The 72,089-nt window shown below is 35.0% G+C and overlaps 2 protein-coding genes across 2 annotated transcripts; one reads left to right on the forward strand and one right to left on the reverse strand.

Moving 5' to 3' along the window:
• Positions 1 to 21,783: 21,783 nt before the first annotated feature.
• Positions 21,784 to 25,056, forward strand: LOC103495722 (zinc finger protein CONSTANS-LIKE 2). The gene is made up of 2 exons (XM_008457357.3): positions 21,784 to 22,515; positions 24,477 to 25,056. Exons 1-2 carry the CDS (start codon positions 21,871 to 21,873, stop codon positions 24,867 to 24,869), a joined length of 1,038 nt encoding a protein of 345 aa, XP_008455579.2. The 5' UTR covers positions 21,784 to 21,870; the 3' UTR covers positions 24,870 to 25,056.
• Positions 25,057 to 55,644: 30,588 nt separating this feature from the next.
• On the reverse strand, positions 55,645 to 56,049 carry LOC127150368 (uncharacterized). Its single transcript, XM_051088070.1, has one exon. The coding sequence runs from the start codon at positions 56,047 to 56,049 to the stop codon at positions 55,645 to 55,647; it is 405 nt and encodes a 134-aa protein (XP_050944027.1).
• Between the last annotated feature and the right edge of the window lie 16,040 nt (positions 56,050 to 72,089).

A 72,089-nucleotide genomic window follows, 5' to 3' on the forward strand; every position in this document is an offset into this window, starting at 1 on the left:
CAAGATCCTAATACAAAACTTAAATAAGAAATCATAAATGCCTTCACAGTCTTCAACCTTCAACGATCGCTTATCTTTCTACCCGATTGTCTGGCTATCTACACAATCGCTTAGCTTTCAATCCGATATGACTTCAATCATTCTACAAACAGTATTTCATTTCTGCTAGATTCAACTAAGAACATTAGTAAATGAGAAAGAGAAAACTATGTAGAATTCAAAGTAACAAAAGAAAAAGGCATGCTATCTGATTTACCATATTTTGCAGCTAGGCCCCAATAGCAAGCAAGCCAACATCTTTTAAGTACAAGTTCTTCCTGAAATGAGAAATGATGAATTGTTCCTCTCTAAATGCAAACTAACATAGCAAGCTACTTTTAGTTTAAGTAAAGCAGGTACGAACCATTTCTTTTTTAGTCAAAATCATTCCTTGCATCATAGATCAAAGGGTTCCACATCATGTTCAACTCCACGAAGGTGTTGAACAACACTCTTAGTCTCTTCTTTTGCTTTCTAATTCAAGTTAGAAATAAGAGATAGCATTACTTTAAATCTATAAATGATAAATATGTTTAATATTCTGGACATCATAAGGCTGCAATGAATTTAACCTGAACTTCATATTCGAAGGATTCAATTTCCTTGTCCTTCCATCATTTGACTGTTTTGCTTCTTTAAGTGCAAATCTCCTCACTTCATCCCCACCATTATCTATAACAGACCTCCTCCAGCTTATCCACAACAGATGCAGCCACCTCTTGCTACCAATCACCACAACCTCTAAAAAACACATCCACAAACTTAAATAGAAAAACAACCAATTTATATCCAAAAAAGAAACTGAACAAATTTAAGTTAGAAACAAATTGAAAAACCTTCAATAAACTCCATACCAAACATACCTAGGAGCAACCAATCTTCTAACTATACAAGCAGTCGAATGATTCATCGGTGCGATTAAATGGGAAGATTTAAGTAAGTGAAAATGAATCTTGCCAATGAAGAGAAGCCACCAGGCTTAAGATTCTCAATATTCGGAGGAAAATTTCTAAATATCACCTGTAAATTAAAGGTCAAATCTCTTCTTTCAAATCAACAGTCAAAAAGAAATTTCACAATTTGAAAAAATTCATACATCCATTCATCATTTGTTAGACATCTCATATTTTCCTCAAATCTTTTGATTCACAATTCATAAAACCATAAAATAGAACATGATCCATATTTTTTTTTATTACATTATCTTCTTCATATAACACAAACATCTCTAATCTCCACCACCGACAAAGACACGAAACATTAAATTAAGAACATATAGAATGAAAAGCAACACAAAAAACTAAAGAGAAAGAAAAAGATAGTTAAGATCAAAATCATAATCATAGAACAATCAAGAAAAAACTAATCTCATATCTCATCAAATTTTCCAAAAAATTAAATAAAAGAAAACCCAGTGAGAATCAAACAAAGCAAACATACAATGTTGAGAAATTTAATGAGAAGCAAAACAAAACAACACAAAACAATAGTTTATGCAAGAACCCATTACAAAAATTCAAAGATTGATGGAGAAAAAGAAGATAAGTGACAAAAGTAAATGAGGACTTGGGGCAAAGATTCCCAATGGCGGAAGAAGACGGCGGGGATGGGTTGACCGATGAACAAGAGGAAACCATATTTTCCTCAAATATTTTGATTCACAATTCATAAAACCATAAAATAGAACATAATCCATATTTGTTTTATTATATTAAAAGCATGGACAATAGAGTAGTTTTTCTTTTCATTCCAACAAATGCAAAATGAAACTCAAAACAATCTCACATAATCCAAATCAGAAATTCTTCCATTATCTTCTTCATAACACAACCATCTCTAATCTCCATCACTGACAAAAACACAAAACATTAAAATTAAGAACATTGTGAATCAAAAGCAACACAAAGAACCAAAGAGAAAGAAAAAAATAGTTAAGATCAAAACCATAATCATAGAACAATCAAGAACAAACTAATCTCATATCTCATCAAATATTTCAAAAAATTAAACAAAAAACCCAGTAAGAATCAGACAAGCAAAAATACAATGTCAAGAAATTTAATGAGCAGTGACATTTTTCTCATATTTGTGCAACCTTCAAATCTTCATTATATATCATTCTATACATTAACAAGAAGATGATAACAAAATTAAGTAAAACTAATTGTCATACTACTAACAATGAATCAAATTAATGAAAAAATGGAGAGAAGATGGTTTTATAAACAAACCTTAAATAACATACTGAAACATAATGACATAATGAAAGGAGGAAGTCAACACTTAGAAATGTTGGTGCGCTCATACACTTCTTTTCTAAGATTCTCAGTCCCTATAAAGTCCATAGAAAGATTAGAGTGGTGATGAGGATATGACTTCCAAAAAAATTTATTGATTAGTTTTTCTATTTGAATAAAACGCCTTCTAAATTATATATATATATATATATATATATATATATATAATTGAGTTTTGAGGAAGAAAAAGAAAATGTAAAGAGGGAGAACTTACTGAGCAAAATTTCGGTCCAAGAAATGGACAACCAATAAGCATTCATCCTCATAGAACCCATCAGTTCAATATCTTCCTTCCAAAATAAAACACCAAAAATCACCTTAAAAACTCTTCCCTTTTTCTTTTTCATCAGAATGCTACAGAAAAAAAAAAGCACCATAGGTAGTAAGGATTGTCAGCCACATCTCTTGTGTTATTGTTCTTATTTTTTTCCTGCAAATTCCATGAAAACTTTAGGCAAATCGAAGAACTGGGTTTCTATCAAAATGAGAATTAGAGAGTGGGTTTAACATGGAATATGAGAAAAAAAACATCCCAATTACCCTTTCCCCTTCCATCTTCAACATAACTCCCTTCAATTTGCCAACACAAAATGTTGAAGTTGAAGCCCTAGAAAAATTCAAGCCAAGAAATAGAAGAATTGAAGGAAGATGAAGAGTGTACCTAGTAAGAGGATGTGGAAGTTCCAAAGAAGAAATGGTTTGGAAAATCTAATCTTTTGTTTTGCATAACTGTAACGACCCAACTTTCCGGACTAAGCTGAGATCACTACCAAACACCAAAACTCGACCATTCAACATAAAATTTAAAACGGACCAGTTACGATTCATTAAAACATTAAAAATCTTACAAAAGACAGTTTTGGGCCCTATTTTAAATAATCAAAAAGTCACAAAATAAAATATCAAGTCACCAGTTCAAAATCACAAGTCAAAATATTCTGACAAAATACATAGCGGAAGCGATAAGAAAACCAGACGCGTCCATATGGCCTTCACGCATCCTTCCTGCCTCTCGTCGGTCTGCCCCTCGCTGTACCCCTACCTGAAAAGTTAAAGAAGAGAAAGGGTGAGTATAAACATACCCAGTAAGGGACTCACTACTGGGCCCGTTAGGGGACAACAGTTAACTTCCTATTCGGGGGTACCCTACGTAACAGTCTAGTGCTCCCGAAGGATGCACATATCAGTCTAGTGCTCCCGAAGGATGCACATATCAGTCTAGTGCTCCCGAAGGACGCACATATCAGTCTAGTGCTCCCGAAGGACGCACATATCAGTCTAGTGCTCCCGAAGGATGCACATATCAGTCTAGTGCTCCCGAAGGGCGCACATATCCGTAAGGCACACTACCCCATAGATGAAGTTAACCGTTACCCCTCAGTCCAAACTAAACTGTCTACATCAGTCACATCCCAACGGCATTCATATCACAGTCCCGCCATAGGCTTTGTCAGTCAGATAGTATAGGTTTAAACATCTACACCCTCAGTTGCTATATGCATTACCGATTCGCACACCAATAGGGAAAACCCTAGGTCCAATCGACTAACCAATCAAAACCGGACTCACTGTCCATCCCCGTCCAAATTCCATGAACCACATCCAGACCAGTGTTTTACTACATACTGAACCGTAACTTCAAGGTCCATCAACATAAAATCTCAATCCACAACTCGCAGTCACAGTATATTTACATCAGACAAATATAATAACAGTACTTAACAGTCAACACGCATACAGTTATTCAGTACAGTCACTAACGTGTAATCCCCTGTGGATTACTACGTTTTCAGCCTGGACTCGGGTCCAGTAGTAGGAAAACCCTTACCTGATACTCGGTTATGCTCCTCGATCGAAATCCACGCTCGACAGATCCACCTAACGAAACACGAAAGTTTTAGTTGATGACTTTAATAGAAGTCGTTAAAAAAAGTCGGAAGCGACATCCGTTGACTTACCCAAGGAAAGGAAACTATCTCCAACCAGGCCTGCCGCGGAACCCAAGAACTTAAGCGTCCACTCTGTACTACCTTCAAGGGAGAAAAGTAGGGCTATATCTTAATCCAACATTCAAACTCGAATTGGACGAGGTAACATTAGGGAATTCATCAAAACAATCCTTACCGAAAACTCACCGTGAACCGAAGTGGAGGAAGGAAGGCTTAGGTGGCTCGGCTCGGCTCGGCTTGGACTCGGCTCGGCTCGGCTCGGCTCGGCTCGGCTTAACTCGGCTTGGTTCTCGGCTCGGCTCGGCTTGGTTCGGCTCACGGCTCGGCTCACTCGGCTCGCGGCTCGGCTCACTCGGCTCGCGGCTCGGCTCACTCGGCTCGCGGCTCGGCTCGCTCGGCTCGCTCGGCTCGGCTCACTCGGCTCGCTCGGCTCGGCTCACGCGGCTCGCTCGACTCCGACTGGGAACGGATTATGGGTCGGGTCAGCTTGGAACTGGGTCGGGTCGGCTTCACCTCACGGCTCGCGTATCCCTTTTTCCTTCCGGCGACGACGGCGCTTCCCCCTGTGCTCTGTCGGCGTCGGAAACACGAGCTGATGACGGAGGGGATGACGGTGGTGGCAGAAACGGAGAGAGAGAGAGAGAAGCGTCGGCTGTAGGTGGTTGGAGGCGAAACGAAACTGGATGGAGGCCGCGGCGAACGTCCGACGAGGCTACGCACACCGACGGAGATGGAGGCGGCAGTGCTGGCGCTGTCGGAGAATAAGGAGAAGATTGAAGAGGGCAGTGGGGCGTTGTCGGATGGAGAAGAGATGAAGAAGATGGAGAAGGAGGAACGGCGGCGTCGGGCGTCGGGCGTGGAAGGGAGAAGAAAAGAAGACGAAAATCGAAGGGGGGTGGGCGGCGCGCGTCTCCTAGGGTTTCTTTTCTCTCTTCTTTTTTTTTTTTTTTTAAATATATATATATATATATATATAAACAAAATAAGTATAAATAAATATTAAAATTATTAATATTAAATAATTTAAAATAAATAATAATATATATATTAAATAAAAATAATAATGATAATACAGTAATAATAATAATATATTAATAATATTAACATTAAATAAATAATAATTTAATATTATGTAATAATAATGTCATTGTTTAATAATATTACTATATTATTAAATAATAATAATAATTCTAATATTAATATTATAACAAATAAAATGAATATTAATAATAATAATATAATTAATATTATATTATTATTATATCAACTTACACTTTACATAAAACGAGAAAATTTTACCTTAAATTTTCGGAGCGTTACATTCTTCCCTCCTTAGGGAACTTTCGTCCTCGAAAGTTTTATTCCTCGAACAGCTCGGGATAACGGGACCTCATGTCATCTTCACGCTCCCATGTAGCCTCTTCTACCCGGTGATTCCGCCATAAGACTTTAACTAGGGGAATCTCTTTATTTCTCAACGTCTTCACCTCTCTAGCAAGCACCTCAACAGGTTGTTCAACATAGCTCAAGTTTTCATCAATCTCTAATGGCTCGTAATCCACTACATGGGATGGATCTGGCACGTACTTCCTCAACATAGAAACGTGAAACACATCATGGACTGTCGAGAGTGATGGAGGTAACGCCAAGCGATAAGCTACAGGGCCAATCCGCTCCAGAATCTCAAACGGCCCAACAAAACGGGGACTCAACTTTCCCTTCCTTTCAAAACGCAAGACACCTTTCATAGGTGCTACCTTTAAGAATACCTTATCCCCTATCTCAAACTCAAGGTCCTTCCGCCTCACATCTGCATAACTCTTCTGTCTACTCTGAGCGGTATGCATGCGTGATCTAATCTTCTGAATCGCTTCGTTAGTAGACTGAACTAACTCAGGACCCATCAATCTCTGTTCACCTACCTCACCCCAGCAAACCGGGGGATCTACAACATTTTCCGTACAGGGCCTCAAACGGTGCCATGCCAATAGTAGCCTGATAACTGTTATTATAAGCAAATTCCATCAAATGTAAGTGGGAGTCCCAGCTACCTGGAAATTCCAATGCACACGCTTGCAACATATCCTCTAAAACCTGGTTCAGACGCTCAGTCTGACTGTCAGTCTGTGGATGGAAAGCCGTACTAAAGTCCAACCTCGTGCCCATAGCAGTCTGCAAACCCTTCCAGAATTTGGAAGTTAAACGGGCATCTCTATCAGAAACAATCGACACTGGCACTCCGTGTAATCTCACTATCTCAGACATGTACAACTGTGCCCACTTACTAGCAGTATAGGTGGATTTACCCGGAACGAAGTGCGCTGATTTAGTAAGTCTGTCCACCACAACCCAAATCACTGTAAATCCCCTCAGAGTTCTCGGTAGCCCTGTAATGAAATCCATGGACACGTTCTCCCACTTCCATTCCGGTATGCTCAAGGGTTGTAATAAACCCGCTGGTTTCTGCCTTGGGGCCTTAACCTGCTGACACACCAGGCATTTACTAACAAATTCTGCTACTTCCCTCTTCATGTTACGCCACCAATAAACCCGCTTCAGGTCCTGATACATCTTCGTACTACCTGGGTGCATAGAAAATGGGGAACTGTGCGCCTCAGATAATAATTCTGTCTTAACCGCACTATCTGACGGAACACAGAGGCGTCTCTCAAACAACAGTCCACCATCAGAGGATAACGAGAACTCAGCCGTTTGCCCTGCCTCTGCTAGGCCACGTTTCTCAACCAGATAAGGATCGTTACTCTGAGCATCAATGATCCTCTGCCTCAAAGTCGGCTGTACCGTCAACTGGGCTAACTGCATAGTAACTGCCCCTACTGACACTGCAATCTCAGCCCGCTCGAGATCCCGATGCAATGGGGCCTGCCGGGTAATAAGTGCTGCTGAATGTGACACCTTCCTACTAAGAGCATCAACTACCACATTTGCCTTGCCTGGATGATACAGTATCTCACAATCGTAATCCTTCACTAACTCAAGCCACCTTCGCTGTCTCATATTCAATTCTTTCTGAGTAAAGAAGTATTTCAAGCTCTTATGATCTGTGAATATCTGTATCTTTTCACCATATAAATAATGCCTCCATATTTTCAAAGCAAAAACCATTGCTGCCAACTCTAGATCATGTGTAGGGTAGTTCTGCTCATGACTCTTCAACTGACGAGACGCATAAGCGACCACCTTACCCTGCTGCATCAAAACACAACCCAGACCCTTCTTGGAAGCATCACTATAAATCACGAAACTGCCAGAACCATCAGGTACAGTAAGAACCGGCGCGGTAACTAGCTTCTGTTTAAGGTTCTGGAAACTGTCCTCACATGCCTTGCTCCAAACAAAAGGAACTCCCTTTCTGGTCAACTGAGTAAGAGGAGTAGCTATACGAGAAAAGTTCTCCACAAACCGTCGATAATAGCCTGCTAAACCCAGAAAGCTACGAACCTCACTGACTGTGGAAGGTCGGGTCCAACCGGTGACTGCCTCTATCTTAGCTGGATCCACAGAGACTCCGGCCTTAGAAACCATGTGGCCCAGAAAGGACACCTGCTTCAGCCAAAACTCGCATTTCGAGAACTTTGCATATAACTTATTATCCCGAAGTGTTTGCAAAACCATACGTAAATGCTCCTCGTGTTCGGCCTCCGTCTTGGAGTATATCAAGATATCGTCGATTAACACAATCACAAAAGTATCTAGGAACTCCCTAAACACTCTGTTCATCAAGTCCATAAATACTGTCGGAGCATTCGTCAAACCAAAAGACATCACAATAAACTCGTAGTGTCCATATCTGGAGCGAAATGCTGTCTTCGGAACATCCTCTTCCTTAATTCTCAGCTGATGGTATCCCGACCGAAGATCAATCTTAGAGAACACTGTGGCTCCCTGTAACTGGTCAAATAGATCGTCAATCCTGGGCAAGGGATATCTGTTCTTTACGGTTACTTTGTTCAACTCCCTATAGTCAATGCACAGACGCATCGATCTGTCCTTCTTCTTAACGAATAAGACTGGCGCACCCCAAGGTGACACGCTCGGTCGAATGAATCCCTTATCAAGCAATTCCTGTAACTGTACCTTCAGTTCTTTCAATTCTGCGGGGGCCATTCTGTAAGGGGCTCTGGATATAGGAACCGTGCCCGGCTCCAACTCTATGGCAAACTCAACCTCCCTGTGCGGAGGTAACCCTGGAAGTTCCTCAGGAAAAACGTCCGGATAGTCCCTCACCACCGGTTCTGACGACAGGGATACATCGACCTCTCTAGTATCCACCACGCTTGCTAAGATACCCCAAGTACCCTGACTGAGCAGTTTACTGGCCCTGATGGCTGAGATTACCTGAGGCAACGACTTTGACCCTCCTCCCTTAAATTTAAAACTGGCCATCGAGGGAGGGTTAAACGTTACCTCCTTACGTGAACAATCTATGCTGGCGTGGTTAGCGGCCAACCAATCCATACCCAGGATTACATCAAAGTCCAGCATATCCAGAACTATCAGCGTTACTTCAATCACATGGCCTGCTATCTCAATCTGGCATGCTTTCACCTTTTCCCTCGACAACATACATTCCCCGGAAGGAGTAGATACTGATAGAACATGGTGTAAGGGTTCTACCTCTAAGCGGGCATGCGACACAAATGCGGACGAGATAAACGAATGCGACGAACCCGAATCAAACAAAACTAAGGCGTAATGCCCCAACACTGGGAGCGTACCTGTCACTACTGTGCCTGCCTTCTCAGCCTCAGTCCTGTTGGTAGCAAAGACTCTACCCTGATGTGGAGCACCTGCTCCCTGATTCTGCGCGATCCCCGTGAGTCTCAACGGGCATCTATCAGCTGTATGACCCTCTTGCCTGCACTTAAAGCAGGTCCTGGTCCCGAATAAGCAAGGGCCCAGATGGTGCTTCCCACAAGTGGTACACAACGGCTTTCCTCTGGCAGCCTCCCCTGCCTCAAAAGGTTTCTGCTGGAAGCTGCGAAACTCACCACCTGATCTGAAATTCCGCTGTGGTACTGGAACAGGCTTCTGCTCAGCCTTCCTCTTCTGTCCCGACGTCGAACCTCTACCAGCGGTCTTAGACGAGTTGGCCCTCTCCTGTAAACTGAGATCCACTGCCAGGCGCAGTGCATCGGCATGAGTAGCGGGTCTGAAAGCTCGGACCAAACCCTGAATGTCCAGTCTGAGGCCTCTAACAAACTTATCAGCTCTGGCCGCCTCGGTCGCTATCATCTCGGGAGCGAAGCGGGATAACATGTCAAACTCCGCATCATACTGCTCCACTGTCATGTCACCCTGCTCTAGGTTCAGGAACTCCTGCCGCTTGGCATCTCTCAAACTGGCAGAGAAGAATTTCGCATAGAAACTCTCCTTGAACTGCTGCCACGTGATCTGACTCACATCACCACCTAGCATCCTCTCTGTAGTCTTCCACCATGCAGTACCTCTGTCAGTCAACATAAAAACAGCACACTGAACCTTCTGATCCTCAGGGCATTTCATGTAACGGAATATGGTTTCCAAGGACGATAACCACATCTGAGCCCTGGTGGGGTCCTCCAAAGACCCATCGAACGTCGTGGGATTATACTTCCTGAAATCCCTCAGGTGCTTAGCCTCTGCTGACAACTGATCCGGCACAAACTGGGGCGCAACTGGTACTGGGGCCGGAGCTGGAGCAGGAACTGGTGCTAGAGCTGGCGCTGGAGCTGGCGCCGGAGTTGGCGAGGCAGGCTTCTGCTGCTCCCGCATCTGCATAATCAAATCTCTAAACCTCTGCTCCATAGCGGCTAGGTCCGCATGAGTAACTGGCGCAGCCGGGTCAGGGGCTTGGGCTACAGGCTGCACCTCAGGCTGAACGCGTCCTGCTCCCCTTCCTCGGCCTCCTCGGCCATCCCTACGTGCACCTCTCCTTGGTGGCATTCCCCTAACAACCACCAAACGATTCCTTTAGTCATAAATGGTAAGGTAATGCGTGTAGAGTTATACATATACTTTCATGAGAGCGTACCTGACGAGCGGCAAGGATCGTTTCAGCCATAGGGACACAAAACACAGACTCACATTATAAGTCAGTCTACAGAACCTAAAACATAGGCTCTGATACCAACTGTAACGACCCAACTTTCCGGACTAAGCTGAGGTCACTACCAAACACCAAAACTCGACCATTCAACATAAAATTTAAAACGGACCAGTTACGATTCATTAAAACATTAAAAATCTTACAAAAGACAGTTTCGGGCCCTATTTTAAATAATCAAAAAGTCACAAAATAAAATATCAAGTCACCAGTTCAAAATCACAAGTCAAAATATTCTTACAAAATACATAGCGGAAGCGATAAGAAAACCAGACGCGTCCATATGGCCTTCACGCATCCTTCCTGCCTCTCGTCGGTCTGCCCCTCGCTGTACCCCTACTTGAAAAGTTAAAGAAGAGAAAGGGTGAGTATAAACATACCCAGTAAGGGACCCACTACTGGGCCCGTTAGGGGACAACAGTTAACTTCCTATTCGGGGGTACCCTACGTAACAGTCTAGTGCTCCCGAAGGATGCACATATCAGTCTAGTGCTCCCGAAGGATGCACATATCAGTCTAGTGCTCCCGAAGGATGCACATATCAGTCTAGTGCTCCCGAAGGATGCACATATCAGTCTAGTGCTCCCGAAGGATGCATATATCAGTCTAGTGCTCCCGAAGGACGCACATATCAGTCTAGTGCTCCCGAAGGACGCACATATCAGTCTAGTGCTCCCGAAGGACGCACATATCAGTCTAGTGCTCCCGAAGGATGCACATATCAGTCTAGTGCTCCCGAAGGGCGCACATATCCGTAAGGCACACTACCCCATAGATGAAGCTAACCGTTACCCCTCACTCCAAACTAAACTGTCTACATCAGTCACATCCCAACGGCATTCATATCACAGTCCCGCCATAGGCTTTGTCAGTCAGATAGTATAGGTTTAAACATCTACACCCTCAGTTGCTATATGCATTACCGATTCGCACACCAATAGGGAAAACCCTAGGTCCAATCGACTAACCAATCAAAACCGGACTCACTGTCCATCCCCGTCCAAATTCCATGAACCACATCCAGACCAGTGTTTTACTACATACTGAACCGTAACTTCAAGGTCCATCAACATAAAATCTCAATCCACAACTCGCAGTCACAGTATATTTACATCAGACAAATATAATAACAGTACTTAACAGTCAACACGCATACAGTTATTCAGTACAGTCACTAACGTGTAATCCCCTGTGGATTACTACGTTTTCAGCCTGGACTCCAACCAGGCCTGCCGCGGAACCCGAGAACTTAAGCGTCCACTCTGTACTACCTTCAAGGGAGAAAAGTAGGGCCATATCTTAATCCAATATTCAAACTCGAATCGGACGAGGTAACATTAGGGAATTCATCAAAACAATCCTTACCGAAAACTCACCGTGAACCGAAGTGGAGGAAGGAAGGCTTAGGTGGCTCGGCTCGACTCAGCTTGGACTCGGCTCGGCTCGACTTAACTCGGCTTGGTTCTCGGCTCGGCTCGGCTTGGTTCAGCTCGCGGCTCGGCTCACTCGGCTCGTGGCTCGGCTCACTCGGCTCGCGGCTCGGCTCCCTCGGCTCGCGGCTCGGCTCGCTCGGCTCGCTCGGCTCGGCTCGGCTCACGCGGCTCGCTCGACTCCGACTGGGAACGGATTATGGGTCGGGTCAGCTTGGAACCGGGTCGGGTCGGCTTCACCTCACGGCTCGCATATCCCTTTTTCCTTCCGGCGACGACGGCGCTTCCCCCTGTGCTCTGTCGGCGTCGGAAACACGAGCTGATGACGGAGGGGATGACGGTGGTGGCAGAAACGGAGAGAGAGAGAGAGAAGCGTCGGCTGTAGGTGGTTGGAGGCGAAACGGAACTGGATGGAGGCCGCGGCGAACGTCCGGCGAGGCTACGCACACCGACGGAGATGGAGGCGGCAGTGCTGGCGCTGTCGGAGAATAAGGAGAAGATTGAAGAGGGCAGTGGGGCGTTGTCGGATGGAGAAGAGATGAAGAAGATGGAGAAGGAGGAACGGCGGCGTCGGGCGTCGGGCGTGGAAGGAAGAAGAAAAGAAGACGAAAATCGAAGGGGGGGGGTGGGCGGCGCGCGTCTCCTAGGGTTTCTTTTCTCTCTTCTTTTTTTTTTTTTTTTAAAATATATATATATATATATATATATATAAACAAAATAAGTATAAATAAATATTAAAATTATTAATATTAAATAATTTAAAATAAATAATAATATATATTAAATAAAAATAATAATGATAATACAGTAATAATAATAATATATTAATAATATTAACATTAAATAAATAATAATTTAATATTATGTAATAATAATGTCATTGTTTAATAATATTACTATATTATTAAATAATAATAATAATTCTAATATTAATATTATAACAAATAAAATGAATATTAATAATAATAATATAATTAATATTATATTATTATTATATCAACTTACACTTTACATAAAACGAGAAAATTTTACCTTAAATTTTTGGAGCGTTACAATAACCAAATCGTCGTGGGTTGCCATCACGATCCTAAATGCGGATGGGACACTGCAGAACTCGATGAAAAGCCAAATACAGATGAAGGGTGGGGATACGCGAATTGAAGGATTTTTGTGGAGAGAAAGGGGGAGATAAAAATAGGGAAATAAAATTTAATAAATTTATTTTAATAAATTTGAAAATAAAAAGATAGAAGAGTGAAAGAAATTTGAGATTTGAGAAGAGAATGAAAAAAAATTGAGATTTGAAAATTTGAGAATTGAGAAGAGAATGAAAGAAATTTGAGAAAGATAGAAAAATCGTGGATTTGAGAAAATAGTAAAGTAAGAGAGAGAAAGCTTCAACTTTTACAAAATTAAAAAAAATTAAAAAGAGCTTTAATATCGTTTCTTAAACAGCAGGATGTTTAATGTCGGTTTTAAACCAACATGAGCTTTAATGTCGGTTTAAAACCGACACTAAACATTCGCTATTTGAAAACCGACATTAAAGCTCATTTTTCATTTTTTTCCACCTGACATTAAAGGTTAGATTTCTTCTAGTGACTAGTCTATGATTAAGGCAGGCTCCTCTTGGAATCTTTATACACTACACTTGTCATCCTTTCGGGATACAAATAGCTTAACCTAGTTAGGCGAGATATATCTAGAAGGATTCACTTATAAAACGTATAGAGCTTCGCGATTACGGAGAGCAACCTCTCTTGCCTATTGCACATTCATGTCCTTTTTTCGAGGTACAAATGATGGAAGTTATCTCATCAAGGTGGAGTTGTCTCCAAACTCCTCCTGACGGGTGTTAGCCATAACTTTGCTACTTGCCTTCTCAAGTAGTTCGTGATAAGCACAACCAGGTGATAGAAATAGCTCAACTAACGCGATAAAAGTTATCAGCAAAGCAACTTATCAAGAACTTATCACAAGACTAGACTACAAATAACACATTGACAAATGAACAATAAAGAGATGAATGGATTGAAGAGATATAAACATGTAATATATATTAAAGAATTTGGGCCTTCAGTCATTGTACAATATGAACAACATATATTACAAATAATACAAAAATGGGAAGAAAAGAGAATGGAAAATGTTTACAAGTTAGGGAAAGTGGAAAATGAACTTTCTTTTCTTCAAACTTGAAGCTTTTCACTCACAGCTTGGTTGAAGAAGAAGAAGATGACTTTTACAGACAACGGAAAGGCTACTCCTTTTCGCCATTCTCTAGGTTTTGGCTCTTCGATCGGACCTTGATCGGACATAATCATACGGCTTTTTCACACAATCGACCCCTTGGAGTCCTTTATATAGACAACTTTCAACAGAAAACTTCTATTCTTCTGATCATGTCAACGTCGAAAGCCGCTAATGTTAAGTCACATCATCCCAAACTACCATTCTTGTCTTCTAGTGAACAGTCCTCGCGTAATGTGAAGCTTCTCGCCTAGCATTTGTTTTCGCCAGATGGGTTCTTCTCGTGTAGCTCTTGTGTGATATCTTTTGTGATTCATTAATCTCTCCATTTACTTTTATTCCTGCATTAATAGATTGAAACACAGTAAAACGGACATGGATGCTTATGTAAAGTTATTTCTAAATACTTATGTTTTTTCAACATAATCATGACTTTTTGATACACTTCTTCTACATTTTGGCCTCGTTATTATATAAAAAATGCTACAATAAATTTTATTGCTACAAGTTATCATGTACTAATATCTAAACGATCTTGGTTCACGATAGTTTAGAAGAAGAATTACACGTGCTCTTGTGGTCAGTGTTGATACTACCTATATGATCGTGTATCATTTCCTACACAATTGTGTGTCATTTTCTACACGATCGTGTATCATGATCGTTTAGAAGAAGAACTACACGCGTACGTGTGGCTGATTAATCGCGTGTTGACTGAAACATTTTTGGTATTTTTCATTGTGGGTCTGTGGACATTTTTTGTTTTGAAATTGTTCTATACAGTGTAAATATTTTACCAATTTGTTATATTTTTTTGAAAAACTCTCATATATATATATATATATATATATATATATATATATATATATAAGATATAAAAAAAACATAAATTACTATTTTAATTTATAATTAAAGCACTTGTTATTTTATCAAATATGCCAATTTTCTCTTCAGGAGACTCAAAACTTTACCACATCCAAATTTTTCATATAGAATTGGCCAAATATATAATCAATTTGATATGCAAAATCTGCTTCCACATTTTTCTCTTTTTCTTGTGGAAAATTTCTTTTATGATCATCATTTCATATGGTTCTTTTGAGATTTGGATGATTATAACAACCAATCATGAAAAATAATTACTTCTTATTTTGCTATGGCTATAACCTTGATTACAATCGTCAAATTCACAACATTCATTAGGAAATAAGATTGTTTCAGTTGGTCAAGATTGATTATTTTTGTCCACCACTATTAACATTTACAACATTCACTTCAAGGAAATGTTGTTTCTTTAGTTGACTGATGTTTATGATTTTGTAATCAATAATTCGTTATCTCATTCAACCTCGAGAAGAAATTAAGGTAAGTATATAATATTCTTTAAAATATTTCTCTCGATATTACTACTATAGATGCATATCAAAAATATAGAATAATTATTTTCTGATGATCATATTCTTAATGACATTTTAGTGTATCAAGCGTTCATGTTAAATAATTATTGCTATTAGTATCAAATAATAGAAATTTAATATATATCAAGCATGCAAAACTAATATTTATTTTATTAATTATAACAAGTAAGAAAAACTGATGTACTGTTAGGACCTACATTTAGCAAAGGAGACAACCAGAGCTCATGTTGATAATGTGTTGTAAAACAAGATAACCGAAATACGAAAATCGAGAAAATATAATATTAAAAATAATAAAATATATATGTATGTATGTGTGTGTGTATATATATATATAATAGGGGTTTTTTAAAAAATATAACAAAGCGGCAAAATATTTAAACTGTATAGAACAATTTCGAAAACGGAAAAAGCCGATAGACTCACAAAGGAAAATACCAAAAATGACCCGTCAACAACGCGCGTAATATATTTGGTACACCATCGTTTAGATTTGGTTATTGTTTGATACACGATCGTTTAGATTTGAATAGCTAATTCTAAATGATTTATTTTTTCAATTTTATCATTTAATTTGTTTACACGATCGTTTAAGTTGGTTACATTATCGTTTAGATTTGAGTACACGATCGTTTAGATTTGGGTAGCCAAATCTAAATGATTTTTTTTTTCAAAATTTGGTACATAATCGTTTAGATTTGACTAAACGAATTTTTTCAAGATTCTTTTAGTACACGATCATTTGTTTTTTTAAGATTCTATGGTACACAATCATTTAGATTTGTCTACACGATCGTTTATTTTTTTATTTTTTGTTTTTTTCAAGTCTACATCTTGAACAACCAAATAAAAGTTTGAAAAACAATAGATTTTTTATATTTGATACACGATCTTGAACCAAATAAAAAATTGAAAAAAATTTAAAATAAGAAAGTCGATGGAAAGAAATCGTTACGAAGAAGAAAGACGATGGAAAGAAATCGCAACGAAAAGGAGAAGAAAGATTGAATGGTAGACTTGGAATATTTAAAAATGACTAATTTCATGAGTTTTGTTATATGGGCCGTAAATATTTTACTGGTTTGTTATATTTATAAACATTTTCCTATATAATACATAAATAAATAAGAAAATTAAAATCTTAATTTTTTTCCATTTTCTCCCCCTTTTTCCAAATTCTTTGTAATTTTTTTCCATATTAGTGTTTTTTACAAATCCACAAAATGCATTATTTATAAACAATTTGTAATGTGTCATTACTCAGCCACTAAGGGTGCATTGTTACTTGACACATAGATGAAGGAGGTGGTCTTGTTTGGACACTAATACTACTATCATAATTCCTCCCCCAAACACATACTATTATAACACTACCTTTTATGTTCTTTCTCCCAAACACATATTATCATAACACTAGGATTATTATAATCTTAGAATTATTATAATCATTTTCTTCCATAACTCTTTCCCTCTCCAAACGCACCTAAGTGTTTATAAGACCCCTTATAAGACACATGACATCATGACATGAACACCTAACCATTATATTACTTATTATTATTATTAATGTGTATATATCACAAAAAAATTGGGAGAAAAAATGATAAAAATAATAATTAAAAAAGAAAACAAAAGAAAGTTTGTGAGTGAGGGTTCCACGTCAGATAAGGGGGGTATGTGTTGTTAAACTGCCACATATTTGATCGAATCTAAGTTCGGTGGGTCCCAGTATTTTGTGGCCAAGAGAAAGCGAGTATTATAAAAATTTGTACTCGCTAACCTAAGCCGCAAACAAAATAGTGACTTTTTAGTCCCCAAATGCTTTCCTAAAAGCCAAAAGGGTAAAGGATGGGGATGGCAATGCTGATTGGGACGCAAATCCATAAATTATTTTTCAGTAATTACGTGGAAAAACAAAATAAATGCATTTCTAAATATTTAAGAAAATATAGGTTCATTTGACAACATTTTTGTTTTTGTTTATGTTTCTTGTTTTTTAAAAAACAGATTATCATTTTTTAAGAAACAAACATATTTGTTCATCAGTCTTCGTTTCTCATTCCTAAAATTTAAGAAATTTTTAAAATTTGGATAAAAAATAGAGAAACTATGAAAAAATAGTTTTTCTTGGTTCTATCCTCATTTTATTTGATTATATTTGTTTTATCTCTTAAAATCTCTAATTGGCTCCTTGGTTGGGTGATAATGAAATTAGTTAGACTTTTATGTAATATAATTTTTTTAGGAGAATTTTCATAAATATAACAAACCATTCAAACATCTACGATCTGTGTTACAAAGCTCATAAAGTTAGTCATTTTTAAATATTTCAGGTTTGTCCTTTCGTCTTTCTTCTCCTCTTCACTGTGATTTCTTTCCATTGTCTTTCTTCTTTTTCTCTCTTTTTTTTCTGCAGCTATTCCTTTCGATCGTCTTTCTTCTTTTCCTCTTATCTTTTTATGATCGTGTACAAAAAAATAGCTAAATCTTAATGATCGTATATAAAGAATCTTGAAAAAAAAATTGTTTAGATTGGAAGACCAAATCTAAACAACCGTGTAAAAAAATAAACGATCGTGTAACAAAAGAATTATAAAAAAATATCGTGTACCAAAGAACCTTGAAAAAATAAACGATTGTATAAACAAATCTAAACAATCGTGTACTAAAAAGTCTTCAAAATATTCGTTTGGCCAAATCTAAACAATCGTGTACCAAATTTTGAAAAAAAATCATTTAGATTTGGGGTAGTCAAATCCCCGAATCTAAATGATTGTGTTACCAATATAAACGATAGAATTAAAAAAATAAAAGCGTGGTTGACGAGACATTTTTGATATTTTTCGTTGTGTGCCTGTGGGCTTCTTCCATCTTCAGAATTGTTCTATACAGTGTAAATATTTTTTTGCTTTATTATATTTTTTTAAAAGACACTTTTTTCACTAAGATAATCATTTCAGCTATCTTCAATATTTTATAACCACTAAATTTATGTAATAACATAATTGTGTTGAATTTGATTCAACATCATTTAAGAAAAATAAATTGAATGAGAAGTAATATTTGGTATCAAATTTTAACGGTATATAATTAATAAAAACTATTGTATTATAGTTATTAATTTTGTGATGGAAATTACGTGTATTTGATAATATTAATGTTTTATAATTTATATATATATATATATATATATATATATATATATTATTGAATTCCATACCCTTTTTATTTTTTACATAATTAATTAAATAATATTTAAATTTAAAAAATAAGCATAAATTATAGAAAAAATAACACAAGAAATGAGAAACCAAAAATTGTTATCAAACAAATTTCTGTTTTTGTTTCGTTTTTCAAGAAGCAAAAAACGAGAAAAGTTGGTTGGGACCGGTTTCTTGTTCTAAAAAAAAACAAGGAAAGAGAAACGGAAACGGAAACAAGAAACAAAAAATTAAATAGAAAATGAGAACGTTATCAAACGAGTCTATATATACCCAAATAATTTTCAATTATTTGAAGGTCGAACTTATTATATACAGTTAGATGTATGAGATAATATTTATCAATATGTTTTGAATGAAAAAAGTTATTTGAGATTTGGCAAATTAATTCTTGAATTAGGAAGTGCAAATACTTTAAATCTCAAAAGAATTCATATGATATTAATAAGTCTAGATATATATATTGAAATGGAGCATCATCATATCTTCTTCGAGATAAATGAAGGGAGGATACAAAAATCCATACATACATACATACATATCCCCGTCACGTTTTCATTTATTTGGAATAAGAGCTCTTCTACGTTATTTTTATTTACTTATTTTTTCCTCTTTTTTTTTTCTTTTTTTATTCCATTTGATCATTCCTTAAGTCCCATAAATCTGTTCTTGTAGAATCTGACCAATTTATTCTATAGATCCACTCCCTTTTCGATTCAAAGATTATCCTTTTGTTTCTGGGTTTTCACATCGAGGATTTTTTGCAAATGAAGAGATGTCGTCAAAGGGGCTACTTCCTTCCCAAATACATTGTTCTATATCTCTACATATAAAGACAGACTAGGCCATATATATATATACATAGATATAGATAGATAGATAGACACACACTTAGGATGAATTTTAGACCTAAAACTTATACCTCACTTAAATTCTTAAAAATTAGTATAATTACTAGCAAACAAAAAAAAATAATATAAAAAATTTAAAAGTTAAAAAAAATATAGGGAAACTTACATATAACAAAATATTTACCGCGTATAACAAAGCCCATAAAGTTAGCCATTTTTAAATATTCCAAGTTTGCCCTTTTATCTTTCTTTTTGCAATTCGTCTTTGTCTTGCTATTTCTTTCATCGTCTTCTTCCTACGATTTCATCTTTCTTCTTTCCTATTTTTTTTTCCTGCAATTTATTTCCATCGTCTTTCTTATTTTTCAATTCTTTATTTCAGTCATTTAATATTTTCATCGTTTTTCTTCATTTCCTCTTTTTTTTTTTCGCTTTTCCATCGTCTTTCTATTTTTTCTCTCTTTTTTTTTTGCTGCAATTTCTTTCCATCGTCTTTCTTCTTTTTCTTTTCTTTTATGTCATGTACAAAAAATAGCAAAATCTAAAAGATCGTGTATAAAAAATCTTGAAAAAAATTATTTAGATTGGAGTAGCTAAATGTAAACGATCGTGTAAAAAAGTAAACGATCGTGTAAAAAAAAATAAAAGATTGTGTATAAAGAATCTTGAAAAAAAATCATTTAGATTGGAGTAGCCAAATGTAAACGATTCTTTAAAAAAAGTAAACGATTGTAAAAAAAAATAAAAAATCGTGTATAAAGAATCTTAACAAAAAATCATTTGGATTGGAGTACAGCCAAATGTAAACGATCGTATAAAAAAGTAAGCGATCGTGTAAAGAAATCTAACGATCATGTACCAAAAGAATTAAAAAAAATCGCATACCAAATTTTGAAAAAAAAATCATTTAGATTTGGGTCTACAAATCTAAACGATCGCCTAACCAAATTTAAACGTAGCCAAATAAAATGATCTTGTAACAAAATGAAACGATAAAATTGAAAAGATAAATTGTAGTCATATTTAAACGATCGTGTATAAATTGTAGTTATATCTAAACGATCGCGTATAAATTGTAGTCATATCTAAACGATCGTGTATCAAACAATAGCCAAATGTAAACGATTGTAAATATATTACGCGCGCGTTATTGACGACGTGGTTGACGGAACATTTTTAGTATTTTACACGATGGGCCTGTAGACTTTTTCCGTTTTTGGAATTGTTCTATAGAGTTTAAATATTTTGCCACTTTTTTTATGTCTTTGAAAAGAAAAAAAAACCCTAAAATCACATTTTCTGATCCTTATTAAAATTTATTCTCTAAGAAATAACAAAATGAAAAAAAAAACAAATAAACAAACAAAAACAAAACCTATTTTTCTTTCCAAATTTCACACGGCTAAACACATGGCATATTCAACACATTTAAATAGCAAAAGAAAAGTAGGTGTTAAATAGCTCAAATTCACCCATATTAACATTAAAAAAAATAGTATTTTACCCTTAAAAAATTTACCTTATAAAACTAATATTTTTTAGAAATAAATATATTGTTTCTAGCATATTTCTTGAGATTTTGAGTTCGACTCTACGTGGTAAAAATATTATTTTGTTCTCTATTTAATTGTCTTCAATTTTATCTTTCTATTATATAACTTTTCAAGACCAACTTCATTTTGAACCTTTAACATTCATTTTTCAATTTGTTTTTTTTACCATATTTCCACAAGTTTTAACCAATATTTGGATATATTTAATTTGTTTTTAGTAAAAAAGAAAAAAATTTCTCAATCAAAATTGATTAGGAATTAAACCCAACATTTCTATATTTTCTCCTATTAATGTCTTCTGATTCTAATTTAAACAAGTCGAAACAACTATATACTTTTAATATAATATCATAGTTATCGATCTATAAATTTGAACCTAAAATCTCTTATTTTCTTCCATACATATATACACTCTTATTAATTTTTAAAATTTGATTTATCCTTTGAAAATTTTCCTATAGTTTGAAATCAAATATAGGAAAATGAAATATAAAATTGAGAGTAGGCCTCTGGCCTACAACGAAACATCGAACTCAAAAGCGGGGCCCGCTAGAGTCATCAGTAGCCACAAGATAATGTATTACCTTTTTAAAGCCACTAAATAATTGCCACGTGGCGAAACATGGATTCTAACCCCTTCACTCCAACATCTCTCCCTTCAACTACAGTTTACAACCCCTCCCCCTCAAAACCATCACAAAATCAAAAACTAAAATATACATAAAAAAAAAAATCTCATACAGAGAAAATAGCAATATGTTGAAGACAGAAGACGAGTACCGTGAGGGCGGCGGCAATGGGTGGGGCGCCGGAATTTGCGAGGCATGTGAGAGATGTCCAGCAGAATTCATCTGCAAAGCAGACGCCGCATCACTATGTGCGGCGTGCGATGCAGAGATCCACTCGGCGAACCCCTTGGCTCGACGGCACCAACGCGTGCCGATCAGCAGCGGTGGAGCCATGTTTCGTAGCGTAGAGGAGGAAGATGAGGAAGAGGCGGCTTCTTGGTTGCTGATGAATCCAGGGAAGAACAACAACGACAACAAAAACAATAACAGCAATAACAATGGAATGTTTTTGTTGGGTGGGGAAGATGAGGACGAGGAAGAGGATGATGATTATTTGAAATTTGTGGAGTTCAATGGGAATAATGAAGAAGATGATGAATTTGAAAGATTGAAAAACAACAATTATGGTGGAGGAGGAGATAGTGTTGTGCCTATTGATCAATTTGAAGGAAATAAGGATCACCATCATCATCTCCATCATCATCATGAACAACAACAACAAAATCATGAGATATTGTTGGAGCAAAGCTATGGAGGGCTTGTTGATGCTTCTGAATTCTTTCACACTTCTTCAAAACCTTCGTACTCCTACAATGGCTTTCTCACCCATGCTGTAACACTCTTCCTCCTTAACTCTCTCATTATTCTTTTGTTTCTGTAGTTTTAAAAAATAAGGTTAGGAATTTTCTATTTTTGATTTGTTTTAAACTTTTTGGAAAATTTTTCATTTTGGTTTCTTTTGAATATGCAAAAGGCTTACATTCTAAATTCTTCTTCAGGTTTGGTTCTAAATCTTTTAAAAATTTCAATTTTACTTTTATTGTGGTGATCTTTTTTTCTTCTTTTTAATTAGGTTGTTTGTTATTTGGATGCAACTTTACATAGCAAAGTCATGTGGCCTATTAAAAGCTAAGAAATTAAAAGTTCAGTACCTATCAACAGTTCTTTCTTTTCATTTTGGTAAATAATATACTACGAGGGGAGATAATTAAGATTTTTTTAGTAATAATTTTGTTTTTGCTACTGTTTATAATAAGCTTAATTCAAACATTAAAAATAAAAAAGAGACTAATTAAAATTTAAGATTTTTTTAGTAATAATTTTGTTTTTATTTTAAAAATGAAACATATTTTCTATCAATTTTTTAAAACATTATTTGAATCTTTATGGAGTAAATGAGCCTAATTATTAGATATCTTCTGGGGGAAAAAACAAACTTAAGTTAAAATGTGTGGATTTATATATAATAAAATAAATCAAAATAATTATAAAATATAGCAAAGTTTTAAAGTTATCACTAATAGACATCAATTGACTTCTATCGAATGTTTATTAGTGATATTGATATAATGATAAATTATTTGTATTATTGATAACACATAAAATTTTGTTATTTTTTATAAATATTTTCATCCTATCGTATTTGCAAATATTTCTTTTTATTTAAACAATTTTTTTTTGTTAGTTTTGAAATTTTTGGTAAAATTTTTAAAATATTTACAGAAAATGGTCAAGAAATCGAAAAGTTTAGAGCTCCAGCGGAATTGCCGTAGCCTTAATTTAAAGAAAATAGTAAAGAAACTAGATTATTACTAAAATAGAGCCTCCATTTTGATTTGTTTACTTTTGCAAAGGGAGCATGATAAACTCCTAGTCTCCTTATGGGTCTTTTTGTTTCTTTATTTACTCTTTTCTTTTTCAAATATTTTAGTAATTAAAGCTATATGAAAAAGACATTTTTTTCTCTCTCAAGATTAGAAACAATTTGATTAAAGAAAAACCTTAGGTCAGCTTGACGGCTATTTCACTTTTGATCTTTTTGGTTTTTAAAAAATTAAATTTAGAAACAACCCTTCAATTTCTAAATTTATTGTTTTCTATTTACCTTTTAAGTTTTCAAAACTAAAAGAAAAACAGAATTGAAGATCATTTTTTTCTTCTTTTTTAATTTTTTTTATCTCCTCTCATTTTCTTATCATAATTTATACCAATCTCGAGTAGAAGAATTGTATTCTTAGCGAAAATTAAAAAACAAAAAACAAAGAATTGAAACTATTTTTTTAGTTTTTAAAAGATGAATCGTATTTTAAAAATATGGATAAAATATTAATTATCAAGAATACGAAATTTAAAAGTAAAAAAATTGTTTATAGACTTGATTTTCAAACTACATAAAAACCAAAAATCGAAAATGAAATATTTATCCAATCAAAACTAATAATTATGTTTTTGTTTTTCAATTTTGGTAAAAAATTCGACTACTTTACCTAGAACAATACAAATGAAGGTAAAAATTTGAGAAATAGACAGAAGTTTCTAACAACCCAACAAATAAAATGATTTGGCCACATATGAAGTACAATAGTCATTCTTATTTTTCGATTTATTTTTCAACTAATAGCATATTAAATGAGAATTGAAAAGTTTGAGGTAATTAGTTGAACTATTTTGAATAGTTTCAATTTTTCTTATCCATCAAAATATCTCTAATTTTTCAATTAGTTTATTAAGTAAAATTGAATTATAAAATTTGTACAAAAGGTTGAAATTATTTGTTTTTGTTGTAAATATAAGATATCGGTCTCCTCAATGGAGGTGGGAGTGGTACCGGAATCAACAACAACAACAATGAGCGACATATCAATCTCCAACGTGAGGCCACCAAAAGGGACAATCGATCTCTTCTCCGGCACGACAGCGGCTGAGGTGGCGGTGGGAATTCAAATGCCGGCGGCCCAACTGAGTCCAATGGATAGAGAAGCCCGAGTTCTAAGGTACAGGGAGAAGAAAAAGACAAGAAAGTTCGAGAAGACCATCCGATATGCCTCAAGAAAGGCCTACGCCGAGACTCGGCCCAGAATCAAGGGCCGGTTCGCTAAAAGAACCGATGTTGAGGTCCAATTGGATAGGAAGTACTCCAACCCCTTGCTGCCGGATGCTGCGTATGGGATTGTGCCTTCCTTTTGAAGAAGATATGGACCAAAAACTATGAATTTTTCTACTTCTAATTAGTAATAAATACTAGTAATTATAGGTGAATTTTAATTTAAACTTTTTTTACAAAAATTTATTATAGCATTTGTCTTCCGTGTATATGAATTTTGTATTCTCTGTAATTACCTTTCAGAATTCAGATATATTGTTTTTGGCTGTCCCCCTTTGTGATTGTTTCTTGTTTTTTTTTCTACATACATACATATCTAAACATACATACATACGTATACACATATATATACGTACATACCTACCTAATATGGGTGTAGCACAAAATCTAAAAACAATATTTCAAAAGCAAGGAATTAAATGAAAATCTATCATGTTTAAGGTTTTTGGATGTGTTTAGTAACCGATAAATATTAGATTCTAATTCAAATAATCATAAACGAGTCGTATCTACCCACAAAATGTTATTTGATATTAAACTATTATAGATTTATGTATAACATAATTTATATAAAAAAATTTATAATTATTATTTGGTTTGCAATACTATATAATTAATAGAATAAGTTGAAAATTTAATCCAAGAAAATTTAAATTTAGATCTTATATTTTAGAGAAATTGTCAAAAGTAGCACATGTACTTTTGGTTTTCGTTTTCAAAAGTAAAGCATTTTTTAAAACTTGTAGAGCTAATTTTCTCAATCAATCTTTAGCAAGAACGATATCGATATTTTCTAAAATATTAAAAATTTTCAACTTATCAATTGTTTTAGGGTTTTCAGATGCATCTCGGTAGACAATTAGATGGAGATTTTTTATTTTTCAAATCTTCCAAAATCTTATTTAATTTTTAGATATTTTCAAAAAATAATATTAAACTTTCTCAAATCCTAACTAATTTTTGCTAATTTATCCTATCCGACTATTTTAAATTACCATTTTTTCTTTTTTCCATTCTTCTCTTCTTCAACCATCTAGGATTCAAATCTTTAACTAATCTAGGGTAAAAATATGTTTCATTAAGCTGAAACCGCATAGCCCAAATCAAATTTATTCAATTTCTTTTTTTGGATTGGATTGGTATTAATTCTTGTCCAATCACCACTTATCTTTACTCTTATGATATTTGATCAGTCAATTCTTTGATCGTTTACTTTCCTCCACTGCTTCAATCTCTGTTGTCTTCTCCATCTCAAAAACCTATGGTAAATCCCTTCTCATAGACCGTCATTCCCCTTTCCTTAATTTTGCATCTCTCTCATTTCTGACCTCAATGTTCACCCATGGCTTCCCTTAAACTTTCATTCTCTTTACATTCTTTTGATTGTAATAAGTTCGATATTCCTGTTAAATCTTAACTAATCTAGGGTTGAAGAAGAGAAGAATGGGGAAAAAGAAAAATGTAATTTACAATAAAAAGTTTGGGAAATCACATAAAGAAATATTAAATAAAATTTGGAAGATTTGAGAAATGGTAGAATCTAGGTCCGTCTACCGAGATGCACTAGAAAAATCCAAAACAATCAATAAATTAGAAAATTTTAATATTTTAAGGAAATCTCGGTGGTCAATCTTACTCGAGATTGACCGAAAAAACAACTTTACGAATTTTAAAAAAGTGTGCTATTTTTTAAAACAAAAACAAAAAGTGTGTTACTTTTATCAATTTTCTTATTTGTTTATGATAAAAAATTAATAGTTATGATTTGATAAGTCATAAATAGTTCTTATTGTTGGACTTCTTATTGTTGGATTGTTTGTGTAACACCCTAAAATAAAATAATTTTAATTTTAATTATCTTAAGTTAAATTTTGACCATGTCAAAATTATTTTGGGTGTTATTTGGGTTAATTATTGAAATTATTTGATTGTGTAGAAATTAGAATTAATTAGATATTTTTGAAAAAATATTTAATTGATTATTTGAAATTTGGAACTCTGGGTGGAAATATTTGATTTAAGTAAATGTTATTGGTTGATTTTTTATGGTTGAAATTTAGAGAATTTTGGATAATTATATATGTGGATATATAATTAATTTGCTTATTAAAGATAAGGATAATTATATTATGAGAATAATATAATTCATTAAAGAAATTAGATATTGTCTGAGGAGAAGAGAAAAGAAGATAAAAGTGATGGTTTTGGTGGGAAGAGTTAATGAAGAGAGAATATTTGAGTTTAAAAAGAAGATTTGTTTGATTTTAAATGAAGAGAGAGAATGAGTTAGTTTATTTGGAAAAGGAAAACGAAAAGGAAAAAGAAATAATAATAGTTATATTATTATTGTTTAAGTAGGCCTTATGGAAATCCTGACTCACCATCTTCTTCCTCCAAACCCTAACCACTAAAGTTCGCCGCCACCCATCTTTGATCAACGACCATCACGCACCAGCCACTACTTGTCGTCGATTCCATCGTCTCTATCAAGTCGTCATGAAGCTGCAAGCCGATCCCTTCGCCATACGCCGTTCTTCGCCCGTCTCTGTCTGTTTGAGTTGTTCATTGAAGCCAATCCCTCTGTTCGTCCGTCGGTGCTGCGTGGTCTCTATTTGTCCGTCGTTCACTGCATCTCTTTCGTTAACCGTCATTGAAAGCAGGCAAGCGGCCCTTTCATTCTGAGTCGCGCGCGCCTTCGGTCGGTCCTAACCCACCCGAACCGATCTCTTCTTCTAGCCAAGCCTAGTTTTTGCCTTTTCCTACCTGTTTTTGTAAGTTTTAGTGAGTATTTGTTTGGGTTTTGGTTAATGCCCAACAAATATTAGTTTTGAACCCCAAATAATTTAATTTTGCTTTAAAGTGAATTATTTTTCTTAAAGGGCTGGTTAGATCAACTGGGAGATTGTGCTGTGAAATTTTCCTAAGTCAAGGTTAAATTGGAATTCAACCACAACTTTGGGTAAGTTGAATTAATAAGATTCTTGGGTCTTTAAGCAATTGTTAATTAAGTTATTGAACTTAGTTATTTACTCTTATTGTTTAGGATTTATTCTTGGAAAGCTTGACCTTGCTATTATGATTATATTCTTGGGTTAAGCTAATCTCTAGGTAAGAGATTCTCCTACTAGACCTTCAAACTGAAGTAAGAGCTTGCATGAAATTTTCCATTATGAATTGATGTAGCTAATATACATAATGTGTTTATGTTTATGATGACTGATAGTCATGACTGAGTTTATTTTTATGATGATTGATAGTCATGACTGAGTTTATATTTATGATGACTGATAGTTATGACTAAGTTATGTTGATGATGATGATTGATGATGTTGATGTTAATGCATGAAATATTAATCTCATGATTAAGAATGTTATGATTAATATTCATGTCATGCTTATGATGTTATGTTATGCTACATGCTATAGATAGGGTGTTCTGTTAGCTTTATCTATTAGAGTCGTATCTACATGGTTATCCCTCGGTATCACCACCTTTTTATGACTGTGTAGTCCGACGGGATCACCAGTCCAGTATTAGATGATTGTATATGAGTGACTCGACGAGGTCACTCGCAGTTCGATTGTCTTAGTACTTCTTTCGAGTTCACTAAAGACCAGTTTTGTCTTAGGCGTTCCTTGTGTTCACCGAAGACTAGTTTTGTCTTAGGTGTTCATTTGGGTTCACCGAAGACTAGAGATGTTTCTACGGGATCAAAGATTGCGCGTATTCGGGAACGTACCAGTTTAGGGGTACTACTTTACAAGACTCTAGTAGGAAGTTAATAGACACCAACAGGACTAGTAGTAGGTCCCTTACTGAGTATATTTTTATATTCACTCTTAAATGTTTAATTTCTACAGGCAAAGGTAGAGGTAGAGGTAAAGAAAAGCTAGCGAATGACAAGAAGTGACCGTGGCGTGCCATAGGGAAACGTTTTGCTTTCGCCATTATGTTATTAGTTTTGATTTCAATATTTATGCATTTTCATTATTACTCTTTTAAATTAGATAGGGCCCTCTAGGATTTTATTTTTTAGATTTATTTCTGCATACATTAGTTTATTTATGATTTTAATGAGTACTTGAGATTTTGATTATGAAAATTTGTTTTATTTTCCATCTCATTTTAAGAAAGTTGTATTTTCCTTTAAGTAATAATGACCTTAGCTTAGTATAAAGAGTTAGATCATTACAGTCTGAGACAATATTAACAAATCATAAAGACTATATATGAAATTATATCAAATTATAGGAACTAAATTATAACTTTTAAAATCATAGAAACTAACTTCTAAATTTATCCAAACCATAGGAACAAATTATGCCATTTAACCTAATTTAAGTACATAATATATTACATATTTCATATATTTTAAATTAAAAAAATGAATTGAATTTATAACATGACATACTATCTTTACTATATTAAAATGTTATAATTTTTCAAAAAAAAAAAATTTAGACTTTAATGCCTTTTTTATTTTTTATTTTTTATTTTAGCTTATTACACTTATTTAAATAATAATAAAGTAGAAGAAAAAAAACCCACTCTTATATTACTTGTTTAATTATTTAAATTGAATGTGAAAATTGTTCTAAAAATGAGTCACAACAGGAACATGAGAATAAAAAAAATATATATATATAACATCAAAATAAATATAGGGGGTTTTTAAAAAATATAAAAATCGATAAAATATTTACGCTATACAGAACAATTCTAAAAATGAAAAAAGCCCATAGGCCCATAATGGGAAATACAAAAAATGCCATAATCAACACGTCATTAATCAACTATATGCGTGTGCGAGTAATTTTGTTCCGAACGATTGTGTATTACAGTCTAAACAAATAATTTACTATTGTTTAGCTTATGATACACGATCGTGTAGTTCTTTTTTGACTATGGGAAAAAGGCTTTAAATTTAAACGATCGTGGTTGACCAATGATAAATGATTGTGTTGATCATGAAAAACGATCGTGTTGTTTATGGTAATCGATCACGTACTCCAATGTAAATGATCATTAAATACTTCAAATCCAACGAACGTGTTGACCATGTTAAGCAATCATATTAATTATGGTAAGTGATCATTTAGATCATGTCAACACAATCATTTAGATCATTTTAAACGATGAAGAAAATGCTTCAAATTTAAATGATCATGTTACTTATGGTAACCGATCGTGTTGACAATGGTAACTGATAACTTGTATTACTTGTAGAAATACAAGTCATTATAGCAATTTAATCAAAATAATGAAGTCTTATCGCATGAAAATAGAAGAAAATAGAGGAAAAAGTAGGCGATTTGATTATTTTGCGAAATGCATGATACAAAAGAACCTTATCCCTATTTTACTATATTTTAGTGGTCTTATCGCAGGATTTTAGGAAAAATGGAGTGAAGCTTAGTGATATCATACTTAAGTGAGAAGATTTGTTCAATCTTTGCGACAAAAAGAAGTAGAAGCTAGGCATTTAAGGCACTAGCTAACAAAAGTGGTTGGCGGAAAATTTGAAAAAAGGACGAAAAGACGTCTACGCAGCATCGTTGCAACTTTTCAGAGGTCTTAATGGCACGTGACATCCTGTCAACATCAACTCTCACTTTTTAAATAGAGTCTCTCACTACAGAACAAAGTGTGCACATTTGGCCAGAGAGTAAGCTCTTACATCGTTCATCTTCTCTCTTCTCTTAAGTTTTAGGCGAGAGCTTAGAACAAAAGAGAGAGAGAATCATCCCCTCCATCTTTCCCCTCATCAATAGGAAAAAAATCAGAACCAAAGAGTATGAGAAATCAGACTCTGTGTCATAACATCTTTTGCTGTATTTCATTTTGTATTTTTGTTGTATTGTTTTGTAACATGAACACCATGACCAAGAGGCCTAAAGCAAGTTTTATTAAAGCAATGCATTTCTTCTTCCATTCTCCCATATTTCTTATTCTTTCCATGTTCAATCTATTTGGTTAACTAACTAGTAATAAAGTGTGTTTGTGATACTTAGAGAATCAGAATAGATGGGCTATGAGTTTTGGTAAGTTAAACACAAATATCTTAACATTGTGCATTTGAGAGAAGAGCAATGATATAAATTATAATTAACTAACAAGTGAGAACCACACTTAGCTAAGCGAGCGGCAAGAAGATTGTAATAATATGATCTTATCGTCAAACTCATCCTTTATGTATATTATTAAGAGGATACTGTGTGTGGTGAAAGCACTAGGAGGTTGCCCACCTTAATTAAGGATAAGAACTATTAAAACACTTAAGATGATCAGATACAAATCATAGCTTAACTTTGTTAATACATTCTTTGTATTGCTTTGACGTATTAAAGGATAAATAATTGCATGTAGTCAATTAAACTCTTCCTTCCTTGCCATGCTTAGAATGAGTTCATATTCCATTATTCTATCTTGCCATGCTCACCTTGCACCGCCAAGCACAGTGGTGTAAATAGTTAGGATAATTAGTATACTGTCCTTAATTATAATATATAGCTTATATCGCACAATTTAGTATGCGATCGATAAATTAGGAGCTTAAATTTCTTATGTTCGACCATGGACTTACCAGGAAACCTCTCTTCGCTTATACTTGGGCGATGAAGAGGAAAACTTGCATGCTAACATTTATGTTTCTCAGTTTAGCAACGCATGAATAGGAGTGCACCTTTTAATGTATCACCTTATTTAGTCGCCTAATAGTTGTTCATTTAGAGTCCCTCATGTTAAATTTACGAGCATAATACTTGAACAAATGTGACACATAAACAGAATCTTTCAAACCAAGTTTTTGGCACCGTTGCTGAGGAATTTTAAGTTTTTCTATTTAACTTAATTGTGTACTAAATTGTGCAGAAGTTCAATTTTAGTTGAATCACGTCCTTTAACTAAAAAGTCCGTGAACAATTTTATGAGTGAAGGCGAACAACCTAAATTCCAACTTAACCCTAAAATTGAGCAAACATTTTCGAGAAATCACAGACAGAGGCAGAGTCAAAATTACACAAATATGGAGAATCAGAATAACAATAATAATCCTGCCAATAAAAAATGCCCCAGAGTAGAATCCTGCATACTTAGCCCATGATCTGGATCGTCCCATCAGATCATATGCATCATTGAACCTTTACGATTTCAATTCGGGTATCGCGTATCCGGTGTTTGGCGAAAATGCAAGGTTTGAGATCAAACCTATAATGCTCAAAATGATCAAGAATGCTGAACAATTTGGGAAACTGCCATGCCAAGGTCCCTATGAGCATATTAGAAATTTTTATACTATATGTGCTTCGTTCAACATGCCGAAAATATTGCGAGACGAGATACATTTAGCATTATTCCCACTAATACTATGCGACGAAGCAAAACAATGGGCAAACTCTTTGGAGGAAGGGGAAGCTACAACCTGGGATAGCTTGATCGAAAAATTCATGAAGAAGTTCTTCCCCCATTGAAAACGCAAGAAGAAGTCATGACTTGATGACCTTTGAAGAGTGAGATAGTGAGAATTTGATCGATCGTGGAGGAGATTCAAGAGGATGATCAAGAGATGCCTTCATCATAGCATCACTAGATGTGTTTTGATGGAGCAATTTTATTTTGGGCTGAGCAGGGATACATAACAATCTATTAACGCTGTGTTTATAAGTGGGATGTTGAGATCATCCTACAACCAGATTAAAACTAAGCTGGTGATATGACCAACAACAGTTAGTAATGGAGAGATGATGATTTTGGATCACGAAATGACAATCAAGGAAACAGAGGAGATAAAGGAATGTAAAAGATAGAGTGGATAGAAACGCAATGGTGGCGTTACAAGGTCAAGTCACCGAGATGAACAAGCTTCTTCAATCTATGTCATTGTTACAATTAATGTCACTAAAGCTGCATTCAGATGGTGTAGCAGGTGGTTGAAATAGGATGCATAAGGTGCAGAGGTCCCCACGACGTTGATGCATGCCCATTAAATACTAAGACTATCGCCTACGTCAAGAATACCCCAAGTCCAATATGTACAATGTTGGATGGAGAGACCATCCACATTTCAGTTGGAGGGTCAAGAGCAGAATATTCAACAGCAACGAGGTGACCATGTGAATTACTAAGGAAAAGCATCTGGCTATCGCCAAAAGTTGTACAATGAAAGGCCACAACAGCCAGCCCAACGCCACCGCCACTATAAAAATCCTAACCATCTTCTTCTTCATCATCAATGGAGGCTCTCTTTCGCGAATATATGTAGAGGAATGATACCCTTCCGCAGAGCTAAACCTCATTTATAAAGAATCTTGAGTTGCAGCTGGGGCAACTCACCAGCAATATCTCTGGAAGACCCAAAGGATCCATCCTTACCAACACTAATGCCCAATCAGGGAGGGGATTAGGTAAAGAAAAGTGTCAAGCGGTGACACTCAGAAGCAAATGGAACTTGACCATCCACAAACCAGAATCTAAACGTAGAAATTTCACTTATACCTTTACTACCAAGATTGACAGCTCAAGTAATGATTGTAATCCTTTAAACTTCTCTTTAACTAATAATGATTTTTCCTTACAGAATAAAACACACCAAACAAGGAAGTGGAAAACAGAAGACGAGAAGAGTAACGCAGAGAAGCGTTTAACCAGACGACGAGCTTCAGTCCTTTACTGCCTCCTCCATTCTCTGGTCGCCTGAAGAAGAAGGGAAACGATCAACAATTTTTCAAGTTTTTGGACATTCTGAAGCAGTTACACATCAACATCCCATTTGTTGATGCATTAGAGTAATGCCTTCCTACGTCAAGTTCCTGAAAGGCATCTTGGCGAAGAAAAGGAAGATTAATGATTTTGAGACTGTAGCTCTAACGCAAACAACAAGTGACGTCTTCAAGAATGGGGTACCAAAGAAGATGATAAATCTTGGAAGCTTTATAGTTTCCTGCTCAATAGGCGGAATGGATTTGGGTCGTGCTTTATGCAAGCTAGGGGCGAGCATCAATTTGATGTATCTTTTTATCTTCAAGAAATTAGGGATAGAGGAGGTACAATCAACTCATATGAGGCTCTAATTCGCTGACAGGTCCTTTGCCAAGTTAGAAGAAAAGATTGAAGATGTTTTGGTGAAGGTGGACAAGTTTTTATTTTCCGCAGACTTCGTTATTCTGGATTACGAAGCTGATCGGAAGGTCCTATCATTTTAGGGCAGCAATCTTGTCAACTGGTTGTGCCCTTATAGACATTTACCAAGGGAAGTTGACAAGTGTTATAATGAAAAGGAGATCAAATTCAATGTTGTCAACGTGAAGAAGTTTCCCGCTGATGTTGAGAACTGCCGCATGATAGAGTCCCTCAGAGGGACTATTGCGACGAAGAAGTCTATTATAAGTTGTTTGGCACTAAGAAATTCCTTGAGGAAGATAAATTAGATTATGTACTTGAAGAAGTGAAGGCCGTGTCTGGTAAAAAGAAGTTTAAACCTTTGGATCTGCAAACCAAAGACAAGAAGAAAACAAAGCCTTCAATTGAAGAACAACCAAAATAAGAGCTTAAGCCTTTGTCCAACCACCTAAAGTATGCATATTTCAAGAAGGATGACACTCTGTCCATCAGCATCTCCGCCCACTCAAATGCTGCAGACGAGAAGACATTATTGATTATGCTGAAACGCCATAAAAAGGTGATAGGGTGGACCCTCGCAGACATCCAAGGCATAATTCCATCCTATTGCATGCATAAAATTAGGTTAGAAGAGGGGCAAATGGGCACCATTCAGTTCTAGAGGCGAATGAACCCTGCGATGAAAGAAGTTGTTAAAAAGGAAATCATCAAATGGCTTGATGTGGGAGTTATTTATCCAATCGCAGATAGAGAACGGGTTAGCCCAGTCCAATGTGTCCTTAAGAAAGGCGGGATAACTATTGTTAAGAATGAGCACAATGAGTTAATTCCAATGAAAATAGTCACGGGGTGGAGTATCTGTACGGACTACCTCAAGCTGAATGTAGAGACAAAAAAGGACCACTTCCCCTACCTTTCATTGACCAAATGTTGGACAGACTTGCAAGTAAAGAGCTTTATTGATTTCTAGATGGTTATTCTGGTTATAACCAAATTACAATTGCATTGGAGGATCAACACAAGACAATGTGTACATGCCTCTATGGTACATTTGCATTTTGCCGTAGGCCTTCTGGTTTATGCGATGTGCTAGGGACATTTCAAAAGTGCATGATGGCTATCTTCTTGAACTTCTTAGAGAGATCAAATGAGATCTTCATGGACAAGTTTTCAGTATTCGAGGATTCATTCAATGAATGTCGAAACAACTTAGAAGAAGTTTTAGAGAAGTGTGAAAAAATAGGACTCTTTTGAACTAGGAGAAGTGTCACTTCATGGTTAAAGAGGAAATTTTGCTTAGGCACAAGATCTCCCATGCAGGATTGGAAGTGGACCTCGTGAAGATTAATATGGTAAGAAATTGCCACTGCTTTCAGATGTCAATCCTTTGATGAGCTTTCTGGGTCACACAAGATTTTATAGTAGATTCATTCGAGGATTTTCCCATATAGCCAAACCTCTCAGTAACTTGTTATGCGTCAATCAACCCTATGACTTTGATGAGAAATACAACCAAGCATTTCAGACTATAAAAGACATGTTGACTTCAGCACCTATCCTCATCATGCTAGATTGGTCATAAACATTTGAACTTATGTGTGATGCGAGTGATGTGGCGGTAAGGACTATGTTAGGTTAAAAGAAGGACAAAGTGATCCATCCTATCTACTACACAAGAAAAACCCTCAATGAAGATCAAGAGAATTACACCACCATTGAGAAAGAGCTGTTTGCAGTACTATTTGCAAAACAAAAGTTTAGAAGCTTCATTGTAGGTTTTAAAGTTACGGTGCATTCTGTTCATTATGTGATCAAATATTTCATGGCGAAGAAGGATGCCAAATCAAAGTTAATAAGATGGATTTTATTGCTCCAAAAATTTAATTTAGAGATTGTAGACCGTAAAGGCACCAAGAACCAAGTGGAAAATCACTTGTTGCGTCTTCAAAATGAAAATTTTGAACGCGAGAAGAAAGACATTGAAGATGGATTTCCTGATGAACAACTCTTCCACGTTGAAGTAAAAGAGCCCTGGCATGCAGACATAGTCAATTATCTAGTATGTGAAACATGGCCGCAGGACTTCAATAGCCAGTAAAGAAAGAAGTTGTTTCATGAATGCCACTTTTATAGATGGGATGAGTCTTTTCTTTATAAATTGGGGCCAGATCAGATATTAAGGTGGTGTGTCTCTAAATATGAAACAACTGAGATACTCACCAAGTGTCATAAAGCACCCTATGGAGAACACTTTGGTGAACAAAAGACAATTGCAAAAGTCTTGCAGAGTGGGTATTTCTGGCCTACTCTCTATTAAGATACAAAGAACTTTATGGTCAAGTGTGATAGGTGCTAGAAGATGGAAAACATGTCTCATCACAATAAAATTCCCCATCAACCCATCTTAGAAATTGAATTCTTTGATGTGTGGGGAATAAACTTTATGAGACCATTTCCTCAATCTTATGGCCACATCTACATTTTGTCTGTTGTGGACTATGTCTCAAAGTTGGTTGAAGGGATCTCCTACGCGAAGAATGATGCGGTTACAGTCAGCAAGTTCTTAAAGAGAAAATCTTCACGCAATTTAGGACCCATAGAGCCCTTATCAGCAATGAACTATCTCATTTCATTAATCGCATCATGGCCAAATTGTTCGAAAAGAACAATATAACTATAAAGTAGCCACCACTTACCGTTCTAAAAAAAAATGGTCAGGCGAAAGTGTCCAACAGAGAAATTAAGAAGATATTGGAGAAAGTGGTAAATTCATCCCATAAGAATTGGGCAGATCACCTGGGTTCCATATTATGAGCATATCGCAACGCATAATAAGACGCCTCTTGGAATGTCACCTTATGCATTAGTTTTTGGAAAAGCATGCCACTTACTACTGGAGTTGGAACATAAAGCATTATGGGCATGCAAAAGGTTCAACTTCGATCATAATGCCACATGAGAGGCTAGGTTACTACAACTAAATGAGCTTTAAGAGTCGCGTTCTCAAGCTTACGAAAATGCCAAAATTTATAAGGAAAAGATGAAGGCATGGCACAACAGCCACATCCATAGACGCAAATTCAGAGTGACAGAAAGTGCTATTATTCAATTCGCGTATATGACTGTTTTTAGGTAAGCTGCATTCTCGATGGTCTAGACCATTTTTGGTCATGAAAATTTTCCCACATTGTGTTGTGGAGATTACCTCGCTGGAGGAGACTAATGCGTTTAAGGTAAAGGGGCAAAGGCTTACGGCATACATTAAAGATGAACAATGTGACAAATTTTATAAAAATTTATTGTAAAATGCCTTTATGAACATTACCTTGAAATGTAAGAATACGTTTTGTATCTTCTTGCAAGATCATATTTGAACGAATGGAATTCCCATAGCGAAAGTGTATGAAAACCGTACAAATGAAATTCAATTTGAAACACAAAAAAGAATTCAGAGAAAATAAAAGTAAAACCTAAACATGCCTCTAAGGAGGAAAAAGAGAACAAAAACTAACCTTTGTAGAATCTCCCAAGATCTCTTCTTTGATTCTCTAAATACCACGAAGTCTTCCTCGTTGTTTTCAAGGTGAGAATCGACAGAGAATTGTGGGCTTCTGTGATTTGGTAAGAGAAACTTTTGAGAGATTTTTTTTGGAATAGGGAGATCATAAAAAAAAAAGAGAGTAGAGAAATTGTTCTTTGTATATTGTATATCTCAACCATTTTAAGAGAGGTAGGGGAAAATTATCAAATAACTCTCTCCCTCTCGCTGCACGTAGAATAACTCCCTTGGGAGCTATTTTATTGATTAAAATTATATTAATTAAAATAAAACAAAATTAATATAAATTTAATCCATATTATATCTCATATAATATAAATTTTATATTATATCATATATAATATAACCAATGGTTTAGATCTCTCATATGGTCTATAGTTCTAATATGAATTGAATCCATATTGATTTTAACCTATAGTTTATTTATGAATCTTATTTAAATTATTATTATTATTTGAGTCATATTTAAATATTAACTTCTCTCATAAAACTTTATATTATAATTTATTAAATACATTATAAAAATTATATCATATACAATTTATTCCCTTTAATCAATTTGAACAATTCAATTTAAACCAAAATAAATTTGATTTTCATTAAATACATTATCATTAAATACATTATTATTTGAGTCATATTTAAATATTAACTTCTCTCATAAAACTTTATATTATAATTTATTAAATACATTATAAAAATTATATCATATACAATTTATTCCCTTTAATCAATTTGAACAATTCAATTTAAACCAAAATAAATTTGATTTTCATTTATTCTTATTGAACTAACAAGGGGACCTTATGAACCTACAAATTGAAGCTCCAATGATATGAGATTAATTAATTAAACTGTTTAATTAAATTAATCTTTATTCATTAACTATCAGTCATTCCACTAAATACTAATAGTTGCACTCTTCTTACTGTAGATATACTTTTATGTCCATTAGATATAACCAATCAGCAGTTCAATGACCATTCACAAATTGCTTGTAAGTACAGCTAGGCCAAAATTACCGTTTTGTCCCTGTAGTTACATCTAACTCCTTAAGTACTACTGATACCTCAAATGAACAATAAGCTATAGTCCTAATATAATTGAACTTCTCTCGGGCCAAGATAGGGTGTGACGTCACATTATTCAATCCATGTTATCATCCCTTAAGAGAGCAATTTCCCTACTTACTCTATCTATAAAGAAGTAGTGAATTCCTTATTGTGTAGTTGTGTTTCCAGCTCCTTAATGAAACGAATCCCAAAAATGGTAGGTATGTTGAGTTGGTGACACAGACCACTCTCATCCATGCAAATCAAAGGACCGCCTTTACAGGCAGAAGTTCACAACTGACTGAGGATTCAGGTTAAGTCACTTATGGTCATCCTGGTGAAATGTAGTCTTAACTAGTAACAATGTTAATAAGAGAGACTATTCATTTCATGGTCCGATCTTATACAAACTCTTTAGAATACCCTAGCTTTAATGTCTCAACATGAATGATTAAGATCAAATTATTTGTACCACTTTAGAACAATTGTAATAACTACAAAGCAGACCGTATTCGTAGTGTCACCAAGTAAAGTATCTAACCTTATCTATTTAACTACACACCATTTAGGTTATCACCAAACATGATCCACTTGTATGTCTCCACATACATGTTTCGGTTACATAAGATAACCTTGGATGTTAGTTTATTGGTTTTGTCGATTAGTGCAACCAAATATCAAATAAAATAAAACACTTTATTTTATTAGATAAATAAAATATTTGTATAAAATATACATTTACAAACTACAAGACCACAAGATTTAGGGCACCAACCCCAAAAATCTCCACTTGTCCTAAACATAGTGGGGTGTACAACATAAAAGTTAAAACACTATAATAGTACCCAAAACAAGAAACTAGGGCATACAATACATACTCAATAAATCTCCCATTTTCCTTAGAATAAATTTGGTATGTCACGTACACCCAGACTCTCTAGATGACCCTCGAACACATTAGTTGTGAGAGGCTTTGTAAACGGATAAAAAACGTTGTGCGCTAAAGCTATTTGTATGAGGATTACATCCCCTCGATGCACTAGATCTCAGATCAAGTGATACTTGTGTTCAATATGCTTTCCACACTTAAGACTTTTGGGCACCCTAGAATTAGCCACAGCCTCACTGTTATCACAGTAAAGAGTAATTGGCTTTGACATATTTGGAACAACTTCCAAAATAGTCAAGAATTTCCTAAGCCAAACATCCTCTTTGGCAACTTCACAAGTTGCGACATACTCTACCTCCATGGTGGAGTCAGCAATACATCCTTACTTTATACTTCTCAAAACTATAGCTTCTATGTTAAGAGTGAACCTGAACCTGAAGCAAATTTCCTAGAATCTCTATTAGTTGAAAAGTCAGAGTCTATGTATCATGTAAGAATCAAATCCTTAGAACCATACACAAGCATGTAGTCCCTCATTCTTCTAAAATACTTAAGGATAGTTTTAAGGGCAGTCCAGTGAGCTAACCATGGATTATATTGATATCTACTGACTATCCCCACCGCATAACACATGTCAGGTCTAGTACATAACATTGCATACATCAAATTGCCAATAGCTGATGCATAAGGGATATGTCTCATTTCTTCAACCTCCATGCTTGAAAGGTAGTAAGCATCTCTTAGATTTTTGCATTGATTATTTAACAACTATATTGTCAATATATGACGCTTGAGACAAAGCTAACATTTTGTTCTTATGATCTCTAAAGGTACCTCTCCCAAATCTTTCATTTAAAATGGGGCCACCAACCATTGTTTGATATCAGTTAGTACACCTACATCATTCCTTATGAGATTGGTATCATTTATGTACAGAACTAAGAAAGCTATTGAATTGTTAACGATTCTTTTGTAGACACAAAATTCATCAACAATTTAATTAAAGCCATAAGATTTTATTGGGCTATCAAATCTTATGTTCCAAGATTGAATAGCTTGTTTCAATCCATAAATGGAATGATTAAGCTTGCAAATCCTTTGCTCTTGACCTGGAGTTATGAATCCTTCTAGTTGTTGCATATAAATGGTCTCCTCAAGATTTCCATTCAAAAAAAAGCAGCCTTAACATCCATTTGCTAAATGTCCTAGTCATAATATGCAGCAATGGACAAAAGTATTCGAATAGACTTTAACATGGCAACAAGTGAGAAAGTCTCCTCATAGTCAACTCCTTCAACTTGGGTATAATCCTTTGCCAGTAGTCTAGATTTAAAAAGTTTTCACCTCACCATCTGTACCCTTTTTTCTCTTGTAAATCAATTTACAACCTATTAGTTTTACCCTATTAGGTTGATCTACAAGATCCTAGACTGAATTGAAATACATAGACTCCAATTCAAGATCTATAACTTTGATCCATTCATCTTTATCCACATCCTCCATTGCCTTTTTAAAAGTCAATGGATCCTCAATTTTACCATGAGATATGACAGTTAAGGTTTAGTTAAACTCATATAATAAATAGGTAAGTTCATAACCTTTCCACATCGTCGAGGTTCCCTCAACAATTGAGGTTGATATGACCTAGTAAATGAACAACCATGAACAATTCTTGTTAATGCACTAGGCTCTTCAACAACTCTTGCTGAAGGTTTAGTAGTTTCATTGGAAAGTTCATTTAATACTATCTTACTACGCAGTTTGTGCACCTTTACGTGGTCCTCTTCTAAAAATGTAACAATTGTCGATACAAACACTTTATTATCTTTAGGATCATAGAAGTAACCACCTCTAGTTCCTTTGGGATAGCCTACAAATAGACATAATTTTGAACGAGATTCCAGTTTCTTAGGATTAGTCGCAAGCATGTGTGCCATACAACCCCAGATTCTGAAATGACACAAACTACCTTTACGACCATTCCATAATTCCAAAGTTGTTTCAAAAACACTTTTAAATGAAACAAAATTCAAAATAGAGCCTGCAGTTTACACCGCATAACCAGAACAAATTAGGTAAGCGAGCATAACTTATCATAAACCGAACCATGTCCAACAAGGTTTGATTTCTCCTTTCTGATACACCATTCTGTTGAGGTGTACCAGGTGCTAAGAGTTGAGATACAATTTCACATTCCATCAAATAGTCTTAAAATTTCAAATCCATATACTCTCCACCTCGATCAAATTGAAATGTTTTAATAGTTTTACTTAATGCATTTTCAACTTCAGCCTTGTATTCCCTGTCCTTTTCAAGGACTTCAGAATTATGTGCATTAAGTAAAGATAACCAAATCTTGAATAGTCATCAATGAAAGTAATGAAATATTCAAACCCTCCTGTTGCCTTAACATTCTAGGACCACAGAGGTCTGAATGTACAAGTTTCGAGGATTCTTTGGCCTTATGACCTTTTCCAATAAAAGATCTTTTGGTAATCTTACCTTTAAGGCATAACTCATATATAAGTAAAGTATTTTCTTCTAACTCACTTAGAAGTCCATTCTTTAACAATCTCTTAATCCTATTGAGATTTATGTGCCCTAATCTTAGGTGCCAGAGATGAGCATTTTCTTTTGGAGAAAGTTTAAGTCTTTTATAATGAGTCAATACAGTTTTGAACATTTTAGTATTAAGGAGGACTTTAGATGTTAACAATCTTAGCACATAAAGTTTATTTTCTATATTTGCAAAACAAATCTCAACACAGCTTTTCAAATAAACACTTTATTTACATTGAAAGTTAAAGAATAAGATTGTTCTATTAAGCACTTTACAGAAATCGAGTTCCTTTTTAAATTAGGAACAACATATACACTTTCTAATAAAAGAAAAGATTTCTGTAAACAAAGTCTAAGCCCTCCCAATGCAATCGCTGAGATGACATGTCCAGTTCTAACACGCATCGTTCTCTCTCCAATCTCCAACTACCATTATGTCCTAAAACTCGTAGTTTGTAGTAAAATTATATTCTATTCAATAAAGTGGTTATTGAGGACCTATTAGTGAAAATAGAATACTATAATATTGAATCCAATAAACTAAGGTCTCGAGGCTATCTAGTGTAGACTTGAACTTTATGTAGAGACATAAACATGGATCAAGTCGAGTATATTGCCTAAACGATCTATAGTGTATAAACAAGGTTGGGCGCCTTATTTTGGGAACAATATTGATTCGACCCACTTTGTAATTAGTACAAACGAAGTAATCCTGGATCGTTCATGTTGAGACATAGAAGTGGAGGTATCCTATGTAAAGAGTTTACATAAGACTGGAACCATGAAATAGTCACTTTTAAGTTATAAAACCGTATAAATTGACTATTTCGTTCTTTGATGATCTAGGTAACATAATCACTAGTAGAAAAAGGGTCTACATGACAGTTAAATACTCTCATAGAAAGCTTCCGTGATAGTTATTTGCAGTCATTGATGCAGCGGTCATGGAAAGTATTTTATAACAGTTATATAAATCTATCACGAAATGTGGTTTTTATAACATAGAATAAATGTCACGAATTCAATATTTTATGGCAGATTCTGTCATTATTTATTTTTGACGACATATAATAACTATCATTGTTTATATTTTATGATAGCGAATTACTGTCATTGTTTACATTTTATGACAACGAATAACTGTCATTGTTTTGTTTGACAAATGTTAAATGTCATTATTTATTATTTATGACACTTATTAACTGTCATCATTTCACTTACCATGACTTTAATTAACTGTAAAAAACTTTTTCGATGACAGTTTTTTTTAGATTTAAATGTCATAACTGTGTTTTTATTCACTGTTTTTTTTGCCTTATTTTTTTTATTGAATCCTATTTTTCTTGTCGCCCTGTCATTACACATACCATTACATAGACCAATATAATCACATCTGGAAAGAAATGGTGAACGCTTTAATAGAAAGAAACATACACTTTCTAATATTGCTTTAATTGTTGATAAATATATGTTTTGGTATGAACAAGCTATTTAAATAAGTATATTTAAATCAAAAATTTTCCTACCAAACCTACAAAAATACCTATACATCAATGAATTGCCGCAAATATGGGTTCACTTCTCAAATGGATTCTGGTAAAACCTAGTAAGAGAAGAAAAGGAAAAAAATTGATTTAACAAGACAACACATTCACTTCAACAACACACTTCAACAACACAACACATACACACTTCAACAACAGTAACTTCTAAGCTTGGTATTGGAAATGTAGAGGGTATTCAAATGGAAAGCCTTACATATACAAATCTCAAAATTATGCTACTGTTTAAGTACACAATGCACAATTTCATCACTAAAGACTACATCTACAAAATTCATCCATATGAAAAAGAAGAAAAATAGAATCGCAACCACCAAATTCAGCCCATAAACTCAGTTAAATTAATTACAGAACTTCACAGAAAGTCCAAAACCAACAGCGAATAACAAAACTCAAAGCTAAAACACCTACAAGCATATCAATGGCTAAAAGCAAAAAAATTGATCAAACGATGCACTAGCACAAAATACAAAAGGAGAGAAAAACAACATTTTCAATGAAAATGGATTCTGAAGTGCTAAGATTTGAAGTAGAAGGCTGAGAAGAACTTTTAGCACCTGACAAGTAAAACAGAGTGTCTCATCTTAGCAAAAAGTGTATTCAAGGTACAAATACTAAATCAATGGAGATTTTGGTGAATTTATAGCATGACAAGCAAGTTTTAGCCATTTGAAGAAGGTGGATGGCTTGTGCTTTTTACCATACAATTTGAACATGGACAATTAGTTAGGAGAGGTAGTTCATGCCTCAAAATTCTATTGTTTCTTTACCTTCTTCTTCATTAAAAATGCATTTTTTAGATGGCAGCTTTGTGGAAAACGCCACAAAAGAAGAATAACATTAGGAATCTCGCACCAAAAGTACAAGAATGAGAAGTTTCACATCAGCAAAGTTTTGTAACATCCTTAACAATCAGAACCAATTGGACAATAAGGGGTTAGTTTCCATGCTTGGGAAACTTAAATTTTCTAATTTCAATGAGATAGTATTCAGTGATAACAAAAGTGAACTACGTACAATGTAAAGTAGAGATTATGATAATATTCCTTTTATATATTCACATAAAACAATTGAAGAAGAGAATGAGTTAATAATAATACTCTTTCTTTGAACCATCCATTAACACTGTAAAGATCCTCTGCCCTCAAATGTCAAATTATTTGCTTTGCTTTTTACAAGTGACCAAAGAGAGAAAACTAAAAAGAAAAGAAAAGATGATACATAAAAAATAGAAGACCAACAACATATGAAAGTATATAATCAGATCAACTTCAAAAACTGCATTTTACTAAGCATTAAGATAACCTTACCTCATTGATATTGAACATGACAGCTGTATTTTTCTCCAGCACTATATTTTCCATGGCAGCTCAAACAAAAAAATATGTGACAAAATATATGACAAAATATGTGACAAAATATCTTATCCTAAGCACAATATATGTACTTCACTACAAACCCAGCCTACTCATACCTTATACAAGCAATGTCATCCTGTGTGTAAGTACAAGGTGAATCTTTCATCTATAGACAATAAAGTGGTTCTAAATAAGTTTCATTCATAAAAAAGTATACATGCACGATAGTTTTATAACTGTTATGCTTACTATGTCTATGATAGAAGTAGTTTGTGACAATATGATGTCACGCATGAACTGCATCACATAATAACCACATTCTATTACTCCTGATTGCTTAGGACATTAAGGATACACATATAAATTACTTGACCTATGTTAGAAATAGAAATTAATTTACAACTATAATAACATAGTTATTCACATACCTTCATGACCCTTCAATTTGGTTTTTTCTTCTTCGCTATGTTGAACAACCTACAAAAGAATATAAGAGTTTGACCTACTTAAACTACTGTCTCATTAAGAAAAAAAGTAGTAAAGGTAAAAGTAAGTATGACATACATTTCAACTACTTCGGATACATCTGGGTCAATACGATTTTTCAAAGAGTCTATCCAAAAGGCAACACCCTTCGATCGGTTTATTACAACAAAAGTCTAATGATTCCTTAATATATGTGTGAAACAATGAGATTACATCTTAGACTACTGCAAGCACAGTTCGAATCCTTTACTTTAGGTTATCGACATACCCAAAGTTGTAAGGAATCAATAAGAGTTGATAATAATCTGTTTCAAGTAATCGAGCAGTAGCAATTGGGTACGTTCTTCTTTAGAACTCCCATAACTAATCGACCCAACATTAATGAACTTGTATAGATTCAAAGTTCTCGATGATTCCATACGTGTGTATAGATAGATACCTACAAGTGCATTACAAAGACATTGAAAGAAAATAAATTTCAAACATATTTACTAAAGAGTAGCATTATAATAACATGTCTTACATTATGTATGCATCAAGGCAAGTGGTAGCTATTGGTCGCATAGAAGAGAAATCCTTCAACGACTCAATCATTATACAACATTTTCTTTGGATCCCAAATACATCATATGGTGTGGTGATTTAAATTGCTGACCCCATATGTTCAACCATTCATAGTAAGAATCGTAGTGCAACTGGAGCATTTTGAATTGGTGTGGGTAGGAAGGTGGTCATATCCTTAGTAAATTCCCTATAGTCTATCTACAAAAGATATTCCAATTACAGTTAATATAAACTGCAACATGGATATCGTTGAATGGAAAATGCATTACCTTTATCTTGTTAGTAATGACAAGATGTCATGGCCACAATATGTGTGAACCAACTTCCTGGGACATTTTGTACATCCCTTGCTTTGATGGAATGAGAATTGCATAATCCCCATCCACCACGACATCTACTGCAACTTTAATATTGTCACCTTCTACATTTGAATCAAATATGGTCCCTCAAACAACGATATGATCTTTCGTTTCAAACACCAACTTGCACGGGGTTCCAACCTATTTAGAAGACTTTGTTAAATATGTATACCTCACATAAGTTTAATTACTGAATGAAGTTAACCTTTCGATTCACTAACCTTCATTTTCTCTAACGTCACACCTTCCACCTACTCATCATCCTTTGCTATGTTCACCTTTACGAATCCAAGTCAATGGTAAGGACAGTATACACATAGAACATGTAACCTTATGGATTAAGGGTCTTTAGAAAAACATACCTTTATTTCTTCATTTTCAACGACATCCTCTACGTCTTTTTGTGATTCTAAATCATTTGATAGATCTTAAAAATCGTTTAGATTTTCAGCACCTTCCATGGATGATTTTTCTTTACAACCCATATTTCATGTAAAACCCACTACAAACTAGAAGAACACGAAGAATAATGATTACATTAATAATGAGGTTGCATTAAAAAGGAATTTAGTGACTTTTCAAAGAAAATATAAGCGTGGTAAAGTAATACTCATTCTATTTAAACAAGGATCAAATTGAAACATTTAAAACAAGGACAAATTGTATATTTTATATTTTTGTATTATTTATTTGTCGACTTTGTAACATAAATTGTATACTAAAATATAACTCTAAAACACCTATTTATATAGTAATAAAAAAATCAAACCTATTCAAAAACTAAACCAATATAACACATACATATTTCCTTTTACACCATATATATGACATTTTTTCTAATAAGCAACATATCAAATTAATGTAAATTCTATATATTCTAAACTAAATTTAATTTGAATAAGTACACAATGATTGTACTTAGAAATATTTTCATTTAAGTCAATTGTAAAAATGATAATCCTATTCTTAACCAAACCACCCCATATATGAATTATTCTCACTAGTAGAAAAAGGGCTACGTAAAAATGATAATCCTATTCTTAATCAAAACAGCCCATAAATGAACTATTATTAACCAAGCTAAGAAAAAGGGTAATCCTATTGTTAACCTAAACAATCAATGTAAACTATTTTTGAACTAAAACAAAATCAATGGGAGAAAAAACTTTATGAAGGAATGAAAAATTTCTAATTTCAAACCCATTTCCTTTTGGACAATAATTTTCTTCTTTAAAAACAAATTCTTCAAGAAATATTTGTTAAAATTCACCACCATCACCACCTGAGGCAAGAAAAAAAAATCTTCATAAATCCTCTTCAATTTATCAAGGTAATTTGTGGGACTGTGCACAGGGGAAGAGATAAACAGAGGGAGAATAAACGAAAAAACAAAGATAAAGAACTTATTGGTGGCGAACTCTAATGACGAACTGCTGCCAGAAGATTGGGCGAACATTGAAGCGTGGGCGGAGGTGGAACCGTGGGTGAAAGTCGGATCGTTGGCGAAAGTCGGACCGTGGGCGGAAGTCGAATCAGGGGAAAGTAGAACTTGGGTAGAAGTCGAACGTCGGCTAAACTCGAACCTAGGTAAAAGTAGAACGGTGGCCGGACGTCGAAGACTCACCTGACGTTGAATACTTGCTAGACGAAGAAGAAGACGGAGGAGGTTACAAATCACAGCGGGTGTAAGATATTTGAGGATTTTGAGAAATTAGGGATTTTTAGTTGGTAGTTTGGAGAGGACGCAAAAGGGAGAATATTTTTTGGGAATTTTCTATTTTAATAAATTTGGGGATTTTTTGTTTTAATAAATCATTTTAAAAAACTCTAAACCCTTTTATGACAACAAATAAATTTCATGAAAAATAGTTTTCGAAAACATCTTTTCCTGCCAAAAAAGTGCATTTTGACATATTATGACAATTGTTTCTTCTCTTCTCTCAATTTTTTTTGTAATGACATATCATAGAAGGTCACTTTTCTTGTAATGAATTTTAATCCTGAACTAACTATGAACTCCTATCCACATGAGATTATGCTTAGGTCTGTACAGGTGAGGGTAGCTCATTAGCGTTGGCCCAATAAGGCTCCCATTTCAGGGGTAAGATCGGGTGGATAGTTGGGAACATCGGGTGCAAGAAGAAATTGACTCCTATCTGCTTTAGGGTTAGTAGACAAGTTGTTCCCTTAAAGATTGAATCCAAGTCTTGAACAAGAGGGTCCACCCTCTCATTGGTCCGAGAGGGATTTGGTTTATAGGTTGGATCTTAAACCAATTGTTAAATAGTGGATCAGTGCAACTTAGAGAGCAAGATGTAGTCTCGGGGGTAAAACGATATTTTTACCTAGCCGAGCTTATGAACATTTTGTGAAGGATTAACTTACTGATTATGGTTAAATCAAATGGACACAAATATATCTATAGTGAGGGGAGTGCAATTACAAGACTTTAGTGGAATGACCTGTTACTTAACGAATGTTGATTAGCTCGGTATAAAAGAGTTTAGCCAGTTAATCTCGAATTTTTAGAGCCCATGATATATAGGTTCATTAGGTTCCCCTGCTAGCTCATATGGAATAAACTTACAACAGTATGATGGATTGATTCAAATTGTTTGAATTAGGAGAGGAGAGAGAAACCGACAAGTATATGATATAGCCGTCAGATTCCGGATTATAGATAGAGCTTTATGTTTAAATGAGATTTAAATATTAAAGATATGAATGAGGATTAATACTCAAAAGCTCGAAAATGATGGAAATCGTAAAAAATGCAAAAAGTCAAAATGTTAACTTTTGCCTTTGAAAAGTTAAACTTTGATCGGTAATATATTCAAATGTGATTTGAGTCTTGAGAAAATGAATACAGATTCTTGCTCTGGAGGTCGGGATTAGTCAAGGAGGTCAAAATGGTAAAAATTTAAAAAGTTGACTTTTGACTTAAAAAGTAAAAGTTTGAGTTTGACTAGAAAGGTCAAATGACCATCTTGCCCCCTAAGTAGAGTTAGTGAGATTAACCAACAAAGTGGGCTATGTGGAAGCTCATGGTGATGACATCAAGCCCACTAAGATAAATTGGAATGGTGACAAAATCCACTAATTATAAGTGGAAAGTGAGGTGTTGCATTTGGGAGAACTAATTGCCAAATTTAAAGACATTTTTTCAAAATTTTCAAGACTTTTTTGAAAGTTTGATTTTTTTTTTTATTTTCATAAACATTTAGCCAAATTTATTTCTCCTCTTCCAAATCTCAACTTTGATTCCCTCCAAATTTTCACATCTCTCTCTAATTCCTCCACATTACATGTCCCATAACCCGATTATAAGTCCGAAGAATAGTAGGTCAATGCTAGTGGTGGTCTCGGTTTGAGTTCGTGAGGAGATTTTGAGATTTTAAGATTTTGGGAAGCTACAAAGATATGATTTATATAAACCCCAATTACATTTAATTAGGGTAAGTTCATGCACATTAATTTCTAAAATAAGTTTAGATGCAATTATAGTAATTTTTGATCCGTAATTTTTGCTGCGATTATATGCTTTCCATCACGCTCGAAACTAATTCTCTAAAATGAAGAACAAACATGGTTAGTGGCACCTAAATCTATTATCCAGGTTGAATAAGCATTTTCCACTAAAGAAGTCTTCAGCACTAGTAAATCACGTTTGCCTTGTTTGGCCTTTTTTTCTGCCAAGTACTTGAGACAATGTCTCTTCTAATGTCCCTCCTGGTGGCAATGGAAACATATTCCCTTTGCAGCCTTCGCTTTCTTACTTGTTTGTGCAGCACTAGGATTCAACTTTATTTCCTTGACCACCCTTATTCTTCTTCCACTTCTTAGTGCCAGATGAAGAAGGCACATACTTAGTTCCAGAGGTCAAATCTCTATTGACTTTCTTATGGAAGTAGTAACATTTGCCTTTCCCTTCTATCCCTTAATTTTCATCAAAGAATCGAAAGTCTATAACTTATTGATAAGGGTGGTAAGAGTATAAGCAATCTTATTCATAATAAAGCTAACCTAATTGGATTTATCGATGACAACCCCATTCATTTCTTCCATGTTGAAATGAACCATCATATTGAGAACATGTTCTCGCACTGAGGCTCCCTTGTTCATATGGACAAGATCTCACGAGTAGTGAGCATTGATTCATGTTTCTTGGCCAATATTTCAGATAAGCTTGCCAAGATGTATGCTTGAGCTTTTTCATTTGCCTTGGCCTAGTGCTTATGTGCTTTTTAAACAGTTCAAGTTGCATTAGCAACCGGGACTTGAAGACACTCCTCAACTAGGACAAATCTAAGGTCACTGATGATTAGCGAAGTGTTGATAGTATTTTTCGGAGATACATAATTATTTCCATTAAGTTTATCAGCAGCCAACATATTCAAAGTAGCACTCGTCATTATCAAATTACTAAAAGCATACAATTTATTTTTATTAGTTATACTAGCATTTTCCATATAGAAAGCCAATCAATTTAGCAAAATTTGAATATATCCTAAGTGATACCTATTTTGCAATGATGCTTCAGTGAAGTAGGATAAAAACCTCTGTAGGATGATTAATTATCCCTTTCATTGAATGGAGACAATCTCAACTAAATATTACACCAGAATAACTCTATTCCTATAATAGTTAGTCATCATTGCTTAGTTAAGAAATGGTTAACTTAAACAATTTCTTGTAAGTGTAACCTTTCATTTTAGATTCTATGTTTCGCCCCAATAAGTATTCCGTAGGAAAAAACTGATTGGAGCAAAAACTAAAAAAATCCTATCCATTTCTGGAGTTTGAGTAAAATCTCATGCAAACACCTTTCGAGCATGAGAATTTACTAGAAGCTAATGAAAGAGATTGTGGGATATGTTGACATATATACCTCTCCCACTTACTATAAACACTATCTCCATTCACCTTGTTATTGAGTTAAACAAACACCACTCATAGGGGGACACAAGCAAAGAAGCCTCAATGTTGAGCATAAGTCTCACGGTGTGAATCTTTAAGGAGAAATATGAAAAAGAAAAATGAAGTAGCATATACCCCATTTTTTCCCACTTAGGGTTTTACTTAAATTTAATTAACTTAGAAAATACGGCAAAGTAGACCGAATTTGACACCCTAAAAATTAATCAAATTAATATAATTATATTATATTAGTTTAATTAATAAAAAATACTAATATATATGATACCAATTATATTAAATATGATGCATGAGCATGCTTAGAAAATCATGCAATTGAAATATAACAGTTATATTTAAGAATAATGCATGAATTATTTAATATCCTATCTGGATTCCTTCACAAAACCATGAATCTAAGCATAGAATGTCTTTTCATTTAACGCAAGATTCTAATTTCCCATTCTATCTATAAATTGCATATCCCTATCTACCTCACCCCATGCCAAGATTGAAAAGACATACCCATCAACCTACCCTTTCTCATCCATAACACTAAACACAATTAGAGCTTTGTTTGTACCTATGTTGATAGGATTGATGCAACGGTATTGAAAGTATAACATTTATGTCTGTACCCATGTTGTTTAGAGGCCTAGGTGAAGAATGAGCAATCTTTCAACTCTTTAAGCCATTCAAGATAGTTTCAACAATTCGAGGGTTGAGACTTAGAGCTAAATTTTTCAGCTCAGTGTCATTAAGGGAAATGTTTTGTTGGCTAAAGAGGGAAATAAAGTTATTACAGATATAGGTTTCATCCAGAGAAGGAAGAACATTGATTACTTCTATTCAAATTGATCCATAAGGTTGAGAAATCATAGGAGAGATTTTTGCTAAAGATACGCAAAACAACAACAAAAGAACTAGTGAATTTGATGGACTTGGAAAGGCTTGGATTGACACTCGTAGTTTTGAAAAGCGCCATTGGAATGGAGATCATAATTATAATCATAAGGTGGAATTTTAAACCATATGACATACATCATGCATATAATTGGTTTAATCAAACATCACATGCAAGAATAGATTAAATAACAAAATAGACCGAATTTGGCACCCCTAAAAAGATAATCAAATTAATATAATTATATTATATTAATTTAATATAAAATAGAAAAAACAGGACTGAATGGACTACTAATAGGGCTCGAATAGGCCAAGAAGTAGAGAGTGGTGGAAAGGCCTTTTCTCCATCTGTAAAGCATTTCTTCATCTTCTCTGGTCAATCTAAGAGTGAACCTTGAAGTTCAGTGAAGAAGATCACATCCCCATCTTCCCCTAACTTGTAATGTCATTTATATTCTTTCCATTCTTTGTATTTCTTTGCAATGTATTTGTTCATATTGTAAATTGGTCTAAGGCTTATATTATTTAATACATCGCATATTTATACTAGTTTCAATCTTCCATCTCTTACTTTTCATTTGTCCCTGGTTTATTTATAGTTTAAGATTTATGATAAGTTCTCGATAAAAAGGTTAGCTTATAAGTTCTTCATCACTTGTCCACTATATATCACCAACTACTCGAGAGGGCAAGTAGAAAGGATATGGCTAACGCACTTAAGGAGAAGTGACTTCCAAACTTCTCCTTAGCGAGATAACTTCCACCATTTGTGTCCCGAAAGGAGAACAAATGTGGGTATATGGCGTCAAGAGGTTGTCACCCTTAAAAGAGAAGCTCTATAAGGCTTGTAAGTGAAACATTCTAGATATAAATTGCTTAAGGCAACTTGATCATTTGGATCCTGAGAGGTGAGTAAATGTGGTGCTTAAAGACACCAAGAGGTGCTCGCTTTAATCATAAGCTAGTTAACTAATCTATATCACATCAAGGTTCTTTTGTTGCTTAATCATCGAGTAATGCGTAGACTTTCCTTCACCCCTTCTTTTATGCAAGTTAGTTCACAATTTCATCTCGCATCCATCTTGATTTCTCTTTTACATATTCTCTAGTATAGATGAGTAGATATAGTTTAAACATACATTCTTCCACATTGTATAGTTTATTCCTTTATACTACCTAAATGCCTAGTGATTCATAGGACTAAGCTTTGATATGTATTCCCGGTGTTCGACTCTGTATCACCCAGATAAACCTATTGTTTCATTTACACTTGGGCAAACAATAGAAAAACTTGTACTCAACAAGGACTTAGGAGTTACATGATGAAGAGATATATAGATAGCATCTAGTATGTAATGACCATGACTAATGACTTTTCATGTAGATTTAAATACCAATGTAAGCAATAACACTATTCTTCTAAGCTCCAAAGCTAACTTAACTAGCCACAAACAAGTTTTTGGTGCTGTTGAGTTGACCACAAGCATGCAATGTCGATGAAACTTTATCAGGAGGTATTCAGGAAGCAAGGATATCACATCTGTCATAGCCTAGCCCGACGCCAACATGGCACTCTACTTCATAGACCTGTGTGCAATCTTTGGCCGAAAAACAAGTTCTTACTCTTCCATTATTTCTCTCTAGAGTTTTAGGTGAGAGCTTAGAGCAAAAAGAGAGAGAAAGTTCTTCACCTACCAGTTCCCCCTCATGAACAGGCAAAAATAAGAGCGAAGGAGTATGGAAAATCATACTCTAAGGCTTGACCCACTTCTCTGTACCCCAATTTTTGTTTTTATTGTATTTCTTTAAAATATGTACTCTATCACCGAAAGGCCTATAGATATGTTATTAATAGTAATTCATTTCTACTATCATTCTTCCATTTCTCTTCTACTATTCATTTTCAAACTGTTTAATTAGTCCATGAGTAATGAAATGTGTTTTTAATACTAGAGAATCTGATTGTATGTTTTATAAGTTTTGCTTAGTTAAATATGAGTGTCAACACATTGTGTATTTGAGAGAAAAATAATGGTATTGGTCGCAATCACTCGACAAGTGAGAGCACATATTTAGCTAAGCAAGCATCAAGAAGATTGTAGCAATACAATCTTATTGCTAAATTCATCCTTTGCATATGTTGCAAAGATGTTAACGTGTATGGCGAAATCACTGAGAGGTTGCCCGCCTTAATCAAGAATAAATTATTGATAATACAAATAAACTGATTAGATAGAAATCATACCTTAACTTTAAGTATTTAGATCATGAGAGGCGAGATTCATTGCAATTAGTTAATGAAGTATTCTTTATTACCATGCCTACAAATAGAGTTCAGTTTTCATCACATTTCATTGCAATGTTCACCTTGTACTGCCAAAGGCACCTTAGTGTAGATAATTAGGTTAAAGTATACTGTTCATATATACATACTGTATAGATTATTAGCAACATTTCCTGTGTTCGTTCTTGGACTTACCAGGAAACCTCTCTTTGCTTACACATGGGAGATAGAAAGGAAAACTTGTATTACACACAGATCATTAGAATTTTGCAACACATGAATAATACTGTATCTTTTATCGCATACACCTATTTAGTCGTCTGATAGTTGCTTAATTATAGCCTTAACATGACATATCTATGAGTTGTTACATATGCATATTACGACCAACAACCAGTAATCCATGTAAATTCTCCACCCCATGATTGTTCGTGTTTAAATTAACTCATTGTTTTCATTTTTCACAACGATCATCCCTCATTTCTTTGGAACACATTGGATTGACCTAACCCATTCACTGTCTGCTATTGGATAGATAACCCCCGCGTCAAGCTACTTGATAATTTCTTTCTTGGTTGCTTTTTTCATCGCAGTGTTCAATCGCCTCTCAAATTGAGTGGTGCCCTCATGCCCCTCTTCCATTCTGAGTTTATGCATGCAATAGGATGAACTTATTCCTTGAATGTCCATTAGGATCTATCTAATCATCTTTTTGTGGCTTTTAGCATATTCACTAATGCCTATTCTTCTGCAGCATCCAATTGGGCAGAGATGACGACGACCAAAGTGTCATTCTCCCCCAAGTATGCATATTTCAGGTGGTTGGGCAATGACTTGAGCTCTAGTTTTGGTAGTTCTTCAATTGATTGCTTAGTCTTCTGATCACCCTTTGATTTGTAAATCCAAAGGTTTAAACTGAGTAACGTTAGACACTATGTTTACTTCTTTCAAGACGTAGTCAGGGTCCTCTTCTTCAAAGAATTTTTCAGGGTTGAACAGTTTGACAAATACTTCTTCCTTACAATAATCCCATCCAAGGGATTCTATTACGCTACAGTTTTCAGCATTTGAGGGGAATTACATCGCGTTGACAACATTGAACTTGACGTATTTGTTATTAAATCACATTTTCAACTTGCCTTGGTGGACATCTACGAAGGCATGACCTGTTGACAGAAATGGTTGCCCCACAATGATAGGTACCTCTCGATCAGCTTTATAGTCCAGAATGACGAAGTCTGCAGGGACTTAGAACTTGTCCACCTTAATCAAAAGATCTTTAATCTTGTCTAAAGGCTTCGCCATGGATCTGTTGTGGAATCGGAGCCTCATGTGTGTAGGTTGAACCTTCTCTATCTCTAATTTCTTAAAGATAGAAAGTGACATCAATTTGATGATTGCTCCCAGGTCGTATAGTGCATGACCAAGATCTATCCCGCCTATAAAGCATGGTACCATGAAGCTTCCGGGGTTTCTTATCTTCTTTCGTACCCCATTCTTGAAGATGTCGCTAGTTACTCGTGTTAGAGCAACTGTTTCAAAATCATTCATCCTTTTCTTCTTCGTCAAGATATCTTTCAAGAACTTCACGTATGAAGACATTTGCTCTAACACATCAAGAAATGAGATATTGATGTGAAGCTGCTTCAGCATGTTCAAAAAATTTTAAATTTTTTTTCATCGCCTTTCTTCTTGAGGGGTACAGGAAATGGAGGAGACAATATAGGGATTAAGCTTATCGCCTGGTTAGATGCTTTATCACGTTGTTCATCTTGCCTAGTGCTATCTACTTTCTTGTTTTTCTGTATCTCATTATTGCAAGGAAGAAGCATTGTGAGCTAAAGAGAAATTTAAGGGATTATAATTATTACTTAAGCTGCCAATCTTGGCAGTAGAAGTAGAAGTGGAGTTTCTATATTCAGATTTTGGGTCGCGAATGGTTAAATTCCTTTTGCTTCTAAGTGTTACAACTTAACACTTCTCTATTCTAGATCCTCCTACCTAGTTTGGTGTTTCAATGTTACTTGGGAAGGATCCTTATTGAGGTGGCTTGGCTTTGCAGAAGGGCATCAGTCCTTCACATATATTCATAACGAAGGAATTCTATAAATGAAGAAAAGGATGGGGCAGTGGTGGTGGCTTGTTGATTTTGAGGTGCTGAGTGGTGTGATCTATCATTATGACGTCTTTGACGATAGCCAGATGCTTCATCACAATAATATCCTTGACCACCTTATCGCCCTGACCTTGACCTCCCCAACTGAAGTTAAGGTGATCTCTCCACCCTGCATTGTATGTATTGGAGTAGGGGTCATTCTTTACATATGTGATAGTTTCTATGTTAAGCAGGCATGCGTCGATGGTGTGAAGACTGCTACATCCCACACATCCTATCTCCTCCACCTCATTCATCGTCTAAACAGAGCTGTTCGCGGTGTTTACTTTCAATAACGCGATAGATAGCTTGTTCATCTCGATGACCTATTCTTGTAACGCCACTATGGCATTCCTATCTATTCCATTGTCACTTCTTCTACTGCCCTGGCGAGAGCCAAAATCGTTATCTTTCTACTCTTGGCTATTGTTGGCCATTGAATCCAACCTAACCTTTAACTATTATAGGAGCTTGTCAACATACCTCTTACGAATAAAATGTCAATCGACTGTTGAGTATCCTTAGTCAGCCCAAAATAGAACATCTCCATCAGGATACATTTCACAATGCCATGATGGGGGCAAGCTTTCACCATTCTTTTAAACCTGCTCTATGCGTCATACATGTTTTCTCTATCACTTTGCTTGAAGCTCATCAGGTTTTGTCTTCTTTGAGTGTTTTTTATGGGTAGGAAGAATTTCTTCATAAATTTCTCTATGAGTTCTTCTCATGGAGAAACCTCCCCTTGTTCCAGAAAGTTAGCCAATCGTTTCACCTCGTCCGTCAGTGTAAATGGAAAAAGGGTGAATTGCAACTCTTCCATAGATATATCAGACATGTGGAAGGATGCGTAAATAGATTAAATGTCACACCCCCTACCAAACGACCTACTAGCTTAGCCCTAAAGACGACGTGAAGCCAAGTGACATCGCTCTTGTAACGATATCTGTCGACTCTGCTAAACTCTTGAACTTGATAAACATGCTAATCTTGTATATAGGGTATTTTACATGCAAGACAACACAGCAGAACCTAGACCAATCATAGACATACATTAAGTGCAACCCTAAAATAACTGATTTAGCAAGTAAACCTGATGAAGACACCATAACCAGAAACATAACCAAAAAAGGTTTACACAGTCGTAACACCTAAAGCTTACACAAACTGTAGAGTACCTATATCTTACAAAGACATATACGACATAATAAAATAGACTATATGTACAACTCCAACCACGTACTGGCATTCGATATGGGAGCTTTCAGCATACTAAGGCAATCTATCAGGCACCAGGAGCTCAATCTTTACTTGGAAAGTGGGAAAAACATTTTGGAAGGGTAAGCTATAAAGCTCAAAGAGTGACTTAGTTTAAAATTATAAATCTAGAGATTAGAGCATGTGAGAACTTTACACATATAAATCTGTTTAATCAAGCTGTAAATATAAACATAAAATAATAATAACTTTCTCAAATACACAGCATGTATGCCATTGAAATCTAGCAAGACATATCAAGTATATCAAAACATTTTAACTAACATGACAAATCTATGTTGTGTAGGGCACGCCTAGTACAACCAGGTTTATTAGCTCTACGATGTAGTAGGGCCTGCCCAACACTTCCATCATCTTTTTCGTAGTGGGGCTCGTCTAACATTCAAGACATCATCGTTCTTACGAAGTACACTCAACGCCAACAATGGAATCTAACCTGTGTGCACACGGTACCATATAACCTCGTGCTGAATATCTCGATCATGTAGTTAATAGAAACCTTAAGAACTGATATGAAACATTAAAACATACCTACTATCTTTATCTTTCGTAACACTCAAGCTTACTCAGATTGTTAGTGGAAAATTGAAAATCTAAACGCAATACTTGCTTAAAATGATATTGTTTTAACTACTTTTTAAAAAAACGATAATAATGTGCTCATATATAAATTTCATCATAAAAGCTAAGCTTGAAACTTATGCTTAAAACTATTCATAGAAATCATGTGTTATTCATAAAACCAGATTCAAACATAGAAACACAATCATAAATAACAATTTAGAATTTAATTTTGAAATCCGTTTGTCACTCACAGCCTTAGGCTAGTTCCCTAGTGTGTAGACTCGACTTATTTCCTCTTGGCCTGTTAAACAAACAAAAATCGAGCGTCAAAATCTTATATAGTATTGTATCTTTATACTAACTTAAGATGCACACAAAAGATGACATTCAAAAATTCCAAACTTAGACATAAAAGAATATTTCACTTATTTCTTCAGAATTTTCCAAATCCAATAATATAACTTCAAATATTTATAACTTTCTCAATATTTCACCAAAATTAATGTACTCTATATCAAACTATTCAATTTGAATGCCTCTACAATTTACTTGAAGGAAAGAAAATAAGATTCCCAACAGATTGCTATAGAAATAGCCCAAAACAGGGTAGTCAAAATTGAATCTTCTGCTAAAACCTCTGACTTGCTTCTAAAATAATGCTTACTTCTAATCAATTTTGGCTAATGATTTCTTCATAAAAGGTGTAGGCAATTTCATAGGATTTTTAACCATACCTAATAGAGCTTCTAACTCCCTCTTTACAATCTGGAAAACTTGTAAAATTAGAGGCTTCACAATTTCGCACACCAAACTGTGACCTAAATGCCTATTCAAAAAACACTAGTTGAACATCAGAATTTGCTCATGCTTCTCACATAAAACTTGTTAGAAATTGAATAATTTTTTTTAAAAAATAAACTTCACTTTTTAATTCCTCTTGAGCACTTCAAACCAACTAAAAAACCAGAGGATGTCTTTATGAATTCAATTTGTTAAGAAAATGGCTTGAGCTTGTTGTTTCCTATCTTCTTCAACCTTCAAACTGCAGATTCTTCGCTTCCAATCTTCTCAAACCCTCCCTGAACATAGCTTTGAGGTTGAAGATTCTAAAAGAGATGAGAAATGGAAGAAGAAAACTTTGGCATTGGAGAAAAAGATTGAGAGAGAAAAAAACCAAATGACTTATCTCATTGGCCTCTTTCTGTCTTTATTTTCTTTAAATGGCCATTTTACATAGAACTACCCTACTCATGACTTAAAGTTGGCAGTATTAGTTTTTGCATTAAAGATATAGAGACACTACCTGTATATTGAGAAGATACAGATTTTTACTGACTATAAGAGCCTGAAGTACTTCTTCACTCAAAAGGAGTTGAACATGAGACAGAGAAGATGGCTAGAGTTAGTAAAGGACTATGACTGCGAGATCTTGTATCACCCAGGTAAGGCGAGCGTGGTAGTTGGTGCGCTCAGTAGGAAGGTGTCCCATTCAGTAGCACTTATTATCAGACAAGCTCCTTTACTTAGAGATTTTGAGAGAGTTGAGATTGCAATTTCTATGGGAGAGGTTACGTCACAGCTAGCTCAGTTGTCAGTGCAACTGGCCTTGAGGCAGAGGATTATTGTAGCTCAGCTAAATGCTCCATATTTGGTTGAGAAGCGTCACCTAGCAGAAGCAAGGCAAGCTTAAGCGTTCTCCATATCCTCTGATAGTAGATTTATGTTTGAAAGGTGTTTGTGCGTCCTAGCAGATAGTGCAGTGAAGACTGAACTTTTGACTGAGGCTCATAGTTCTCCATTTTCTGTGCACCCTGGAAGTACGTGAAGGGATGAAAACCCTTTACAGCGGAAGAATTACAGAAACTCAATTTTAATTGGAACCTTAAAAATACCAATACATTGGCAAAAATTACAAAAATAATTTTTATGTTCAAACATGCTTTAAAGAAAAATACAGAGAAGAAAAAATTGCGCTCGTTGACGACTCTGAATCTACCAATCACTAATTTGGGGCACCACCACTTGGAAACCTTCCTATTCTCTAATTGAGATGATTTATGGGAACTAAAATTGGAATAAGAGAACAGAGAAAAAAAAATTTCCAGAGAGAACAGGAGAGTCTTTTGCTTCACAGAACTCACCCCTATTTTGTTACGCAAACTATTCCCACTTCTTCATGAAAAAGTGGGAACTTGGAGATAATAAATGGGAACGTGGAAAAACCACCCACGTTCCCTATTAACTTAATAATAATTATTAAATTAATATATATTAAACTAATTAATTAATTTAATTAAATAAATAATCAATTTAATAATTAATTAAATCATATTTAATTAATATTTTCATTTAAATTATATTTAAACGAATATCTCTCGCATAACCTATAGTTTTATTTTATATAATTTAATTAAATCAAATTTAATTAAATCAAATTAAACTAAACTATTAATTAATTCTCCAATTCATTAGTTTCTAAATTAAATATCTTATATTTAATTTAATCCATAATTTGAATCATATTAAAATATAAATTTCTCTTGTAACCTATAGTTTTAATATGTATCATATAAACATTAAATTTTAACTTATAATTTTAATATGAATCTAATTCACATTAAACTAATATTTGAACTCATTCAAATATTTTATTCTCTCGTAATTTAATTTTGAATCATATCCAAAATTAAATTTATATAATAAAGTCTAATTAAAATATAAAATTTATATTATAATGTATCAATATACATTATATTAATTCCCAAAGTAAATTTGAACATTTCAAATTACAACCAATATAAATAAATCTCATTAAACTTTATGAGCTAGGAAAGGGACCTAATGGACCTACAGATCAGAAGCTACAACGATATGAGATTAATTAGCTAAACTCATTAACCACATTAATCAATATTCGTTAACTGTTTGTACACTCCGCTAAAGACTCACAGTTGAACTCTTCTCACTGTAGATATATTTCTGTATCCATGGATATAGACCAATACCAGTAAGTTAGTCCTTCACAAATGTTCGTAACACCAGCTGGGTCAAATTACCGTTACCTTTGGGTTACTTCTAGTCCTTAAATACCAGTGCTCCTCTAATGAACAACTTGTTTATGGTCCAACCACTAAACAGAAACCATTCTCGTGCCATGGAGAGGGTAGGGCCCTTTGTTCAAGTCCCAGAAACACCATTTAAAGGAACACTTATCTACTTACCCTAAAGGTGGGAAGGAGTGAATTCCATCTTGTGTGATTATGTTCCCAGCTCCCCACTTGGTCTTGTCCCCAAAATGATAAGCATATTGAGTCGGCAATTTGGGCACTCTCACCCGTACAAATCAAAGGACAATCCCTCGCAAACAGGAGTTCATAATACACTCAGGATTAAGACTAAGTTACCTAAATCATCCTATTGAAATAGAAATCCAACTAGTTAACGGAGTTACATCTAGTGATTACTATTTCGTGGTCCAGTCTTATGCAAACTCATTGCATAGGATACCCTCACTTGCATGTCACATACATGAACGCATTGGATCAATGTGTTTGTATCAAATACAAAGTGAGCCGTATCCATAATGTTAACAGAATAAGGTACCCAACCTTAACCCTATACTATAGACTCTTTAAGCTGATCTTGAACATTAATCCCCGTATGTCTCTACATACTGTTCAAGACTCATCAAACAGCTTAGGATGTTAATTTATTGGATTTAGGTTATTAAGACAAAACTAATAATATAATCAATAACACTTATTGAAATTATAATAATAAAACACTTTATTAATTACGGTTAATTGATTATATTTACTATCTACGAGTTTTAGGACATAAAACCCAACAGTACGAAGATGTACCAAGACTTGAGACGTGTCTATTGGTTGGAAAACATGAAGAGAGAAGTGGCAGACTTCATTAGTAGATGTTTTGTGTGCCAGCAGGTGAAGGCACCTAGACAGAAGTCAGCAGGGTTGTTACAACCCTTGAGTGTGCCAGGATGGAAATGGGAGAGTGTGTTGATGGACTTTATTACAGGACTACCCAAAACTCTGAAGGGTTATTCGATCATTTGGGTTGTTGTGGACAGGCTCATGAAGTCAGCTCACTTTATTCCAGGGAAATCAACTTACACTGCCAGTAAGTGGGGACAATTATATATGATCAAGATAGTGAGACTACATGGAGTGTCTGTGTCTATCGTTTCTGACAGAGATACTCGTTTCAAATCGAAGTTCGGGAAAGGACTTCAGCTTGCATTGGACACGAGGTTAGATTTCAGTACAGCCTTTCATCCTCACACTGATGGTTAAACAGAGAGGTTGAACCTGATTTTGGAAGACATGCTGCGAGCTTGTGGATTGGAATTTTCAGGGAGTTGGGACTCTCATTTGCAGTTGATGGAATTCGCCTACAATAACAGCTATCAGGCTATCATTGGCATGACACCGTTTCAGGCTGGTGAGGTTGGTGAGCAGAGAATGCTAGGCCCTGAGTTGGTTTAGACTACCAATGCAGCCATACAGAAGATTAAAGCTCGTATGTTGATAGCACAGAAAGACAGAAGAGTTATGCTGATGAATGACGTAAATATCTCGAGTTTAACGTGGGAGACATGGTTTTTCTGAATGTAGTACAAATGAAGGGTGTTTTGAGGTTCGAGAAGAAGGGGAAGCTAAGTCCACGTTTTGTAGGGCCATTTGAGATACTTGAGCGGGTTGGCCCAATAGCTTACCGCTTGGCACTGCCTCCAGCGTTTTCTGTAGTTCATGATGTTTTCCATGTCTCTATGCTGAGGAATATGTTGTCACACCCCCTCCCAGACTACCTGCTAGCTTAAACCGAAAGATGGCCTGAAGCCGACGAACAACGCTTTTCTTTACCTGTATCTGTCGACTCTACTTAAAACTTTAATGTGATGAACTTGCCAATCTAGTATATAAACTATTATACATGCAACAAAACATAGCGGATTCTAGGCTAGTCAAACACATACATGAAGTGTACCTTGGAATTAACTGATTTTACGAGTAAACCTAAAGACACCTTAATAAAAAAATAACCAACAAAAATTTACACAACTGCAGCTCCTAAAGGTTATACAAACTGTGGAGTATCTATAACATACAAGGGTGTATATACATCATAACACAACATACTCTATGCCCAACTCGAAACACGTACTGGCAATCGATAACGGAGCTTCAGCAGACTAAGGCAGTCTATCAGGCACCGGGAACTCGATCTCTACTTAGAAAATGGGTAAAACATTTTGGAAAGGGTGAGCTATAAAGCTTAGTGAGTGACTCAGTTTAAAACTATAAATTTAAAGATAAGAGCACGTGAAAAATTTACACATATAAATCTGTTTATACAAGTCGTAAATGTAAACGTGTAGTAGTAAGAATAGCTTCATCAAATACTCAGCATGTTCGTCATTGAAATCTAGCAAGATATATCAAGTATATCGAAGCATTTTAACTAACATGAGAAATCTGTGTTGTGTAGGGTGCACCCAGTACAACAACGTTTACAAGCTCTATGATGTAGTGGGGCCCGCTCAGCACTCCCACCATCTTTGTCGTAATGGGGCCCATCCAGCACTCATGACAGCATCGTTGTTACGGAGTACACTCAACGTCAACAACGGAATCTAACCATTTTGCACACGGTAATCTCTTGCCTCAGACTCAAGATCTCAGTCATGTAGTTAATGAAAATTTCATAAATCATCTAAAAGTATTAAAACATGCCTGCTTATAAATCTTACACAGAGCTCAAACTTTACTCAACTCTTTCGTGGAAAACCGTAGTTCTTAAAACAAAACTTCTTACTAATTCATGCTTTGCTTAAAACATTGTGGTTTAAATACTTTCCAAACATTTAATATTCACGTGCTAGCAGAAATTTCATTAAGAAATCTAGTCTCCAAATGTATACTTGAAAATAGTCATGAAATTCAAATACCTTTCATGGCTTCATAAATAAACATTTATCGCATTCAATCATAAATAACAGTTATGGAAAATATTTCAAAATTGGTTTTGTCACTCACAGTCTTGGGCTAGATCCTTGGTCTATAAGCTCGGTTTAATTTTTCTCGGCCTGCCAACAACACAACCGAGTATTAGAACTCTAAACATTCAGGTTTTCTAAAGATATACATAACATGTCGTACTAAAGATGACGCTCACGAAAACAAAGCTTAAGAAATAAAATGCTATTTCAACAACTCTCTGAAATTTCCAGATTTCTAACATAAATTTCAAATGACTATAACTTCCTTAATAATTAACCAAAATGAGTGTTCTTTATATCAAAATCTTTATTATGAGGTCCTCTATGAAGATATGTAAATTTGATTCCCTGTGAATAAACTCAGATAACCCTCGAAATAGAACAACTTCAAGAATCGCGCGCACACGACCTCTTTAACTTATCCCTGCGCGCACACGACCTCTTTAACTTATCCCTACAATTTAACTTATTTTAGTTGTTTTTGGTTCATGATATATTCATAAAAGTTGTAGAAAATTGAATAATCTTTCCAACCATACCAAATAGAGATCCTAACTCTACCGGTACACTCTGAAATACAATTTAACTTATTTTACCTTTTTTCTTCATCAAAAAGCACCCAATGAATATCAAAATTTGCTCCAACTTTCTTCATAAAATTTGTTGGAAAATGAGTTAACTTTCAGTAAATGTAAATCTCTCCTCTTAATTCCTTTTCAAGAGTTCAAACCCAATTAAAAACCAGTGATGGTAATGAACCAAGATTCAACCATGGATACACTTTGCTTGAGTTCTCCTTCTCTTCTTCAACCTCAAAATTCTAGTAAAATTCCTTTTCTTCTTCCTTCCAAACACTCTCTTAAATTTTCTCTGTAAAATAAAGAAAGAAAAAAATGGAAGATGGATAAGAACCTAAGAGGAAAAAGTTTGGCGGTGAAGGGAAGAGAAGAAGAAGAAAAGAAAAATTGAAAATTTTCTTCTTCTTTTTTTCTTTTATCCTTCCTTTTCCCTTTTTCCTTTATTTTAATTAATAAAACCATTAAATATATAAATACATTTATACACACTTAATTTCCATTTTCTTTTCTTTGCTTTTCTCTCTCCTTTTTTTCCACGTTTAAAGAAATTAAACCAAGAAAATATCGGGTTTACATATGTCGCAGACCCGACACATGTAGTCAACTTTGAGCCATTGCACATTAATGAGAACTTGAGCTACGAGGAGCAGTCTGTTGAGATTTTGGCGAGGGAGGTCAAGATGCTCCGTAATCAAGGAATTCCACTGGTCAAAGTTCTTTGGGGAAACCACAGAGTTGAAGAGGCCACTTGGGAGAGAGAAGATGACATGAGAGCCCAGTACCAAGAGTTGTTTGTGGATTAGAACTTTCGAGGACAAAATTTTCTCAAGGAGGGAAGATTGTAACGCCCCAAAAATTTAAGGTAATTTTATTATTATTATCTTGAATTTACTTTGAATTTTGGGCGTTATTTAATTGTTGGAATAGTTGGTTTGTAGGAATTAGAAATTTTTAGATATTTTGGAAAAATATCTAGTTTGTTATTTTAGGAAATTTGGTTAATTATGTTAGATGTATTCATTAATTGGATTTAAGGATATTATTTTTGTGGAAAAGTGATGTGATTGGAGAGAGAGGAGATATTTGAGAAAAGGGGGGAAAAGAAGGCTATTTGGAAGAGGAAAGGGAAATATAATAATAATTATTATTATGGTATAAGTAGGCTCCTCGTTCTGCGAGCGAAGTACTATCTTCTTCATTTAACCCTAGTGAAACCCTAGTCGCCGTCAGCACCCCCATCCTCCGACCACCACCGTTCTCCTCCTAGTGTTGTCTCGTTTCGTCGCCGGTCAGCCCAAGCCGAAAGCCGTCTTCCAGTCGTGCATTAGTGAACCGTTTGTCACAGTCATACTCGAGTCATCTCCAATCGATCTCCTCCATCTAGAAGCCGTCGTCGGTTGTCTGCCTTCCGTCATAGTCCATCGCTCACCATCGTAAGACAAGTCGTTAGCCGCACAGATCACCGTCGAAGCCCAGTTGCGTCAGTCGTTGCCCCTACCCAAACCCAGGAACCAGATCCGCGCCCATCGTCTGTTGGATCTGAGCCACGCCATTGCCAATCCGTGCACGCCCGTATAGATTTGAGTCGTGCCCCAGCTGCCACGCGAGCCGTAATCCTACCCGAGCCGTTTTCAAAGCCTTAGCCGAGCTACCTATGGTTTGCAAGCCATTTGAGCCACCTAACCTTTTGTTGGTCTTTTTCCACCTATTTTGGTAAGTTTTGTTTGGATTTTGGTTGTTTACCAACAAAGATCAATTTTAGACCTTAAATAATTTAATTATGGATTTAATTGAATTATTTTCTTGATAGGTGAATTGGGGGTTGAACCGAGGAATTTTCCTAAACCAAGGATAAATTTGGAAATTATCTTCAACTTTGGGTAAGTTGAGATAATTGGAATTGGACCCTAGGCAATTAGTAATTTGTTTATTAATTTTAGTTATTGGGTTCATTTCTGCTTAGGGCTTGACTGTTTGGGAGCTTGATCGTGACCGTTAGGATATTTTTGCTGTGAACTAATCTCCAAGTAAAAGATTCTACTACTAGACCCTAGAGCTTAATTTAAAGACCGCACGCATGTATGGTTATGTATCGATGGTGGCTAGCTACATAACTTGAGATTACAGATAGGGACTGATATTGTGAATATTTTTGCTGGTTGACTTTGTGGTTTGAGCTGATAATGCATTGATGTTATCACCTACGATTTAATGACACGGTATTATGGTTGGGTATGATATGTTGTGATATGATTTGATGATATGTTATGTGCATGCCATGGATAAGGTGTATGTTAACTTTACCTATTAGAATCGTACCAACATGAGTGTCCTTCGGGATCACCACTCTTTTTTATGACTGTATTGTCCGATGGGATCACCAGTCTGACATTGACATTGACGTAGACATGATTTGAGAGATCCGACGGGATCGCTCACGCTTATGACTGCTTAGTCCGACGGGACCACCAGTCTGACATTGACATTGACATAGACATGATTTGAGTGATTCGACGGGATCACTCACAGCCCGACCGTCTTAGGTGTTCTTTAGGGTTCACCAAAGACCAACTTGTTTCTACGGGATCACAGATTACACGTGTTTGGGGACGTGCCAGTTTAGGGGTACTACTCTTCAGAACTCTAATAGGAAGTTAGCAGACACCTAGCAGGACTAGTAGTGAGTCTCTTACTGAGTATGTTTTTATACTCACTCTTTTTGTTTCTATTTTTTAGGCAAAGGCAAGCTGGCGAATGACCAAAAGTGACCGTGATGAGCCATAGGGACACGTTTGCTTCCGCTTATGTCATGTGTCAGATTTCAGTGTTCTTACTTCCTGTCATTTTATTTTTGGTTTTATTTATTTTCTTGTTTTCCCTTTAAAACTAGTAGGGCTCGAGATAGGATTTTGTTTAAATTTATTTCAATACACTTTATTTATAAATTTATTAACAATTTGCAATTTTGTTTTATTATTTATTTAATTTAAATAAATTTTACTTATTTTCTTTAAAAGTAAGTCCTCAACTTAGTATAAGAGGTGAGTCCTTACAAAAGGTGAGTAAGATGATTAAAGTAGACTTAATTTCAAAAGGAGTCGAAGTGTTAGGTATAATGATACACTGTGGTATTTGGTCGACGTTCGGTTCATAGATGTTACCTCCCGCCCTAAATACCACTTTATGTGACTATATGGAGGCGTGCCGCCTAGACATCCATCACATATCTCCCTACGAGATATCTAAAGTTATTGTATTCCCTTAAAGGTTTTTTGAAAAATTATCGCTCACTAAGTCCATTTGATTTACATTTTCTGTTTTTCCTCCTTAGGTTGTCAAGCATTGAAGCCAAGTAAAAGATGGATCTCAGGAGTAAAAGCTAAGTAAAGGAGGGAAGGCAGGGTGGTTATGTAAACTTTTGCGGTGTGAGACTAGCGTCGTCCTACCTCGCGTTTAAGTAGTCATTTGGTAAGCACATCGCTCCTTAACGCCCAAAACTTAGTTTAACAGGAAGGAGAGTGCACACCTAGGTTGGTGCGGCCAATCTCAGAGAGAAAAAGAGTCAAAGAGTTGACGTAGAGAAAGGAAGCCCTGAAGGTTGTCTTCTAAGTTGGGGTTGTTGGGCGACCGAGGTAAAGAAGAAAAGGAGAACTTTACACCTTTAGAAACCCCGCCTCAAAGAAGCATGTGAAGTGGCAAAGAAAAAAAGGAGTCTTATACTCCTAAATACCTTAATGCGAAGAGAAGCACCATGGTAGAAGAAGAACAACGTGTAAAACTTGCTTTTTTTTCCATACTTGGATTAAAAAAGGATTGAACTTGTTATTTATGAACTCTATGTATAGTGTTAATCTAATAAAAAGAAGTAGTTTATTTATTTCGCTTCGTTGTCTTTTGTGCTTATCACTTATAAGCTAAAAGTTGTTTAGAACTAAGGATTAAGTATTAGGTGACGAAGATAAGTTTAAGAGTTCTCTTCCACTGTAAAAAGTTAAGGACTCCAAAGTTCAAATAAAAAACAGTCTGAAGAGACAAGTGAAAAGGAGTTGTTCCGCTCACTAGGCGTTTGACGCGTCATCTCGTAGAGAGGTATGCGAAGGATGTCTAGGCGACACATCCCTATCTGATTGTGTGAAGTGACAGTTGGGACGGGGTGTGACATATCTTAAAGATATCATGTTGGGTTCTAATTATGCGACTAATAATTGGCCTTGAAGTTAGAGTTATGCGATAAAAGATGCAAACGTTACATATGCGTTGCTACACATGCATGATGATCAATGTGTAGTACAAGTTTTTCTCACACTTGCGTAAGTGTAAGCAAAGAAAGATGTTTCTTGGGTAAGTTAGTCCCGAACATAGAGAATTTCTATAAAAGAAACTTAGCTATAAAACCTACTTCTCAACCAAGCGATATAAATTCTATACAATATAAGTATAAAACTACACTAATCTACTTATTTAGATAACGGATCTGTAGAGAGGACGGAATGGGATGATTATGGAATGCGAACTAAATTGTATTAAAAAGAATGAAGAAATGTCTTTGTGTTATAGGCAATTTAAATGTGAGATATGGCTTAATGCGATATAAATCACTTGACCATCTTATATTTAATACGAGCAATCACTCGGCACCTAAACACCACACTTATTCTCCTTTCTGGACATAAATGGTAAAGATAAATAAAGAAAAATATATTTTCATTTCACTACTTATAAGCTTCACATTTACCTCTCTATTTAAGGCGAGGAACTTGACGCCTAAACACCACACTTGTTCTCCTTTTGGGACATAAATGATTGGAGGCAAAACACTAGAACGAAGTTTGTTTCCAAACTCCCTTGTATGCATGTTTAGCTAGGTCTTTACCACTTACTCTCTCAAACAGTTGGCGACAAGTGCTGGCCAATCAAAAAGTTAGCCTTAGACTAAACACAATGACTCTTATATCTAACGAACCCTTATCAGGCACATAATACATAGTTAAACTACTTATAACACTTTTACAAGATGAATAGAAAAAAATTAAAAGAGAAACGGTGGATAAACATGTATTGTATTAATAAATGTAGGTCTCTCAGCCATGAAATTAACAACGTTCATAAAATTCATTCAAAAGAAACAAAATGGAAAGTAAAGAAATGTACCGAGCTGTAGACTGCATTGACCTACATTTCTTGGCTCTTTTACAAGTTAAAAAAAATGATGGGTGGAGCTTCTCTCTTTAATCTCTCTCTAAGCTGTCACTCAAACATTGACTGGAGAAAGGATGGAGGAAGAAAACTACTACAAATGTCAAAGGGCTCTAAAACTCACCTTTTCACCGGCCTCCTTAAGGGATGACCTCCTCTGTTTGGTATCTTGTTCAAGGTGGACTTGGTGTCTTTTATAGGCATACTTTAGGCAAAAAGTTAATTGCTCATACTACGCATCCGTCTTTGCTATGTTATGCATTTGTCCTTGACTACAAATGCCAGCACATAAAATAGCCATTTCTTGTCACATCAGCCTCAATTACCACTCTTGTTTCTTAGCAAATCATCTCACGCAATGTTGTATTGGCATCTCACCTTTCGACTTGCCAGATAGCTTTATTGCTGAGATACCTTTCGACTTCATTTCTTCTTTTCACCAACCTTCATAGAAGAACACTTGAAAGAATAGTTAATCAGGCGCGATGACTTATGTAAGGTGCATTCTCTTGATATTATAGCTTTGCAATAGAAGCTACACACTTTGATCATTTATCTCACGTTTTATCTCCATTACTTTGCATAAAAGGCCATGATAACTTGTATTTTTACAAGTTATCAGCATCTCAAGAAGCTATCTATGTGTGATTTTGTGTTTTGTTCTATCTTGCTCATGATGATCAAGTATTATGTTGGAGTGATGATAACTTATGAAATATGCTATCTCTTTCTGCTTAATTCGAGCTCATTCCATTATTTTACGATCTTAATTGATGGTGCAACAAGTTTTGACCAATTCATTGGTGTAAATTTGTGATTAAGCTCTCTTGAAGTGTATTTGGACCAATATAGAGTTAAAAGACATCAACAATTTCAACTCGATGCACCACGATGCCTCATTAGAGTGTTGTGAGGCTCCAAACTTTTGCCGCGCAAGATTTTTCTTCAGCACTGTGGTGCTGCCCTAAATAACCTTTTCTATAAAAGAGTTGTTCTGCTGCTAACTCGAAACCTAATTCAATTCTTGTCGATTTTAACATTGTTTCGCTCTATTTTCTACTCTACTTCATGTTGTTTTCATTCTTGAACATCTCCTTATCATCCAACATGTGAATGAGAGGCCAAGGTACTATTTTCTGGCTATTGGGTTTTTTAGTTTCTCTCTTTGTCCTATAAGTTTGTGAGGGCTTAAACAGGGTAGTATGTAATCTTTGGTTTAATTCTATTTTTCTTAATGAAGTTTGGTTATATGTTTACACACATGGAAAATATACAACTCTTGCTTTGTATAAAATCCTTAACTCATGACAATTAGATAGGATTTAGTTAGAATGAATAGGTTAGATTATCATGTAAATCTATATATAAATTAATGCATATTGATTCTAACCAACCAAGAATTGAACATATTTAATGTCAATTAGATACCAGGAAATTAGGTACTGCACCAAGGACTTAACGAAAATTGGGAAATTTGATATTCCATTCTATTGGGTTCGAACAATTAAAATGTTAGGATATTTTAATTGGTATACACTAGTAGAAAAAGGGCCTACAATGACAGTTAAATGCTGTCATTAAAGGTTTTCGTGACAGTTTTTTGTATGCGAGAGTCGTGGAAAGTATTTTATGACAGTTGTAAAAACTGTCACGAAATGCGATTTTCCTGACATATAATAAATGTCACGAATGAAATATTTTATGACAGATTATAATTGTCATTATTTAGTTACGATGACGGTTAATAACTATCATAGTTTACATTTTATGATAGGTTGTAGCTATCATTATTTATTTTCGATGACAATTAATAACTATCATTATTTATATTTTATAACAAAGGATAACTGTCATAGTTTACATTTTATGACAGAGGATAATTGTCATTGTTAATATTATA

The sequence above is a fragment of the Cucumis melo genome, chromosome 7 (assembly GCF_025177605.1).
Source record: "Cucumis melo cultivar AY chromosome 7, USDA_Cmelo_AY_1.0, whole genome shotgun sequence".
In the NCBI taxonomy this organism is placed as follows: domain Eukaryota; kingdom Viridiplantae; phylum Streptophyta; class Magnoliopsida; order Cucurbitales; family Cucurbitaceae; genus Cucumis; species Cucumis melo.

Excerpts from the sequence above, each read along its gene's own strand:
- LOC103495722 (XM_008457357.3), top strand. The coding sequence starts at position 21,871 with ATGTTGAAGACAGAAGACGAGTACCGTGAGGGCGGCGGCAATGGGTGG. Across the intron at positions 22,516-24,476 it reads ATGGCTTTCTCACCCATGCT|ATATCGGTCTCCTCAATGGA; the intron begins GTAACACTCTTC and ends TGTAAATATAAG.
- LOC127150368 (XM_051088070.1), bottom strand. The coding sequence starts at position 56,049 with ATGCTGAAGCAGCTTCACATCAATATCTCATTTCTTGATGTGTTAGAG.